Source organism: Arachis hypogaea, chromosome 19, assembly GCF_003086295.3.
Source record: "Arachis hypogaea cultivar Tifrunner chromosome 19, arahy.Tifrunner.gnm2.J5K5, whole genome shotgun sequence".
NCBI classification, from domain to species: Eukaryota; Viridiplantae; Streptophyta; class Magnoliopsida; order Fabales; family Fabaceae; genus Arachis; species Arachis hypogaea.
This window is the reverse complement of record NC_092054.1, coordinates 76,901,285-76,973,373: the sequence shown is the minus strand read 5'-3', so window position 1 is coordinate 76,973,373 and position 72,089 is coordinate 76,901,285. Positions and strand designations below refer to the sequence as shown.

The window sequence follows — 72,089 nt, the reverse complement described above, 5'->3', positions numbered from 1 at the left end:
GGTGTTGATCTGCTCCCAATAATTGTGTGGAGGAAAGTACATCCCTTGAGGCATCTCAGGGATTTCTTGATGAGGAATGTCCTCATGCTCTTGTTGAGGTCCATGAGTGGGCTCTCTTGTTTGCTCCATCCTTTTCTTAGTGATGGGCTTGTCTCCTTCAATGAGGATGTCTTCCTCTATGACAATTCTAGCTGAATTGCATAGCTTACAGATGAGATGAGGGAAGGCTAGCCTTGCCAAAGTAGAGGGCTTGTCTGTCACCTTGTAGAGTTTTAGGGATATGATCTTATGAACTTCTACTTCCTCTCCATTCATGATGCTATGGATCATGATAGCCCGATCTATTGTAACTTCAGACCGGTTGCTAGTAGGAATGATAGAGCGTTGGATAAACTCCAACCATCCCCTAGCCACGGGCTTGAGGTCAAGCCTTCTTAATTGAACCAGCTTGCCTCTTGAGTCTCTCTTCCATTGAGCTCCTTCCACACAGATGTCCATGAGGACTTGGTTTAACCTTTGATCAAAGTTGACTCTTCTAGTGAAAGGATGAGGATCTCCTTGCATTATTAGCAAGTTGAATGCCAACCTCACATTTTCCGGACTGAAATCCAAGTAATTCCTTCGAACCATTGTGAGCCAATTCTTTGGGTTTGGGTTCACACTTTGGTCATGGTTCCTAGTGATCCATGCGTTAGCATAGAACTCTTGAACCATTAAGATTCTGACTTATTGAATGGGGTTAGTGAGAGCTTTCCAACCTCTTCTTTGAATCTCATGTCGGATCTCCGGATATTCACTCTTTTTGAGCATGAAGGGGACCTCGGGGATCACCTTTTTCTTGGCCACAACCTCAGAGAAGTTGTCTTGATGAACCTTTGAAATGAATCTCTCCATCTCCCATGACTCGGAGGTGGAACCAGTTGCCTTCCCTTTCCTCTTTCTAGAGGTTTCTCCGGCCTTAGGTGCCATTAATGGTTATGGAAAAACAAAAAGCATAGTTTTTTCCACACCAAACTTAGAAGGTTTGCTCGTCTTCGAGCAAAAGAAGAAAGAAAATAGTAGAAGAAGAAGAAATAGAGGAGATGGAGGTGAGGAGTGGGTTTGGCCAAGGGGGTTAAGTCTGTATGAAGTGTGAAATTGAAGGTTCTAAGGAGGGGTATTTATAGGGTAAGAAAGAGAGGGGATTCGGTCATGAAGGGGTGGGTTTGGAAAGGAAATTGTTTGAATTTGAATGGTAAGGTAGGTGGGGTTTATGATGGATAGATGTGAGTGGGGAAGAGGATATGGGGAAAAGGGTAAGATTTGATAGGTGAAGGGTGTTTGGGGAAGAGGTATTGATGTGATTGGTCAAGGGTATTTGGGAAAGAGTGTTATGGAAGGGTGTGAAGAGGAGAGAAGAAGAGGTGGGGTAGGTGGGGATCCTATGGGGTCCACAGATCCTGAGGTGTCAAGGATTTCTGCTCCCTGCACCATTCTGGCATTCAAACGCTCACTGTGTGCCAATTCTGGCATTAAACGCCAGCTCTGCTATCTTTCCTAGAATTAAACGCCAGTCTGCTGCCTCTTTCTGGCATTTAACGCCAGCCAGACACCCTTTTCTGGCGTTAAACGCCAGTCTGTCTGTCTTTTCTGGCATTTAACGCCAGCCAGATGCTAGACACCCTTTTCTGGCATTAAATGCCCAGAATGCTGCCTATTATGGCGTTTAACACCCAGAATGCTGCCAGGCTGGGCGTTAAACGCCCATTCTGCTATCCTTACTGGCGTTTAAACGCCAGTAAGCCTATCCTCCAGGGTGTGCTATTTTTTATGCTATTTTTCATTTTGCTTGAATTCTACAATTGTTTTTATGACTTCACATGATCATCAACCTAAAGAAAACATGAAATAACAATGGAAAACAAATAAATATAATTAAATAACATTGGGTTGCCTCCCAATAAGCGCTTCATTAATGTCAATAGCTTGACAGTGAGCTCTTAGAGAGCTTCACAGAGGCCCAGAGCTTAATGGTGGCCTCCCAACACCAAACTTAGAAGTTGAGTGTGGGGGCTCTGGTTGACTCTATTTTGAGAGAAGCTTTTTATGCTTCCTCTCCATGGTTACAGAAGAAGATCCTTAAGCCTTAAACACAAGGTAGTCCTCATTCAATTGCAGGACTAACTCTCCTCTGTCCACATCAATCATAGCTTTTGCTGTGGCTAGGAAGGGTCTTCCAAGGATGATGGATTCAACATCTTCCTTTCCAGTGTCTAGGATTATAAAATCAGCAGGGATATAAAAGCCTTCAACCTTCACTAAGACATCCTCTACAACTCCATAAGCCTATTTTCTTGATTTGTCTGCCAATTCTAGTGAGAATTTAGCAACTTGTACCTTAAAGATCCCTAGTTTTTCCATTACAGAGAGTGGCATGAGATTTATACTTGAACCAAGGTCACACAGAGCCTTATTAAAGGTCATGGTGCCTATGATGCAAGGTATTAAGAACTTTTTGAGATCCGGTTTCTTCTGAGGTAATTTCTGTTGCCTCAAAGCATTCAGTTCATTGATGAGCAATGGAGGTTCATCCTCCCAAGTCTCATTACCAAATAACTTGGCATTCAGCTTCATGATTGCTCCTAGGTTCTGAGCAACTTGCTCTTCAATAATATCTTCATCCTCTTCAGAGGAAGAATACTCATCAGAGCTCATGAATGGCAACAGTAAATTCAATAGAATCTCTATGGTCTCTATATGAGCCTCAGATTCCTTTGGTTCCTCATTGGGGAACTCTTTAGAGGCCAGTGGATGTCCATTGAGGTCTTCCTCACTGGAAATCACTGCCTTTTCTTCCTCCCTAGGTTCGGCCATGTTGGTTATATTCATGGCCTTGCACTCTCTCTTTGCATTCTCTTCTGTATTGCTTGGGAGAGTACTAGGAGGGATTTCAGTAACTCTTTCACTCAGCTGACCTACTTGTGCCTCCAAATTTTTGATGGAGGACTTTGTTTCAATCATGAAACTGAGAGTAGTCTTAGATAGATCAGAGACTATGGTTGCTAATTTAGAGGGGCTCTACTTAGAATTCTCTGTCTGTTGCTCAGAAGATGATGGAAAAGGTTCGCTATTGCCAAACCTATTTCTCCCACCATTATTATTGAAGCCTTGGTTAGGCTTCTGCTGATCCTTCCATGAGAAATTAGGATGATTCCTCCATGAAGGATTATAGGTGTTTCCATAGGATTCTCCCATGTAATTCACCTCTTCCATTGCAGGATTCTCAGGGTCATAAGCTTCTCCTTCAGGGGAGGCTTCTTTAGTACTGCCTGATGCAGCTTGCATTTCAGTCAGACTCTGAGAAATCATATTGACTTGCTGAGTCAATATTTTATTCTGAGCCAATATTGCATTCAGAGTATCAATCTCAAGAACTCCTTTCTTTTGAGTCATCCCATTATTCATAGGATTTCGTTCAGAAGTATACATGAACTGGTTATTTGTAACCATTTCAATGAGTTCCTGGGCTTCTACAGGCATCTTCTTCAGATGAAGAGATCCACCAGCAGAGTGATCCAATGACATCTTGGACAATTCAGACAGACCATCATAGAATATACATAGGATGCTCCATTCTGAAAGCATGTCAGAAGGACACCTTCTGATCAATTGCTTGTATCTTTCCCAAGCTTCATAGAGGGATTCACCTTCCTTCTGTCTGAAGGTTTGGACTTCCACTCTAAGTTTACTCAACTTTTGAGATGGAAAGAACTTGGCCAAGAAAGCATTGACCAAATTTTCCCAAGAGTTCAGGCTTTCTTTAGGTTGTGAGTCCAACCATATCCTAGCTCTGTCTCTTACAACAAAAGGGAAAAGCATAAGTCTGTATACCTTAGGATTAACCCCATTGGTCTTAACAGTGTCACAGATTTGTAAGAATTTAGCTAAGAACTGATGAGGATCTTCCAATGGAAGTCCATGAAACTTGCAATTCTGCTACATTAGAAAAACTAATTGAGGCTTAAGCTCAAAGTTGTTTGCTCCAATTGCAAGAATTGAGATGCTTCTTCCATAGAAGTCAGAAGTTGGTGTAGTAAAGTCACCAAGCACCTTCCTTGTATCTCCACCATTGTTGTTATTTTTGGATGCCATAACTACTTCTTTTTCGAAAATTTCTATTAGGTCCTTTCCAGAGTGTTGTGCTTTAGCTTCTCTTAGCTTCCTCTTTAGAGTCCTTTCAGGTTCAGGATCAGCTTCAACAAGAATGTTCTTATCCTTGTTCCTGCTCATATGAAAAAGAAGAGAACAAAGAAGAAGAGGAATCCTCTATGTCAGAGTATAGAGATTCCTTTATGTGAGTAGAAGAAGAAAAGAATAGAAGAATGAGGTAGAGAGAGAATGAAGAGAATTCAAACACAGAGAGAGGGAAAGGGTTCAAATTTTAAGAATAAGAGAAGTGTTAGTAATTAAATAAATAAATAGAAAGAGATGAGAGAGGAAGGAAATTCGAAAGTTAATTAATAGAAAAGAAAAATATTTTTGTTTTTATTTTAATTATTGGTTAGTATTCGAAAATTAAAAAGAGAAATAAAATAAAATTAGAATTTAAAATAATTAGTTAATTAAAAAGAATTTTGAAAAAGGGGTTAGTAGTTTTCGAAAAAATTAGAGAGAGAGAGAGAGAAAGGTAGTTAGGTGGTTTTGAAAAAGATATGATTGAAATAGTAAACTTTTTAAAATAAAAACAAACTAATCAAGTGGTTAATTGAAAAATATTTGAAAACCAATTTTGAAAAGATATGATTGAAATTTATTTGAAAAATATTTGAAAAGGAAATCAAAAAGATTTGATTTTCGAAATTAAAGTTGATTACTTGACTAACAAGAAATTAAAAGATATGATTCTAGAATTTAAAGATTGATCCTTTCTTAATAGGCAAGTAATAACTTGAAAATTTTTTACTCAAAACATTAAATGTTAGCAATAATTTCGAAAATATGAAATAAAAATAAGAAAAAGATTTTGAAAATTAATTTTGGAGAATTTTCGAAAAATATTAAGAAGAAAAATGAAAAAGATTTGATTTTTGAAAAAGATTTGAAAAGATAGAATTTTTAAAGTGAATTTCCGACTTGACTAACAAGAAACAACTAAATTTTAAAAATTTTTGACCAAATCAACTCAAAATTTCGAAAATTATGAGTAAAATAAGGGAAAGATATTATTTTTTATTTTTGAATTAGTGAAGAGATAGAAAAACAACTAAATGAAACAAAACATAAAAATTTAAGATCAAAACACATAATGCATGCAAGAACACTTTGAATGTCAAGATGAACACCAAGAACACTTTGAAGATTATGATGAATATCAAGAACATATTTTTGAAATTTTTAAGAAAAGAAAAATATGCAAGACACCAAATTTAAAAATATTTAAATTTTAGACACTAATAATTGAAAATTGCATAAGAAAAACAAGAAAAGACACAAAACAAGAAAATATAAAGATCAAACAAGGAAAATCATCTAAAACAACTTGAAGATCAATGAAGAACACAATGCATATTTTCGAAATTAAAGAAAAATTAAAGCATGCAATTGACACCAAACTTAAAATTTGACACAAGACTCACACAAGAAACAGAATATTTTTTGGTTTTTTTAAGATTTTATTAATAATTTTTTTTTATATTTTTCGAAAAAAATTTTGGAAAAAGAAATAAAGAGATACAAAATTTTTAATAAGAATTCCAGGAATCATGCAATGTTAGTCTAAAGCTTCGGTCCAAAAGAATTAGACATGGCCAAATGGCCAGCCAAGCTTTAGCAGAGTATTACAAACAACAGCCAAATTGATGGGAACCAAAAGGCTCCTGCAAAGATAAGTGGAAATCTCGGTCCAAAAGATTAGACATGGCTTAACAGCCAGCTAGGCTTCAACATATCTTATGAAACTCTAGAATTCGTTCTTAAAAATTCTGAAGAAAATTTTTTTAAAAATTTTTTTTATAATTTTTCGAAAATTAGAAATAAAAATTAAAAAGCTTAAACATAAAATAAAATTACCTAATTTAAGCAACAAGATGAACCGTCAGTTGTCTAAACTCGAACAATCCCCGGCAACAGCGCCAAAAACTTGGTGTGGGAAATCGTGATTCACACTTTTCACATCTCCGCACAACTAACCAACAAGTGCACTGGGTCGTCCAAGTAATAAACCTTACGTGAGTAAGGGTCGATCCCACGGAGACTGTCAGCTTGAAGCAAGCTATGGTCATCTTGTAAATCTCAGTCAGGCAGATTCAATTGGTTATGAGGTTTTGATAATTGAAAGATAAATAAAACATAAAATAAGATAGAGATACTTATGTAATTCACTAGTGGGAATTTCAGATAAGCGTATGGAGATGCTTTGTTGCTTCTAAATCTCTGCTTTCTTATTGCCTTCTTCCAACCATGCGTGCTCCCTTCCATGGCAAGCTGTAGGATCCTCTCAGTGAAAATGGTCCTCTACGGTTTCTGCACAGCTAATCAACTGTCGAATTTCTCGTCTCGGATGAAAAATACCAGGTACAGCTACCACATGGCTAATGATCTGTCGATTCCCTCTAGCGTCGGAATAGGATCCATTGATCCTTTTGCACACTGTCACTTGTGCCCAACATTCACAGGTTTGAAGCTGGTCACAGTCATCCCTTCCCAGATCTGACTTGGAATACCACAGACAAGGTTTAGACTTTCCGGATCCCAAGAATGCTGCCAATTGTTCTAGCCTATACCACGAAGATACTAATCTCACGGACTCGGTCCGTGTATTATATATCCAAGAGAATATACTCCGGCTGTTGTCCAATGACTACGTTGAACATTATGTAGACCGCTTGTGGTTATCAGGCACGCGGATCTTGGCTAAGCGAGTAACGAAGATTAGGTGATTGTCACGGGTCACCCCTTCATTCTGACTTAACTGAATTAAGTACGAGAGTATGTCTTGGAGAAGAAGTAGGCGTGAATTGAATAGAAAGACAATAGTAATTGCATTAATTCATGAAGAACAGCAGAGCTCCACACCTTAATCTATGGGGTGTAGAAACTCCACCATAGAAAATACATAAGTGAAAAGAGGTCTAGGCATGGCCGTGAGGCCAGCATCCAAACGTGAAAAGATGATAAAAGTTACATATGATTCCAAAAGATTATAAAATAAATCTCTAAAAGTAGTTTTTATACTATACTAGTAACCTAGGATTACAGAAAATGAGTAACTAAGTGCAGATAGTGCAGAAATCCACTTTCGGGGCCCACTTGGTGTGTGCTTGGGCTGAGCATTGAAGCTTTTTCATGCATAGGCTATTCTTGGAGTTAAATGCCAGCTTTGGTGCCAGTTTGGGCATTTAACTCCAATTCTGGTGCCAGTTTGGGCGTTTTACGCTAGAAAGTTTTAGGCTGACTTTGAGCGCCAGTTTGGGCCATCAAATCTCGGGCAAAGTATGAACTATTATATATTGCTGGAAAGCCCAGGATGTCTGCTTTCAAACCCAATTGGGCTTCTGTAGCTCCAGAAAATCCATTTCGAGTGCAGGAGGGTCAGAATCCAACAGCATCTGTAGTCCTTTTTCAGCCTCTGAATCAGATTTTTGCTCAGGTCCCTCAATTTCAGCCAGAAAATACCTGAAATCACAGAAAAATACACAAACTCATAGTAAAGTCCAGAAATGTGATTTTTGAATAAAAACTAATAAAAATATAATAAAAAGTAACTAAAATATACTAAAAACTATGTAAAAACAATGCCAAAAAGGGTATAAATTATCCGCTCATCACTTGCCAATGTAGGAAATAGAATTGGTTGAGCAACTTCCTGCAAGACTTGCTCATCTCTAGGGACTTCACCCCTTGGTTAAGGGACTCCATCTTCAACTACCTCATGTGCTTCATCCTCCTCTTCAATTTCTTCTATCTCAACCACATTCTCATCTTGAGTGACTATCATTGGACTAGGTGCCTTTGTACTCCTTTGGTAGTGGTTAAGAGGGTATGGTACTAGAACTTGAAGCTTGAGGAGTGGGGGTAGAAGGTGGTTCCATGCGGGCTATGAGAGCTTGGAGGGTGGAATTAAGTTCGGTAAGACTAGAGGCAAGTGTAGTTTGAAGTTCTTTTTGCCCTTGGAGTATAGACCAGAGTGTTTCATCATGATTGGAGGAAGAGGAAGGATAGGTGATTTGAGGGGCTTGTGATTGGTTGGGTTGAGGTGGGTGCCTATGATGAGGCTGTTAGTATGTTTGGTAGTTTCTTCCTTGGTTTGGTTGTTGATATGGAGGGTTTTGTGAGTACCGCTTTTGTGAATTGTTGTTGTTCCATCTTTGGTTTCCTCCATTGTCCCTACCTCCTTGTTGATAATTGTCCCTCCATCCTTGGTTGGAATTATCTCTCCAACCTTGATTATAGTTGTTACTCCCTTGATTGTAATTGCCTCCTTGTTGGGGATACCCTTGGTTGAAATTGCCGCCTTATGAATAGTATCCTTGATTCGGACGGTCATAGAAATTGTGGGTAGCTGCCAAGGTGTTGTCTTCTTGGAGACTTAGACATTCATCCGTGTAGTGGGAGTAGCAAGAACAAATACCGCACACTCTTTGGGGGACCAATTGTTGATTTTATTGTTGTTGAGGAGGTGGTGGAGGTTGTTGTTGATGAAATGGAGGTTATTGTTGATTTATTTGGAGTTGCTTTAGAATGCTTGTCATCTCGCCCAAGGTTTTCGTAAGGGCGGCAGTCTCAACACTAGAAGAAACTTCATTAACGGTTCTAGGGTGATTGCTCCTTTGTCTAGCATGCAAGGTGGACTTGGCCAAATCGGAGATCAATTGCCATGCTTCCTCCACCGTTCTATATTTTGTCAAGGAACCATTGCTTGGAGCATCTAGAAGGATCTTGTCTTGAGGTTTCATTCCTTGGCAAAAATAGTTAATCAACACTAGAGTGTCAATCATTTGGTTGGGGGATGAGTCAAGAAGCTTTCGGAACCATTCTCAATACTCGTATAGAGTTTCCAATTCACCTTAGACAATGCATGAGATTTCTTTCCGCAACTTATCGGTCACCGCCGCAGGAAAGAATTTGTCTAAGAATTATCTTCTAAGTAAGTTTCAATCACTAACAATCTCACTTGGCAAAGAGTAGAACCACTCCTTAGCTCTCCCTTCAAGAGAGAAAGGAAAAGCATACAACCAAACCGCAATTTCACTAGAGCCTTCCCACCTAATAGTAGAACATACACCTTGGAAGTCCTTAAGGAGTCTAATAGGATCTTAAGCGGGAAGTCCTTGGTACCTGGGAAGAAGGTTGATCAAAGCGGTTTTGAGCTCAAAATTAGCATTCAAGTCCGGATGATGAATGTGAGTAGGTTGAAGAACAAAATCCGGAGCACCGACTTCCTTGAGAGTGACTCGCCTTGGAGCGGCCATAGTGTCCGTACCTAAATCAAGAGAAGAGTTATTAGTAGTATCTATGGAAGAGTAAATAGTGCCTTCTTCGAATGACGATTCGGAATCAACTTCGGATGTGGTAGGTGAATTGGCAAGAGCCTTTTCACCACCTCCAAAGGCTAACCGTCTCCGAGCTTGTTTAATGTGAAGTAGAGTTCTTTCTATTTCAGGATCAAATCTAGCTAAGCTCGGCTCGGGTAAGGAACACGTCATTCAAGGAAAGAGATAGAGAGCTCATGACAATAGAGTGAACTAAACAAAGAGTAATCCTAACTAACAATTGAACTAACACACACAATAGTGAAAAACGCAAGTATACACATATCCACATATTTACACTAACCAACAACATGGCACTCATGTGCAACTCCTGATAAACCCCATTTTTAGGGTTTATCTTGTGTTAAATTTAGAGGTTTTTGTCAACTTTTCTCCCATTTACTCACTAAAATAACATGGTTTTGTAAATTCTCCTTTAATTGTGCTTAAGAGTGAAAACATGCTTTTTAGGTCTTAAAATAGCTAAATTTAATTCACCTTGATTTCATTAGATGCCTTGATATGTTTGTTAAGTGATTTCAGATTTAGGAGGCAAAGATTGGATTGAGGGAATTAAGAAAAAGCATGTAGAAATGGAGAACTCATGAAGAAATGAAGGAATCACAAAGTTGTCAATCCTGACCTCTTCGCACTTAATCGATCATAACTTGAGCTACAGAGGTCGAAATGAGGCGGTTCAAATTGCATTGGAAAGCTAACATCCAGGGCTTCAAAATGATATTAAACTTTTCAAAGTTTCCTAGAGTTTAGGGATGCGTATGTGTGATGTACACGTACACGTGGGAAACTGCATATGACTCACTAAAGGCAACTCGTGGCCAGCGATTTCTGAAGTATTTTGGGTCCAATCCAACTCATTTCTGATACTATTTAACCCAAGGATTGAAGAGGGATGAACCAATTAGTTAGTTAATTAGTTTTAGTTTAGTTTTCAAGAGGCTTTAGTTAGTTTCTAGAGAGAGAATCTCTCTCTTCTCTCTAGAATTAGGATTAGGTTTAGATCTAGATCTACTTCCTCTTCTCTTGCTTAATTTCCTTTTTCATCTTTAATTCTTCCCTTGTAGTTGTAGCATTCTACTTCTCTTGTATTTTCTTTGTATTGTTAGTTGTAGTTTATGGATTCTATTGTAGATCTACATTTCTTCTTCAATGCAATTGGTAAGTTCTTTCTTGTTTCATAATTGTTTTGCCTTTCTATTGTTAATCTCTTGCTTTTGTAGTTGTAGATTCCTTTAATTTTTGTAATTAATAATGTTTGCCTTTATTGCCTTCTATGTGTTTGTTAAAATGTTTCTTCTAGTTATGAGGTAGATTTTGTTCCTATTGGCTTTGGTTGAGTAAATGGTGACTCTTGAGTTATCTAATTCCTTTGTTGATTGATAATTGGAAGTCGCTAATTGACTTGAATGTCACTAAAGCTAGTCTTTCATCTAGATTTGGCTAGGACTTGTGATATCAAGTTAATTCCTCCACTTGACTTTCCTTCATAGTTAGAGGTTAACTAAGTAGGAGCAATACACAATTCTCATCTCAATTGATAATAATAACTAGGATAGGACTTCTAGTTCTAATACCTTGCCAATAGCTCTCTTAATTGTTAGTCTATTTCTTTTGCCATTTACAATTCTTGTTGCTTATCTCAAAAACCCCAAAGATACTTCATAGCCAATAACCAGAACACTTTATTGCAATTCATAGGGAGAACGATCCGAGGTTTGAATACTGCGGTTATTAATTTTAGGGGTTTGTTACTTGTGACAAACAAATTTTTGTATGAAAGGATTATTGTTGGTTTAGAAACTATACTTGCAACGAGATTTCATTTGTGAAATTCTATACCATCAAAAACCCATTCATCAACTCCCCGACAACGGCGCCATTTTGATGATAGATTTTATGCTGGTGTAGGATTTATCAATAAATCCAATCGTGAGTATAGTCTAGAATGACACGTAATTCCACATCAAACAAAGAAATTGTGTTACCACAATCTAAATTCAATAACCGAGAGTATTACTCCCGAGTCGTTCTCCCTAGGAGTGCTCCAAGATGCACATTATTGGTTAGAAAATGTATTGGTGTTTTGTAGTTTAATGCAAGAAAGGAACAAGTCAATAGTGTGAATGACAATCAAGTAATATAAAAGTCTTGGCTAGGAGTGAGAATTGGACTTCCTATCATCATCATCTCCATTAATTGTGACCATAATTAGTTATTGCTTCACTTAGTTAACCTCTAGTATGAAGAAAAGTCAAGTGAAAGTAATCAATTTGAATTCACAAGACCTAGTCTAACCCTAGGGAAGTCTAGCTTTAGTGACATTCAAACCAATTAGCAATTTCCAATTGTTAATCAACAAAGGATATTGACAATTCAAGTGTCTCCAATATCTCAACCCCCAAGCGAAGAATGAAAAGTCTACTCCATAGCTAAATTTGGAATTTTCTCAAACACTTGGAGAGCAAGAATAAAAGGCATTATAAAATTGAGAATAAACTTGAAATCAAGGATGTCCACTACAAGAGATTAACAACAATCAAACAATTGGCAACAATGAACATAAAATTCCTCAAGCATTAATGAGAATCAAAGTAACAAAATTCCAAATCTAAGATCCAAAAGTAACTTGAGTAACAAGAACTAGATTGAGAGAAGAAGAATTAGATCCACACCTTGAAACAATGTAGAATTGAATTGAAAAATAGATCTCACCAATGGATCCAAGAGAAATCCAAATTGAGAAGCAAAACCTTAGAGAGAAGCTAGAGTTTCTCTCTCTACAAAAATGTAACTTCCAAAAACTAACTAAAAATATCTAAATATGTGAATGAGTGATTATCCCTTCATCCCATGGTCCTCTTAAGTATTTTGGCGCCAGAGTTGGTTCAGATGGGGCCCACAGCCTCTGTGAATTTGCCCAGCACGATTTCACTAAAAAATCACGTGCTGGCACTGACGCGTACGCGCACAGCACGCATGCGCATCCCTGGGGTTTTTTTGATTCACGCGTAGGTGTGATACACGCGTGCGCGTCCATGGGGATCTGGCTCAGCTATGCAAATGCGACGGCTTCTAGCTTTGGCTCCTTCGCGCCGATCCCAATGGCACACACCCACGCGTACGGGCAAGGCACGCGTACGCGTCTCTGCTTAAACTCCAAAGCTCCAACTTCCTTGCTCCTTCCATCTATGCATGCTTCCTTCCTCTCTTCTAGGATATCCTTGCCCTATAAACTCTGAGATCACTTAATAAACAGATCACGGCATCGAATGGTAATAGATGAGGATTCAAATATAACACATTTAGTGTAAAATGAGCATGTTTTCATCCATGAAGCAAAATTGGGAAGGAAACACAAAACCATGCATTTTTTATGAATAAGTGTGAAAGAACATTGATAAAACCCTCAAAATCCATACAAGATAAACCCCATGTAGAATTTATTAATAAATCCAATCGTGAGTATAGTCTAGATCGACACGCAATTCCACATCAAACAAAGAAATTGTGTCACCACAATCTAAATTCAATAACCGAGAGTATTACTCCTGAGTTGTTCTCCCTAGGAGTGCTCCAAGATGCACATTACTGCTTAGAAGTTGTATTGGTGTTTTGGAGTTTAATGCAAGAAAGGAACAAGCCAATAGTGTGAATGACAATCAAGTAATATAAAAGCCTTGGCTAGGAGTGAGAATTGGACTTCCTATCATCATCTCCATCAATTGTGACCACAATTAGTTATTGCTTCACTTAGTTAACCTCTAGTGTGAGGGAAACTCAAGTGAAAGTAATCAATTTGAGTTCACAAGTCCTAGTCTAACCCTAGGGAAGTCTAGCTTTAGTGACATTCAAACCAATTAGCGATTTCCAATTGTTAATCAACAAAGGATATTGACAATTCAAGTGTCTCCAATATCTCAACCCCCAAGCCAAGAATGAGAAGTCTACTAACCCCAGCAACGGCGCCATTTTGATGAGAGATTTTATGCCGGTGTAGAATTTATCAATAAATCCAATCGTGAGTATAGTCTAGACCGACACGCAATTCCACATCAAACAAAGAAATTGTGTCAAGGAAGGATTTGAGATCTAGACCGACACGCCATTTTCTGTTTACTGCTTCATTCTTCTACTCTTTCTGCAATTTACTTTTCTTTATTTCTTTTGCAATTGTTCTTGTTGGATCAAGGAAGGATTTGAGATCTAGACTTGTTTTCTAGTCTCTTCCACTCCTGAGATCTTCAACCTCTTTTAATTTGCTGCAATTAAGCACAAGTCATTTTTTGTTTTACTTCTTAAAGCATTTTACTCTTCTGTTTGAGATCTACTTAAATTCAATTCATCTTTTGCCTTTCTGTTTGTTGCAATTTACTTTTGCTTGTTTAAATTCTGCAATCCCAATTCCCAATCCCTTTTATGATTCAATCAATTTACATTTCTTGCACTTTAAGATTCAGCCATTTACATTTCTTGCAATCTAAGTTTCTGTAATTTACATTACTTGCATTTTAAGATTCAACACTTTTACTTCTTGTTCTCTTTAATTTACTGCAATTCTTCCCTCTCCCTTTACAATTTATGCAATTTAGTTTCTGCCAAATACAAACCACTTAACCAATACTTGATTCACTTGACTAAATCACCCACCAAACTAAAATTGCTCAATCCTTCAATCCCTGTGGGATCGACCTCACTCATGTGAGTTATTATTACTTGATGCGACCCGGTACACTTGCCGGTGAGTTTTGTGTTGGATCGTTTTCCACACATCAATGAACTCTTGTTACGTTCGATATCTTTTAATGCAATTTATGTTTATGTTTATGAACTCTTGTACACCTTCTTCTCTTGTTATGTTTATGAACTCTTGTTACATTTGATATCTTTTCAATCCTTGTTAGGACTTTTGGTGCACGAAATTGTGATCACACTTTCACAACTCCGCACAACTAACCAGCAAGTGCACTGGGTCATCCAAGTAATACCTTACGTGAGTAAAGGTCGATCCCACAGAGATTGTCGGCTTGAAGCAAGCTATGGTTACCTTGTGATTCTTAGTCAGGAGATTCAAATGATATAATTGATTTTGTTTATGAAAAATAAATAACATGAAATAAATGGTACTTGTGATTCAGTATTGAGGAATAGGTTGAGGTTCCGGAGATGCTCTGTCTTCTGAATCTCTGCTTTCCTACTGTCTTCTTCTCCAAACACGCATGGCTTCCTTCAATGGCAAGCTGTATGATTCTCTCGGATGAAAAATACCAGGTATGATCTCTGTATGGCTAATCAACTGTCGGATTTCTCGTCTCGAATGAAAAATACCAGGTATAGCTACCGCACGGCTAATCATCTGTCGATTCTCACTAGCGTCAGAATAAGATCTCTCTATTCTTTTGCACACTGTCACTACACTCAACATTCGTGAGTTTGAAGCTCGTCACAGTCATCCTTTCCCAGATCCTACTCGGAATACCACAGACAAGGTTTAGACTTTCCGGATCCCAGGAATGCTGCCAATTGGTTCTAGCCTCTACTACGAAGGTTCTAATCTCACGGACTCGGTCTGTGGATCAAAGACCCAAGAGATACACACTCAAGCTGTCGCCCAATGACTACGTTGAGCTCAAATATAACGGGAGTGGTTGTCAGGAACGCGTTCATAAGTTTGAGGATGATGATGAGTGTCACGGATCACACATTCTCCATATTGAAGTATGAGTGAGTATCTTAGAACAGAATCAAGCGTGGTTGAATAGAAAACAGTAGTAATTGTATTAATCCATTGAAACACAGCAGAGCTTCTCACCCCTACCTATGGGGTTTAAAGACTCATGCCGTAGAAGATACAATATGAAATGTAAAAAAAATGTCATAAGGTACAAAATGAATCTCTAAAAGTAGTTAACTAAGTGTAGATAGTGCAGAAATCCACTTCTAGGACCCATTTGGTGAGTGTTTGGGCTGAGCTTTCAAGCTTTCACGTGCATATGCCTCAAGTTGGAGTTAAACGCCACCCTGAGTGCCAAAATGGGCTTTTAACACCAAGAAGTGTGCCAGTTTTGGCGTTTTACGCCAGAAAAGGGTCTCTGGTTGGCGTTTAACACCAGTTTGGGCCATCAAATCTCGGGCAAAGTATGAACTATTATATATTGCTGGAAAGCCCAAGATTTCTACTTTTCAACGCAATTAAGAGCGTGCTAATTGGGCTTTTGTAGATCCAGAAAATCCATTTCGAGTGCAGGAGGGTCAGAATCCAACAGCATCTGCAGTTCTTTCTCAGCCTCTGAATCAGATTTTTGCTCAGGTCCCTCAATTTCAGCCAGAAAATACCTGAAATTACAAAAAAACATACAAACTCATAGTAAAGTCCAGAAATGTGATTTTTGCATAAAACTAATAAAAATATAATAAAAAGTAACTAAAACATACTAAAAACTACCTAAAAATAATGCCAAAAAGAGTATAAATTATCCGCTCATCAACTTTTCTTAGTTGTTATTTTATTTCCTTATTATTTACATTACTTGTTCCTTATTTTAAAACACAAAAAGATACTTTTCCATAACCAATAGTAAAAACACTTCCCTGCAATTCATTGAGAGATGACCTGAGGTTTAAATACTTCGGTTAATTTTATTGGATTTGCTTAAGTGACAAACAATTTAAATATTGATTGAGGTTTAACTGTCGGTTTAGAATATACTTGCAACGCGATATTTTTGTGAAAATCTTTACCGACATTTTTTCTCCGTCAAGTATCTGGAGCAGAGGCGTCGGTTCGCGTATGCATAAACATCGCCGCATACGCATGTGTTCAAAATTTGACATTCTCGTGTACAAATGCCCTCCACGTACCCATGAATGTCATTTCCTTCAAAAAGCTGTTAAATTGCAGAAAGTCAGTTTTTCACACCAAACTTCTGACGTGCATAACTTTTTCGGCTAAAATTATTTTTAGTCCGTCCTTCAAATGTCATAAACTTCACGGACCCAATTTTCATTCTAGGAGTCCGAAAGCCAAGTTATGGCCTGTTGAAGTTGGTCAAAAATCAGTTTTTACCAAAATTTAGAAATCCTCTAGTTTTTTAAAATTCTCAAACCAATTTCAAATTTTCCATACCAAGTCAATACCAAACACCCCCATACATTATTCAGTCACTTCTCAATCATCAAATACCTAATGTACCATGCCTCTTACATAAATCACTCTTATCCTTATTTCTCAACAATATTCACATTATCATACATCAAACATTACCAAAACTCAATAATCATCATCAATTATCATCACATCTCAATAATCTCCAATCCAAACACAAACCACACAAAACCCAACTCATCATACTTATCAGGACTTACCAGTTACGGCCTCCAACTCAAATCTCACAAATACTCATCATCACATATCACATTGTCAACAATCATCATCAAACTCAATCATACAACACATATATACACATTTAACGATTTCACAACCATTCTAACACATACCATATTCAGTTCAAAATATTAAAGCCTATCTTATGGAAACTAGCCTAAATTTTCATCCAATATTATATATTAATTATGAGAACCAAAAATATACCTTGGTCGATTTCTCCCCAAGACCAAAACACCTCAAAATCTCTCCTCTTCTCAACTTTCTAAACCTCTAAATCCACAGTAATGAGTTTCCAACATCCAACCTTAAATTCAAGCAACCACAATCTAATATCATTCAATTTTATCATAATTAATACTAGGGTTTACTAATTCAATAATTTACAAGGGATTAGTGGTTTCTTATCTTATCTACTGATTACATGGACACCTCAATGCTAACTTGTACTAGAGCACCCCTAAATCATCAAAATTATAAAATATCTCAATATTCAAAACCAAAATTGAAAAATTAAAGGAAGGTGAAAACTGGGCACGAAATTCAGAATCTCTTACTACTTTGTTTAGATGGATTTGAAAAGAATTCTGAGAGGAACATGTGGCTGTAGATGACTTGTCAATCGGAGTTATGAATTGAAAGATATGGAAGATTAAAGTTTGGGTAAAAATAGAGGTTAGGGTTTGTGCCTTCAACTCTCTTCTCAGTGTGTTTGGCTAAATGTAAGGGAAGAAGGAGGCTGATTTGGATTTTATATTTTGGCCTTGGACCCAATATAGGTCTGGTCAAATTGGTTTAGTCCGTTGGCTCAATTTTGAGCCAAAACCTTTAAAATTAGTGTTTTAATTCATATTTTTAATATTTTTACTTATCTAAATTATAATTTTTAATTTGCTAATTTCCTTAGCTCATAATTAATTTATCTGTTAATTATTTATTAATTTACTGTGTTTTACATAAGTTGAAGGAAGAAAGTTTGTGTCAAAGGCTAGTAATAAAACAACATCATTTTGAAGAAGGGGACTAATTTATCTCGTTTTAAAAACTCTCCCTCCACGTAGGACACCGTAACAGCCATACATGCATAGTGGCGTCCACGTTAAACTTTTTCGTTGGGTCTGACAGATCTATATGAATAGAAAGATGCATATGTCCAACTTTTAAAGAGGTCAGGAGCTTAAAAGAATTTTTAAATGGTCAGAGACGAAAATGCCCGTGGAACAAAAAGTCAGGGACTTATTTATTCTTTTCTTAAAATCAAACTTCAGTATTGACTTTATGTGTGTGTGTGTGTGTGTGTTTTGTTACGTTATAGAGATAAATTGTTATAGATTGGTAAATAAAATATTTAATTTATTTATTCAAATTTGTTTCTTAACTACATTTATAGGAGTGTAGATGAATTATATAAGAGTTATATTAATTATGATCGAGGAACAGAAGGTAGAAGGAGAAGAAGAAGAAAAAGAAAAAGAAAAACGAAGAGAGAACAAGCCAATAATGATAGATATATGTATAGAGAATGATAAGAAAAAAATTATGAAAATAAAAATTAAAAATTCTAAAATAATAATAAAACTAAAGATAATTTAAGATATTGAATATAAAACTGAAAAAATAAAAGTTTCTTTAGCCATTTAATTTATGCGAAAAAAGTATGATTTAAATATAAATTTTTATATCCACTTCAAATTAAATAAAATTGAGAAAATAAATAAAATTACAAATATATATACATTTTTATCTTGATTGTTAAATATAACAATAACGTAATAATTTTAGTATTATACCTAAATTAGTTTAAATTTAATTATTCAGTACATTAAAAAAATTAAATAACTTATAATTTTTTTATTTATTAATAATAACTATCTTTTATTTCTATCTCAAATTTATAATTTAAAAATATAATTTCTTAAAATATTAGAAAAAACTAATAATATAGTAGTTGCTATTCTTTTTTAAAATCGAATAAAACTTTAAAAAATGTTAAAAATTTTATTATTTGGAGAAATAGAAGTTAATATATTAGATGCAAAACAAATTAAGAATTATTACAAGCAGTGTTGAGAGTAGAAAAGTTACTCAACAATATCAATTTTTTTATAAGTTAATTGTATATGTTTATAGTAGTTAAAATAGTAGTGTCTATATAATATTACCATTTCAATAATTTATTAATTAGTTTATACCTATTATACTATTATATACTATAAATATTTATTAAAAAATAATATTAATAGATATCATATAATTATAAAAATAAAAAAAGGAAATTATAACTAAAATTAAAATAAATTTATAACTAAAATATTTTTTATTGTATATAATTAAAAATATAATTAATTTAACATTTAAGAATGACTCATAAAATGAAATTAAATTGGTAATGAAAATGTTATAAGGTATTGAAAAAATTTCAAGTGTACCAAAAATACTGGTGTTTTAGTTATTTTAATCACGATTTCAATTAATATATAATTAAAATAAAATAATTTTTAAAAAAATAATAAAATTAAAATATTTAATATAAAATTAAAGAAATAAAATTTTTATCCATTAAAATTATGCATGAAGATAAAGAGTATTTTAAATATAAAATTTTAAATTATGTCAAATTAAATAAAATTAAAAAAATAAATAATTTAGTCACATTTATAATTAACTATTTGTAAATAATATTAATAAATTTTTATCTTAATTTTTTATATATAATAACAATATAATAATTTTTTAATATTTTTATTTATTAATATTTTTTTAATAAATACTTGAAGAATTTAATAAATTATGCTAAAAAATAAACAAAATATTGTTATATATGATAAAAAAATATTAAAAATTAATTTATATATTAAAATGTTTTTTTTTTTATTTTTTAAGATTGATTTAAATAATTATTTTACTAAAATATAAGTTAAGAATTAATTTATCTATCAAAATAAAATTTTTAAAATATTTTTATATATTAATTTGTTTAGATTAAAATATCCACTTTAAAATATTTGAGAACGAATTTGGTAATTACCTTACAAAATATATATTTATACTTTACTAGTGCCTTTAAAATTCGCCAGATCACTGCCAGTGAGCTATACTGTCGACAGAGTGAACCTAACACAAACCCTAATCCTAAATTCACTTTTTCCCTCCTGAATTTCGGAGTTTCCATGGCGAAGCAAAAGCAAGTCGCTCCTCTTGAAGACTCTGACGACGACGAATCGCAGGTTCCCAGACCTCAGCCCGAACAAGAAGATAGCAGCGAGGAAGAAGAAGCAGCAACTTCATCCGACGAGGACGAAGACACCGACGAAGGCGAAGATGAACGTGAGAAACACGTGCTGGTTCCCAGGAAGCCTCAACCGCAAATGGTTTCGAAACCCTCGTCGTCTTCTTCTAAACCCTCTCCAAAGTTGAAGTCTCAACCTTCGGCTTCTGTTAGTCAAACCAAATCCGGGTCAAAGCGCGCAGCCGAGAACAGTATCGACCACTCGAACCAACCAAAACGTGGGAAGAAGGCACAGGAGGATCACGCCGTCGGCTCCGTTGAAGAGGATCCGCAGAAATCACGTGACGAGTTCAAATCCCTCTTTCAGAGGGTTTTCAGCGAGGAAGATGAGATAGGTATCTTGAAAGGCCTGTCTGAATTCATCGCAAAAACAGGAAAGGAACCCTATAAATGCGCTGATGAATTTTACGATTTTATGAAGGGGTCGAATTTGATTCGGGCAAATGTATCATGCAACCAATTGAAGGATAAGATCCGCCGGCTGAAGAAGAAGTTTGAGAACAACCTAGAAAAAGAGAAGAACGGCAAGGGGACAACCTTAAAGCCGCACGAGTTGGAAGCACTTCAGTTGGGAAAGAATGTTTGGGGCCACGATGGCCGTGGCGGTGAAGCAGTGCGCAACGAAACTGCGAAAAAGGATACAGTTAATAATGAGAAGGCTGCGAAGAGTACTCCCAAGAAGGCGCTAGTGCCCCATTCAAATGGGAAAGCTGAAGCAAAGTCCAAACTAAATTCTGAACCTTTGGATACAAATGAAGGTAGAAGGATGAGTGAATTTTCTGTGACTAGTTTAGCTTTGACTTCAATGTTGAGGTACGATGGGACTTTTGGTAAGCCTTTCGGTGAAGATTATATTAGAAAGGGAATAGAGTTGCTTGGAGTCTCAAAGAGGGAAGACATCGAGGCTAGGTGGAGGAAGTTCAAAGACGCTGAAAATAAATTGTATGCAGAGATAGCTGAATTCTACGCGGAACAGGCTAAGTTGATATATCAAGCAAATAGCTCGTCGTCCTCCTAGGTATATATCTTGGTTGCTTTTTGTTTTTTTGGATTCTGGCATTTTGATTTTATTTTGACATGTTTAGGTTCATGGCATTTTAGTATTTTATGATATATATTTATCTCCATTGATTCAAGAATTTTGTGTTTGGGAGTTGGAGGTTTTAGTTCACTTGTTCACCAAAATCCAACTCAAAAAAATCAATTTGACAGTCTTTCAATTTTGATTTCCCTGCAGCTTAGTTTCAGATTGTCTAAGTTTTAATGTTATTGTTAGTTTGGCTTCTTCTTATTCTGTCATAGTAAGATTATGAGCGATTTTAGCACAAGTCTGTATATGGCTATAACTTTTTAAGTTTCAAGTATTTGGCGTACTTCTATGGCAGATGATTAACTTCAACAAGAAACATAACTCACCTATGAGAATTATAGAACAAAACAATAAAAGGGAATACTATGCTAAGTCAAACAATTGTCTGTGAGTTATGTTTTTCTTGAAGTTAAAAGCAAATAATTTTTAATAATCCTATTGGCTGAAAATAATTAAATGGATAGATTATTTTTTATCCGAAGAATATTTGTTTCACCGTTTCTACTTTCTATGTTATTTTTCAGATAGCTAAGGATGATACATTATCTAAAACAGGACGAAGTGTATCAGAGCATTTGTGGAATATGCAATTGTATGAATTTAGTATAGTTCATATTTAAACTAGTTGGTTGCTGTGTTATATGTCTCCTGATCTTGTTATATATCCCACTTTTTTATTTTGTTCGATAGTAGTTTGGAAATTTTGATGATTTTTGAATATCTTAACCGATAAAAACATAGTTGTTTGACGGTGCACTTTTTTTTTCTATCTTGTAGGACAGTACTGGATATATGTTTTTGTGATTTCTAAGATTTCTCTTAATGATTCATTAATCAAGGAACAGAGGGTCGAGGATTTCCTTAAACAAAATGCGAAACAATTCATTTTATTGCATATTGTATGGGTAGAAAATTGCTTAATTGGCTTTGGCAGGAGAATATTGGTGCTTTTGTTTGATTTCCTTTGACGGTGTGTAGGTTTTTTTTCCCCGAATGATCCATAGTGTGTTTTGGTAAAAGATAATACTAGGAGACAAAAAAAAGAGTTAGAATGATAAAGGGATAAGAAAAAAGATGGAGAAAAAAATGCAACAGAAAAGATATAGCAAAAATATAAAAGGATAGATAAAGGGTTTTCTTACTAGATCTCTAAGAAATTTGTTCTTAGCAACTTAGGTCAATGTAAGAATTTTCCTACTAAACCTAAGAAATTTGTTCTTAGCAACTTAGGTCAATGTAAGGATTTTCTTACTAAATCTCTAAGAAACTTTTTCTTAACAACCTAAGTCATCAGAACGGTTTTTTCTACTAGAATTTCAAAGAACTTGTGCTTGACAATTTATATGAGAGGGATGAAAATGGAAAGAGGCTAACACAAAGAATCACCATAATGTTGGATCTTTCAATTTTCTTTATGCAACAAGCAAAACAAGTCATTTACCTCACTTAATCATACTAAAAAATGTGCATAAAGCACTAAGAAAATTTTATTTATCAAAAGTTGTGTAAATTGTCTTACTAAATGTGTTTAAATAGGTCTTTAACAAACTAACTAAAAGATAAGATAACGTAATTTAAATCTCTTAAAGATAAGATAAGATAACTAATTTAAATCAAATTTGATCTTATTTGATTAGATCAGATTTGATTTAAGTTTTAAATTTCTAAAGATACGATAACTAATTTAAATCAGATTTAATTTTATTATATTAGATCAGTTTAAATTTAAATAGCAAATTCTTAAAAATACTACTAAATCAAATCTTCCAACAAACTCTAACAGCAAAACAAATTAAAATAAATGCCAAAAAAAAATTGAGAATTAATAATAAATTATGCCTCATTGAATTTGAAAAGCATTATTGGACCTCTTATTTTCTTGTCTTAGTCCAATAGGCCTTGTGAGTTGTCACCATTTCAGTACTACTATTTTTTAGACGTACTCTTGGTCTTCTTGATGTCCAAGACCAGCATGGTACAATTCTTCTAGTATTCAAATCTTTGAACGTAACGAGATTACCATTTTGCCCCTTAGCTGTAAAATGACAAAAATGCCTTCTTCACTACGTATCATCCTCTCTCTCTTCAAAAAGATCCGTCCTCGAATCTTGAATGAGAAGCTCTTCTTCACTTTCAGGAATCCAAACCCAATCTCCAGGTTCAAATACCATAGTTTGATGGCTTTTTTCTATCCACTGAATTGTAGTTATGTCCCTCATGTGTGCAAGTTCAATCTTTTTAACCATACTTTCACCATCTTGTCCAAAGTGTGCAATTTGTCTTTCTTCCTTTTCATCCATATTAATGCCTCCATAGTTGACCGATGAATCTACAAAACCTGGGAAAGTTATTATAAAAACATTAGGAATTTCATGGTTGGATATATGAGAAACTAAGGACTCCGTGAAATTCAATAATACTAATGCACTCTTGTCTAAGCTAGAACTTTCTAGATCTCTCTCACAAGTGTGTTTATTGCTCTCACTTTCTTTTTCGCTCATTGACTCCTCTTGCTTACTATTCTCCTCTTTTCTTTCAAAACTCTTGCTTTCAATCAAATATAGATTCTTTTCAGTCAAACACTCACTCTCTTTCTTAGTTTCTTTCTTATTTTTCTCCTTGTGGTACTCTATCACTGATTGTGAACCTTGTTGTAACTTACAAAATTTTTTAAAAAATTCGTTGTGGTATGATGATGGCACAACTCGATTCCTCATGTGGTATGATGGCACAAACTGGCTCCTCATGATTTTCTTCATCTTCTCCCAGCTACAAATTGGGCTCTTTCCGTACCGTCTTCTAGATCTTTCTAATTCAGTTCACCATATGTGGGCATCATTGAAAAAATTGGATTGTATCAGTCAAACCTTCTTTGCCTCTAAAAGGATACAATTTGTAAAAATCGACTCTACCTTCTTTTCCCATTCGGAATAAGCTTTAGGATCATTACTCCCTTTAAATGCAGGGATTTGCAACCAAGAAATCTTTTTCGCATATGAAATTTATTTATCATCACTATCATAATACTCATTTTTTTTTACTTTTTTTTGTGGACTCTAAAGTGAATTTGCAAAAATTAAAGAGAAAAAAACAAGGAGACTCGACAAGACCCATGGAATGTGTAGATAAATAAGAATTTACCTTCGACTTATAACTGGTACCAGATGATAAGAAATTATAACGAAGGACAAAGGGATAAGGAAAAAGATGGAGAAAAGACGCAACAGAAAAGACACAGCTCCTATTAGACCTCTAAGAAATATGTTCTTAGTAACCTAGGTCACTGGAAGAGTTTTGCTATTAGACCTCTAAAAAACTTGTTCTTAGAAACCTAGGTCACCGGAAGGATTTTCCTACTAGATCTTCAAAGAACCTGTCCTTAACAACCTAGATCAGAGGGATGAAAAGTGAAAGAGACTAACACATATAATCACCGTAATTTTGGATCCTTCAAACTTCTTCATGTAATAAGCGCAGCAAATCACTCACCTCATTTAATCACATTAAAAAAACGTGCATAAAGCACTAAAAAAATTTTATTCATCAAAAGTTGTGTAAATTGTCTCACCAAAGGTGTTTAAATAGGCTCCTAACAAACTAACTAAAAGATAAGATAAGATAACTTAATTTAAATCTCCTAAAGATAAGATAAGAAATTTAAATCAGATTTGATCTTATTGCATTAGATCAGATTTGATTTAAATTTTAAAATTCTACTGATAACTAATTGAAATCAAATTTAATCTTATTATATTCGATCAGATTTGATTTAAATTTAAAATCCCTAAAAATACTACTAAGCAAATCAGAAGTAAGTCAAATCTTTCAACAAACTCTAACAGAGAAATAAATTAAAATAAATGTCTAAAAAGTTCAAAAATTAATAATAAATTATGTCTCTCATTAAATTTGAAAAGCATTATTGGGCTTCTTGTTGTCCTGCCTTAACCCAATGGGCCTTATGAGTTGTCGCTATTTTAGCACCACTGTTTTTGAGACAGACTCTTGGTCTTCTTGATGTCCAAGACCGGCATTGTACAATTCTTCTAGTATTCAAATTTTTTAACATGACGAGATTACGGTTCTTCTCCTTAGCTCTAAGATGACAAAAATGCCTTCCTGACAACGTATTAAACTGCCTTATTAAGCATTTATTAATTTTTTAAAAAATAAAAAAAGTTTTGATTGGTTTTGGCTAAATTTTTTTGTTGCCAGACATTTTTATTTGGTAACAGAAAATTTTTAAATTCCAGATAGCAAGTTATTTAGCACTTGCATAGGGTAGAATTTGTAGAACAATGAAAGTTGTAACACCCTAATTACCCCAAACCTTACCTCTAGCCGTAAAGCAAAGGTTAATTAAAGGTTACGATAATTCTAAGGCTTATACATATTTATATAGAAGAAAATAATGTATTCTAGAAGCCCGATGAAGGATTAAACTCAAAAATAGAATTTCAAAAGCGTGAAACATTCACACGAAGCTAACGCTCTCATGACACAAGGTATAGATGCAAGAGAATAGAACATATAGAGATATGAGAGTATAATAATCATAGGGAACTAGCTGCAGCTTACGGAGTTTAAGCCGACTAGTTATGAATAAAAAAAAATACAGAGTTTTTGAAATTAAAACGCTTATACAACTTATCTCTCAAGTAAGCCTCTAAGGCCATAAAGTCTAAAACAAAAAGGGTGAGAGAAAGTACTACAACAAAATAATACAAAATTAAACCAGGAAGAAACTATACTCCGCTCTGCCACCATGTCCGCAATTTCACCGAGGTGAATTACGACCTGCATCTGAAAAACAACAACAAAGTACGGAATGAGAACCGGAGGTTCTCAGTATGGTAACAGTGCCCAATAATGTAAGATATAAGGTTCCGGGACGCCGAAGGCAATCCTAGAACTTCACATCGATACAGAATATTCAAGCTTAAAATAAAATAAATAACTTAAACGGTAAATAATAAACAGGGTGTTCTAAACTTAAAGGATTTCTAACTAGTACTAATCACACCGCTGTATCCCACAGCCTTCGCCAACCTAACTTCCGTACAATTCCCATCGCCACCGCCTACCTATCCTTCTCAGCACCAGACAATCAAAGATAATGTAAGCAAGTAAAACACATATAGTATTCATATATAACAAGTAATTCAAGAAGCAAGTAGGCATATTATACAATTAGGCAAACTCAAGTAATCAAAGCAAACAACACACATAAGATATGCATATGATGAATGCCTATCCTATCGGCTCGTGATATCACTTGTCGGTCCACAAATGCCAACCCGACACATTCTTTCGGATGTAGTCTTTTCTGCCACGCACACAGATATAGTGTCGAGCACACTCTATTGACCCACGGATATAGTGCCGGGCACACTCTATTCATCCACAGATATAGTGTCGGACACACTCGCATGCTTAACCCAAGGATATAGTGCCTAGCACACTCTTGCGGCAGAGAAGGAAAACGACAACAACATCTCTTTCATTATAAATCATTCCAAGGATATAGTGCGTGGCACACTCTCAATATTCATCAAGATCATCATTCCTCTTTGAGTTACCACCACACTTAACCCAAGGATATAGTGCATGGCACACTCTCAACATGCAACAAGATCATCATTCCTCAAACCATCACCAGTCATCACCATTTGTCATCTCAAATCACTTTCAATTATCAATTCTGAACATTCCAAGGATATAGTGCCTGGCACACTTTCAACAACAAATAGTCATGCAGCAGAGAAATCTGCTATGCCAGAGATATAGGCTCCGCACACTTTCATATAATCCATTAATTTCTTCATTATTCCTTTCCAAGTTCTCAACTCATCACAACCATCATCAATTCATAATTTTCCATTCCGAACTCATCGGTTCTTCAGTTTCTCAATTCGTTGTCAGAAATCACCAAGTTCACTACTCTTCCTTCTCTCTCAACCAAACTCATCCTCAGTACACCAGAAACCTAAACCTCCATTCTTTAACTTTTCAAAGTAATACCCAAATTAAATCTACTAAAACTTTTCCCATGTTTTGATACCCGAAAAATAAGCCAAAGAGTCTTAATTAGGTGTCACAGAAGTTTACAAGCTTGTTAGGAAGGTGAAACAGTTAAAAATAGGATTTTAGTTGAAAATAGCGCATGTGCGTACGCACAAGGGTGTGCGTGTGCACGCCCAGGAGGATTTTCAAAATGTGTGTGTACGCATAGAGGTGTGCGTACGCACAGGTAGTAAAATTTCAACTCTGTTCATCCGCACAAGGTGTGTGAACGCTCTCAACAGAGTGCACCTTCCAACGTGTGTGTGCGCACAGTTTGGAAAACATCGTTGGTTGTGTGTGCGCACAGGTCATGCTAATGCTCTCAACAGCAAGCCTTCCCCTGTGTGTGTGTACGCACAAGGCTGTGCATGCGCACAGGTTCAAAAACTCACAAGGGTGTGCGTGTGATAAATCATTATTTTATGGTCTATATTGTGTTTAATTGTGTAGTTTTATCAAATCTTTACCCATTTATTCATATGATTAGCATGTATTTACAATTCCTTCCCAAAATTACTCCATGGTTGAAAACTTGCTTCCTAGAGACTTTTAATTATGTATTTTAATTCTCCTTTATTCCATTCGATGCCGTGATCCGTGTGTTAAGTATTTCAGGCTTTATAGGGCATGAATGACTTGGAGATTGGAAAGGAGGCTTGCAAAAATAGAAGGAACAAAAGAAGTTAAGGAGATGACCAGCGAGAAGCGACACGGACGCATGGCTCACGCGACCGCACAAAACAGAGGAAATTGCAGTGACGCGCTCGCGTGCCTGATGCGAACGCATGGATTGGAAACTGCACAAGTGATGCGAATGTGTGGATGACATGCACGCGTGGCAAGGCAAAACGCTGGATGACGCGAACGCATGGATGACGCGATCGCGTGACGTGCGCGATCTGCAGAATTTGCAGAATTTGCTGGGAGCGATTTTGGGCCCTATTTTGACCCAATTTTCGGCCCAAAAAAGCAGATTAGAGCCAGGGAACATGCAAAGACCAGGGGACGACATACATTCCGCATAATTCTAGTTTTAGATCTGATTTTACTCCTCCTCTAGGTTTTTCTCTCTACACATTCATAGTTCTTAGGATTTTGATTTTTATTGCTTTTTGGATTGGGATATTGAGAAAAGTTATTACCTCCGCCAGGACTTCATCATTCTAGTTTGTTTCCTTACTTGTCACTTACTCTTTCATATCCTTAATTTATTCAGAGTTACTATTGGATTATTTTTAGAATTTATTAATACAAGAACTATTTTTATTTTTAATTGATCCTTTTGATTATCATTTATCATGTCTTCCTTTATTTTCCTTTCTTATTTTGTGAAGTTTACAATCATAATGAGTGAGTAGTTCCATAACTTGATTGGGAGTTGGTTGAAAGGAGAACCTTAAGTTGGAATGCTCAAGAGTAAAATTATAATTGGGTTTATCGTTGGGTCGCCCTCTAGTCACTGACACTAGTCCTTCCCAAGGGAGAGGATTAGAACTTGTGAATAGAAACTGACTTCCAACTTGCTTGACTTTCCTTTATCTGGTAAAGGATAACTGAGCAGAATAACCTTCAATTATCAATTGATCTTGGGAAAACTCCAACAAGGATAGGATTTCCGACTAATCTACTCCCGATCAAGGTTTTTATTTAAATTACATAAATTCTCTGATTTAATTTCCTGTCTATCAAACTCAAACCCTTTTGGAAAACATCTGATTAGTAAAGTAGCACATCTTTCTGCAACTCGTTGGGAGACGACCTGGGATTCATACTCCCAGTATTTTAATTCTAGTTTTGTGACAACCCTTCTAAATTGATAAGCGGAATTTTGTTAGTTAAGAACTGTACTCGCAACGTATCTCTTATAATAATTTCTTAATCCGCCAATTTCCGCCACGTCAATTTTTGGCGCTGTTGCCGGGGAGTTGCAATAGAGTACTAAGTTATTGATTGGAATTTATTTATTTGCATTTTATTTTATTTTGCTACTATGAGCTACATGTTTCTTTCATTAAATGACGCGTTCACTTTCTGATCCATGCTTGCCAGTATTTGATCCTGAGATTGAAAGAACTATTTCACGTATATGGCAAGCTCGGTGTCGGTTAGTCCTTCCCGAGGGCGAATCTGAAACGTCACGTAAGGAAGAAACAAGCTCCCTTTCTACTTATTCGGTTGATTTACGTGCAGGTGACATGGCAGCACCTAGGATAGTTACTATCCAGGAGGCTGGAGCCCCTGATTTTACAATGCAACTGTTTCAAGCGCATCACCCAGCGGTGGCTACAGATTTTGAAATAAAGATCGCACTACTCAACTTGATGCCTAAGTTTCATGGCTTACCTGCTCAGGAGCCTATCAAGCACCTTAGGGATTTCCAAGCAGCCTGTTCTACTATGAGGCGTGATGGTGCAGATGAAACTTCTATTTTGTTAAGAGCCTTCCCATTCTTTCTTGAGGGAAAGACGAGAGAGTGGTACTACACTCAACCCGCAGCAACTGTTTCTGTCTGGGATACACTCAAAAGAGAATTCTTGGAAAAATTCTTTCCAGCTGAAGTTACTGATAAACTGAGGAAAGACATTTCCATGATTGTTCAGGACGAATCCGAGACTCTCTACGAATACTGGGAGTGCTTCGACAATCTTCTAGAAGCATGTCCCCATCATATGATTGACAAGATAGTGTTGCTCGGCTACGTCACACAGGGCATGAGGCCTCAAGATAAGACCACATTGGAAAGTGCTAGTAATGGGTCTATGAAAAAGTACAAGACCACTGATGAGGCATGACAATTGATCAACGACTTAGCTGAATCTACTCGGAATCACAGGCAGAAACAAAGCCGGTCAAAAGCTGTTGCAGAGGTATCCTCTAGCAGAGAGACTACTGCTCTAACTCAGAGTATATGTGAAATGACCAACTTACTGAAGCAGCTGCAGTTGAGTTAACAACAAGCGCAGCAGAGCCAACAGTTAGTCCCACAGAGAGTGTGCGGGATCTGTGCTGATTATAGCCATTATACTGATGAATGTCCGCAGCTCCAGCAGGAAGACAACACTGTGGCAGCCACTCATAACTTCTATGACCGCCCCAACCAAGGATACAATCAAGGTGGCAGCTACAACCATGGATGGCAGGACAATTCCAAGCAACGTTGGAGAGATAATTCTAACCAAAGTTGGAGGGACAACAATAACAGAGGAGGCAAAGACAATCAAGGAAATCAGAGGTGGAATAATAACAACAACAGGCAGCAGAACCAGAACCAGCCTTACAGAGCACCTCACCTGAGGCAATCCCAAGGAGCACAGCACAACCAACAACAAGTTCTACAGATCACTCAATCTAATTCCTCTCCGAGTGATGAGGCATTTCAATCCATTGCGCAAGGACAAAGGAACATGGAAAGTTCACTTAACGGTCCAACATCCGCTATACAAGCTCTCATCTCTCAGCTGGGATCATCCAATACTTCAAACACTCAACATGCAAGCTCCAGTGGAATTTCTTCTCAACCCTTACCCAATCCAAAGGGTGGCATCAATGCCATCACCCTAAGGTTCGGAACCACACTGCAAGAGAGGAATCAGGAGGAGCCAATCCCATCAGAGCACACCTCAGCTGAAGAGGTGGTGGAAGTAGAGGATGCTGAAGAGGAAGAGGACATACAAGACATGGTTGAAGAAGAAGAAGCTCAACCACAGAAGGAAGCACCAAAGGATGCGGACGCTGTAGAAAACGTCCTTCCTATTCCATTTCCACAAATTGCAAGGCAGCCCAGGAAGCAGATGGAACTTGATCCCAAAATGGTAGAAATATTCAAAAAGATTGAGGTAACTGTTCCCCTTTTTGATGTTATTTAGCAGGTACCTAAATATGCAAAGTTTCTAAAAGATTTATGTATACATAAAGATAAAATTAATGAATTAGAAACTATTCCTTTAGGTAGTTCTATATCTGCTTTAATGGGAGGTATACCTGAAAAGTGTAGTGATCTAGGTCCATGCATGGTTAATTGTACTATTGGTGGTGTGATATTTTCTGACTGCATGTGTGATTTAGGAGCATGTGTTAGTATAATGCCTTTGTCTATATATGATACTTTGAGGTTCCCTCCCTTAAAAAGATCGGCAGCTCATTTTGTGTTAGCAGATAAAAGCATTATTACAGTGGTTGGAATTGCTGAAGATGTATTAGTGAGCATTAAGGGGCTCACATTTTCCATTGACTTCTATATCCTGGAAATGCCCCCTAATGACTCAGGAAGGCCATCATCAATCCTGCTTGGAAGACCATTCCTGAAGACTTCAAAGTTCAAGCTGGACGCATTTTCCAGAACTTATTCTTTTGAAATAGATGGCAGAATAGTAAAATTCAGTTTAAATGGAGCTATGGAGCACCCTCCGGATGATCATTCTATCTCCCAGTGTAACATCATAGATGAAACCGTGGCTGAAGTTCACCAGGAGGAATTAGAAGAGAAGTACACAGGACAAGGTTCAAGAGTGGGGACATTCTCGGAGGACAATGAGAGCACTTCACCATTATCACCAGCTCCGGATGATCCAGAGCCTGGCCATGAGCAGAAATTAGAATTAAAGCCCCTCCCTCCACACCTCAAGTATGCTTACCTTGAGGACAAGTGATGAGCGGATAATTTATACACTTTTGGCATTATTTTTAGTATATTTTTAGTATATTTTAGTTAGTTTTTATTATGTTTTTATTAGTTTTTAAATAAAAATCACTCTTCTGGATTTTACTACAAGTTTGTGTGTTTTTCTATGATTTCAGGTATTTTCTGGCTGAAATTGAGGGACCTGAGCAAAAATCTGATTCAGAGGCTGAAAAAGGACTGCAGATGCTGTTGGATTCTGACCTCCCTCCACTCAAACTGGATTTTCTGGAGCTACAAAAACCCAATTGGCGCGGTCTCAATTGCGTTGGAAAGTAGACATCCTGGGATTTTCAGCAATATATAATAGTTCATACTTTGCCCAAGATTTGATGGCCCAAATAGGCGTTCCAAGTCAGCTCAAGAATTCTGGCGTTTAACTCCAAAACTGGCACAAAAGCTGGAGTTAAACGCCCAAACTGACACAAAAGCTGGCGTTTAACTCCAAGAAAAATCTCTACACATGGAACCTTCAATGCTCAGACCAAGCACACACCAAGTGGGCCCGGAAGAAGATTTATGCATTAATTACTCATTTCTGTAACCCTAGGCTACTAGTTCTCTATAAATAGGACCTTTTGATATTGTATTTTCATCTTTGGACACATCTTTGGACGTTTAGTCCCTAGACCTTGGAGGCTGGCCATTCGGCCATGCTTACACCATTATCACTTTTGTATTTTCAACGGTGGAGTTTCTACACACCATAGATTAAGGTGTGGAGCTCTGCTGTCCTTCATGAATTAATACAAAGTACTATTGTTTTTCTATTCAACTCAAGTCTATTTCTTCTCCAAGATATTCATTCGCACCCAAGAACATGATGAATGTGATGATTATGTGACACTCATCACCATTCTCACCTATGAACGCGTGACTGACAACCACTTCCGTTCTACATGCAAACAAGCTTGAATGTGTATCTCTTGGGTTTCTAATCTAAGATTAGAACCTTCGTGGTATAGGCTAGAATTATTGGTGGCCATTCCTGAGATCCGGAACGTCTAAACCTTATTTGTGGTATTCTGAGTAGGATATGGGAAGGGATGGCTGTGACGAGCTTCAAACTCGCGATTGTAGGGCGTGTGACAGACGCAAAAGGATCAATAGATCATATTCCAACATGATCGAGAACCGACAGATGATTAGCCGTGCAGTGACAGCGTGCGTAGAACATTTTCACTGAGAGGACGGGAAGTAGCCATTGACAACGGTGATTCCCAACATAAAGCTTGCCATGGAAAGGAGTATGAATGATTGGAAGAAGGCAATAGGAAAGCAGAGCTTAAGGAGGAAAAAAGCATCTTCATACGCTTATCTGAAATTCCAACCAAAGAATTACATAAGTATCTCTATCCTTATTTGATGTTTTATTTATCTTTTAATTATCAATTCTCCATCACCATCTGAATTAGCCTGACTGAGATTTACAAGGTGACCATAGCTTGCTTCAAGCCGACAGTTTCCGTGGGATCGACCCTTACTCGCGTAAGGTTTATTACTTGGACGACCCAGTGGACTTGCTGGTTAGTTGTGCGGAATTGTGACGAAGTGTGATTCACATTTAAGAGCTCTAAGTCCTTTGGCGTCATTGTTGATGATCACAATTTCGTGCACCAAGTTTTTGGTGCCGTTGCTGGGGATCGTTCGAGTTTGGACAACTGACGGTTCATCTTGTTGCTTAGATTAGGTACTTTTCTTTTTATTTTTCATAATTTTTAAGAATGAATTCTAGAGTTTCAAGGTGATGTTCTTATCATCACAAAAGCTGATTGATTCTTATCAATTTAGCTGCTGAATGTAATGTCCTGCTGAAGCTTGGCCAACCATGTCTAATCTTTCTAGACTAAAGCTTTAGACTAACATTGCATGATTCCTGGAATTCTTATTAAAAGTTTTGAATCCCTTTATTTTCTTTTCCATATAAGTTTAAAAAATAAAAAAAAATTTATAAAATCATAAAAATAAAAAATATTTTATGTTTCTTGTTTGAGTCTAGTGTCAATTTTTAAGTTTGGTGTCAATTGCATGCCTCTAATTTTCGAAAAATATGCAATATGTTCTTCATTAATCTTCAAGTTGTTCTTGATGATTTCATTGCTCTGATCTTTAAATTCCCTTGTTTTGTGTGTTTAGTTGTTTCTCATATGCATTCTCAATTTGTTAGTGTCTCTTATATGAAAATTTTTAAGTTTGGTGTCCTGCATGCATTGTTTGTTTGATTTGAGTTTCCTAAGATTAGTTGTATTTTGATTGTTTCTCATCATTGAAAAATTCAAAAAAATTTTCAAAACTATGTCTTTTCAAGTCAATAATACAAAGAATTGAAGATTCAGAACATTAAGTAGAAGAATCAAACAGAAAAAGCTGGTCGTTCAAAACACCCAGTGAAGAAGGAAAACTGGCGTTTAAACGCCAGCCAGGGCACCTGGCTGGGCGTTTAACGCCCAAAAAGGTAGGATTTTGGGCCTTAAATGCCAGAATGGATACCATTCTGGGTGTTTAACGCCAAGATGACACTAGATGGAAGAATTTTTTTAATTCAAAATTTTTTCCAAATTTTCGTAATTTTTCAAAATCAAATCTTTTTCAAATCATATCTTTTCAATCATATCTTTTCAAAATCAATTTCTTTTCAATTTTTTTATTTATTACTATTTTCGAAAATTCTTGCTACAATTAGTGATTTAATTCAAAATTTTCAAGTTGTTACTTGCCTATTAAGAAAGGATCAAATTTTAAATTCTAGAATCATATCTTCTAATTTCTTGTTAGTCAAGTAATCAACTTTAATTTTAAAACTTTCTCTTTTTAATTTGATTTTCAATCATATCTTCTCAATCATATCTTTTCAATCACATCTTTTTCAAAATTAATTTTCAATCATATCTTTTTAATTTCTAATTTCAAAATCTTTTTCAAAAATCACTTAATTTCTTTCCCAATCTTAATTTTCGAAAATCTCAATCAAATTTTCAAATTTCTTTTTATTATTTCAAAATCTTTTTAATTTATTTTCAAAAATTCTTTCCCTCTTCTCACATCCTTCTATTTAAGGGACTAACACTCCTCCTCAAGGTGCAATTCGAACTCTATCCTTCTTTATATGTTCGAATTCCCTTCTATCTACCTCCTCCTTCTATTCTTCTTTTCCTCTGACACCTCAAGAAATCTTTATACTGTGACATAGAGGATTTCCTACTTTCTTGTTCTCTTCTCTTTCATATGAGCAGGAACAAAGATAAAGGCATACTTGTTCAAGCTGATCCTGAATCTGAAAGGACCTTGAAGAGAAAGCTAAGAGAAGCCAAAGCACAATTCTCTCTGGAGGGCCTAATAGAGCTTTTCAAAGAAGAAGAAACCATGGCAGCCGAAAACAACAATGCCAACACTGCAAGGAAGGTGCTTGGTGACTTTACTACACCTACTCCCGACTTCTATGGGAGAAGCATCTCAATCCCTGCCATTGGAGCAAACAACTTTGAGCTTAAGCCTCAATTAGTTTCTCTAATGCAACAGAATTGCAAGTTTCACGGACTTCTATTAGAAGATCCTCATCAGTTCTTAGCCGAATTCTTGCAAATCTGTGACACTATCAAGACCAATGGGGTTGACCCTGAAGTCTACAGACTCATGCTTTTTCCTTTTGCTGTAAGAGACAGAGCTAGAACATGGTTGGATTCACAACCTAAAGAAAGCCTGAACTCTTGGAAAAAGCTAGTCAATGCCTTCTTGGCAAAGTTCTGTCCACCTCAAAAATTGAGCAAGCTTAGAGTGGAAGTCCAAACCTTCAGATAGAAGGAAGGTGAATCCCTCTATGAAGCTTGGGAAAGATACAAGCAATTGATCAGAAGGTGCCCTTCTGACATGCTTTCAGAATGGAGCATCATAGGTATTTTCTATGATGGTCTGTCTGAACTATCCAAGATGTCATTGGATAGCTCTGCTGGAGGATCTCTTCATCTGAAGAAGACGCCTACAGAAGCTCAGGAACTCATTGAAATGGTTGCAAATAACCAATTCATGTACACTTCTGAAAGAAATCCTGTGAATAATGGGACAACTCAGAAAAAGGGAGTTCTTGAGATTGATACTCTAAATGCCATATTGGCTCAGAATAAAATATTGACCCAACAAGTCAATATGATTTCTTAGAGTCTGTCTGGAATGCAAGCAGCAACAGGCAGTACTAAGGAAGTTTCCTCTGAAGAAGAAGCTTATGATCCTGAGAACCCAGCAATGGAAGAGGTGAATTACATGGGAGAACCCTATGGAAACACCTATAATCCTTCATGGAGAAATTATCCAAATCTCTCATGGAAGGATCAACAGAGACCTCAACAAGGTTTCAACAACAATAATGGTGGAAGAAATAGGTTTAGCAATAGCAAGCCTTTTTCATCATCTTCTCAACACCAGACAGAGTATTCTAAGCAGAGCCACTCTGACTTAGCAGCCATTGTCTCTGATCTAATCAAAACCACTCAAAGTTTCATGACTAAAACAAGGTCCTCCATTAGAAATTTGGAGGCACAAGTGGGTCAGCTGAGTAAGAAAATTACTAAACTCCCTCCTAGTACTCTCCCAAGCAATACAGAAGAGAATCCAAATAGAGAATGCAAGGCCATAAACACGTCTCACATGGCCGAACCTGGAGAGGAGGAAGAGGCAGTGATCTCCACTGAGGAAGACCTCAATGGATGTCCACTAACCTCCATGGAGTTCCCTAATGAGGAACCATGAGAATCTGAGGCTTAGACTGAGACCATAGAGATTTCATTAAATTTACTTTTACCATTCATGAGCTCTGATGAGTATTCTTCCTCTGAAGAGGATGAAGATATTACTGAAGAGTAAGTTGCTAAGTACCTTGGAGCAATCATGAAGCTAAATGCTAGGTTGTTTGGTAATGAGACTTGGGAGGATGAACCTCCGTTGCTCATCAAAGAACTGGATGACTTGACTAGGCAGAGATTACCTCTGAAGAGATAAGACCCTGGAAAGTTCTCAATACCTTGTACCATAGGCACCATGACCTTTGAGAAGGCTCTGTGTGACCTGGGATCAAGTATAAACCTTATACCTCTCTCTGTAATGGAGAAGCTAGGGATCATTGAGGTACAAGCTGCAAGAATCTCACTGGAGATGGCAGACAATTCAAAGAAACAGGCTTATGGACTTGTAGAGGATGTCTTGGTAATGGTTGAAGACCATTACATCCCTACTGATTTCATAATCTTAGAGACTGGGAAGTGTATGGATGAATCCATCATCCTTGGCAGACCCTTCCTCGCCACAGCAAAAGCTGTGATTGATGTTGACAGAGGAGAATTGATCATTCAAGTGAATGAAGACTCCCTTGTGTTTAAAGCTCAAGGATATCCCTCTGTAACCATGGAGAGAAAGCATGAAGAGCTTCTCTCAATACAGAGTCAAACAGAGCCCCCATAGTCAAACTATAAGTTTGGTGTTGGGAGGCCACAACCAAACTTTAAGTTTGGTGTTGAACCCCCACATTCAAACTCTAAGTTTGGTGTTGGGAGGTTCCAACATTGCTCTGAACATCTGTGAGGCTCCATGAGAGCCCACTGTCAAGCTATTGACATTAAAAAAGCGTTTGTTGGGAGGCAACCCAATCTTTAATTATCTATGTTAAATTTCTATTTTCTTTTGTTATTTTATGTTTTCTATAGGTTGATGATCATGTGAAGTCACAAAAATAATTGAAAAAGCAAAAACAAAAGAAAAATAGAACACCCTGGAGGAGAAACTTACTAGCGTTTAAACACCAATAAGGGTAACAGAATGGGCGTTAAACGCCAGTCTGGCACCATTCTGGGCGTTTAACGCCAGGAATGGGCAAGAAGCTGGCGTTTAAAGCCAGGAATGGGCAAGAAGCTGGCGTTAAATGCCAGAAATGGACAGCAGGCTGGCGTTTAATGCTAGGATTGGCAGCAAGGGGCATTTTGCACGCCACATGGTGCAGGGATGAGAAGGAGATGCACACCCATACACTAGAAGGGTCAACTTTGATCAAAGGGTGGACCAAGTCCTCATGGACATATGTGAAGAGGGCACTCAATGGAAGAGAGATTCAAGAGGGAAGCCTGTTCAACTAAGAAGGCATGACCTCAAGCCCGTGGCTAGGGGATGGTTGGAGTTCATCCAACGCTCAATCATTCCTACTAGCAACCGGTCTGAAGTTACTATAGACCGGGCTATCATGATTCATAGCATCATGATTAGAGAGGAAGTAGAAGTTCATGAGGTTATATCCCAAGAACTCTACAAGGTGGCGGACAAGTCCTCTACTGTGGCAAGGTTAGCCTTCCCTCACCTCATTTGTCACCTCTGCAATTCAGCTGGAATTGACATAGAGGAAGACATCCTCATTGATGAGGACAAGCCCATCACTAAGAAAAGGATGGAGCAAGTGAGAGAACCTTACCAAGAGCATGGGGAAACTCCTCATTATGAAATCCCTGAGATGCCTCAAGGGATGCATTTTCCTCCACAAAACTATTGGGAGCAAATCAACACCTCCCTAGGAGAATTAAGTTCCAACATGGGACAACTAAGGGTGGAGCACCAAGAGCATTCCATCCTCCTCCATGAAATTAGAGAAGACCAAAGAACCATGAGAAAGGAACAACAAAGGCAAGGAAGAGACATTGAGGAGCTCAAGCACTCCATAAGATCTTCAAGAGGAAGAACAAGCCGCCATCACTAAGGTGGACCCGTTCTTTAATTTCCTTGTTCTTTATTTTCTGTTTTTCGAAAATTGTGCTTTATGTTTATTTATGTTTGTGACTTTATTACATAATGATTAGTGTCTTAGTGTCTATGCCTTAAAGCTATGAAAATGAATCCATCACCTTTCTTAAATGAAAAATGTTTTTAATTGAAAAAGAAAAAGAAGTGCATGAATTTCAAATTTTAAAATAGTTTAATTATTTTGATGTGGTGACAATACTATTGTTTTTCTGAATGAATGCTTGAACAGTGCATATTTTTGAATTTGTTGTTTAAAGAATGTTAAAATTGTTGGCTCTTGAAAGAATGATGGGAAAAGGAGAAATGTTATCTGATGATCTGAAAAATCATAAAGTTGATTCTTGAAGCAAGAAAAAACAGTGAAAAGCTTGCAGAAAAAAAAAAGAGAGAAAAGAAAAAGAAAGAAAAAGAAAAGCAAGAAGAAAAAGCCAATACTCCTTTAAACCAAAAGGCAAGGGTGATAAAAAGGATCCAAGGCTTTGAGCATCAATGGATAGAAGGGCCCACAGGAATAAAATCCTGGCCTAAGCGGCTAAACCAAGCTGTCCCTAACCATGTGCTTGTGGCGTGAAGGTGTCAAGTGAAAACTTGAGACTGAGCGGTTAAAGTCGTGGTCCAAAATCAAAAAGAGTGTGCTTAAGAGCTCTGGGCACCTCTAATTTGGGACTCTAGCAAAGCTGAGTCACAATCTGAAAAGGTTCACCCAGTTATGTGTCTGTGGCATTTATGTATCCGGTGGTAATACTGGAAAACAAAATGCTTAGGGTCACGGCCAAGACTCAAAAAGTAGCTGTGTTCAAGAATCAACATACTTAACTAGGAAAATCAATAACACTATTTGGATTCTGAGTTCCTATAGAAGCCAATCATTCTGAACTTCAAAGGATAAAGTGAGATGCCAAAACTGTTCAGAAGCAAAAAGCTAAAACCCCCGCTCATCTAATTAATACTGATCTTCATAGATATTTTTGGAATTCATTGTACATTCTATTATTTTTATCCTATATGATATTCAGTTGCTTGGGGACAAGCAACAATTTAAGTTTGGTGTTGTGATGAGCGGATAATTTATACGCTTTTTGGCATTGTTTTTGGTATATTTTTAGTATATTTTAGTTAGTTTTTATTATGTTTTTATTAGTTTTTAAATAAAAATCACTCTTCTGGACTTTACTATGAGTTTGTGTGTTTTTCTGTGATTTTAGGTATTTTCTGGCTGAAATTGAGGGACCTGAGCAAAAATCTGATTTAGAGGCTGAAAAAGGACTGCAGATGCTGTTGGATTCTGACCTTCCTGCACTCAAAGTGAATTTTCTGGAGCTACAGATACCCAATTGGCGCGCTCTTAATTGCGTTGGAAAGTAGACATCCTGGGCTTTCCAGCAATATATAATAGTTCATACTATGCCCATGATTTGATGGCCTAAATAGGCGTTCCAATTCAGCTCAAGAATTCTGGCGTTTAACTCCAAAACTGGCACAAAAGCTGGAGTTAAACGCCCAAACTGGCACAAAAGCTGGCGTTTAACTCCAAGAAAAGTCTCTACACATGGAAGCTTCAATGCTCAGCCCAAGCACACACCAAGTGGGCCCGGAAGAAGATTTATGCATTAATTACTCATTTCTGTAACCCTAGGCTACTAGTTCTCTATAAATAGGACCTTTTGATATTGTATTTTCATCTTTGGACACATCTTTGGACGTTTAGTCCCTAGACCTTGGAGGCTGGCCATTCGGCCATGCTTACACCATTATCACTTTTGTATTTTCAACGGTGGAGTTTCTACACACCATAGATTAAGGTGTGGAGCTCTGCTGTCCTTCATGAATTAATACAAAGTACTATTGTTTTTCTATTCAACTCAAGTCTATTTCTTCTCCAAGATATTCATTTGCACCCAAGAACATGATGATTATGAGGATTATGTGACACTCATCACCATTCTCACCTATGAACGCGTGACTGACAACCACTTCCGTTCTACATGCAAACAAGCTTGAATGTGTATCTCTTGGGTTTCTAATCTAAGATTAGAACCTTCGTGGTATAGGCTAGAATTATTGGTGGCCATTCCTGAGATCCAGAACGTCTAAACCTTGTCTGTGGTATTCTGAGTAGGATCTGGGAAGGGATGGCTGTGACGAGCTTCAAACTCGTGATTGTTGGGCGTGTGACAGACGCAAAAGGATCAATGGATCCTATTCCAACATGATCGAGAACCGACAGATGATTAGCCGTGCGGTGACAGCGTGCGTAGAACATTTTCACTGAGAGGACGGGAAGTAGCCATTGACAACGGTGATGCCTAACATAAAGCTTGCCATGGAAAGGAGTATGAATGATTGGAAGAAGGCAATAGGAAAGCAGAGGTTCAGGAGGAACAAAGCATCTTCATACGCTTATCTGAAATTCCAACCAAATAATTACATAAGTATCTCTATCCTTATTTTATCTTTTATTTATCTTTTAATTATAATTCTCCATCACCATCTGAATTAGCCTGACTGAGATTTACAAGGTGATCATAGCTTGCTTCAAGCCGACAGTCTCCGTGGGATCGACCCTTACTCGCGTAAGGTTTATTACTTGGACGACCCAGTGCACTTGCTGGTTAGTTGTGTGGAATTGTGACAAAGTGTGATTCACGTTTAAGAGCTCCAAGTCCTTTGGCGCCATTGTTGATGATCACAATTTCGTGCACCATCAAGCAGAAGTTTCCAGTTATCGTTGCAAAGGAACTCACTTCTCAAAAAGAAGAACAGCTACTCAGTGCGATGAGAAAACACAAAAAAGCAATTGGATGGAGCCTGGCGGATATAGTAGGCATCAACCCTCAAGTTTGTGAGCACAGAATATTCCTAGAAGACGGAGAAAAGCCTGTCCGTCAACCTCAAAGAAGATTGAATCCCACCATCTTAGAAGTTGTCAAGAAAGAAGTGACCAGGCTACTTGAAGCAGATATCATTTACCCCATCTCAGATAGCGAATGGGTCAGTCCAGTACAAGTGGTGCCTAAGAAGTCTGGAATCACAACAGTAAGAAATGAGCATGGAGAGCTTCTGACAACTAAAGTGCAGAATTTATGGAGAGTTTGCATTGACTATAGACGTCTCAACCAAGCCACTCGCAAGGATCATTACCCCTTGCCATTCATTGATCAGATGCTTGATTGCCTGTCAGGATGGCCACCAAGAAAGGCAAAGAGAAAGCTACTCCCAAATCAACAGCAAGAAGAGGAACAAAAAGAGCATTAGTGGCAGAGCCATCTTCAACTGTAGTGAAGACCTCAACAAAAAGAATTAAGAGGATTATAAAGGTTGATGAAAAAGAGAAAACCTTCCCAGCAAAGGACAATGCGCGATTTACCAACCGCTACTGTGAGCAGATGTTCCCCATCCTGGTAGAAAGGAGTTACAACAACGGATACCTTCTTATCCTCCCGACCTGTATTGCTGAATTTGTTGAGCCACAAATTGAACGTAGACAATGGGATTCCTACAGAGACAGCCATGGCAGGTTAATCTTTCCTGTGTAGTTGAGTTCTACTCTAATTTCCACCTGCCAACCCTGCAGTCTGTCTATGTCCGTCAGAAGCAAGTCCCCATTACAGAAGAGGCCATTCAACGAGCTTTAGATCTTCCCCCTATTCTAGAAGGACCAGACGCATTTCAAGAGGCCGCACTCAAGTGCCAGACGTACCAATTTGACTGGGACACTGTTCTCAGAGTTATCGCACTACCTGGCAGCAGATGGATCTACGAATACCATGGTTCCCGACTTAAGGGAATATTGGCTTCTGCACTTACCTTGGAGGCTCGCGTGTGGGCACAGATTATGTCCCATTATATATTTCCGAGCACTCATGAGTCCTCCTTCACTGCAGACATGGCCGTTTTACTATGGTGCATCCTTACAGACCAGCCTCTAAACTTACCAAGATACATCGGGAATGCAATGGGACACGTACAAATTACGGGTAACTTACCTTTTCCTACCTTGGTTTTAGATCTTGTCTTAGCAGTTGGAGTCTCCTACAGAGCTGGGGATACCAAAGCCATGCTTCCACGGGATGATCAATACGTCCCTAACGGGAAATATATAAGACCACCAACAGCCACTACACGCCAGCCTACTGAACCGGCTGAAGACATTCTCCCTTCAACACCACAAGCACCTACAACAAACCAACTGCTCCATCAGATACTTGAGAGGTTGGATCAGCAGGAACGCAAAGCAAAGCTAAGAGAGCGCTGTAACAAGCACCGATTCACATACTTCAAGGAGCTACTTATGGGAAAATACCGAGACCCAGACACCCCGGACTCCACTTCATTTACCAGCACATGGAGCCATGACGGTTCCGACTGTGGAGATACTGCTACCAGCCCACCTTTGTTCCTGAAAGATGGCACCGAGGACGGCGCAAAACCTTAAGTGTGGGGAGGTCGGTCAGTACCTGACTTCCGGAGGTAATTTCTCTTCCTTAACACTAATAAAATAGGATATTTAGTCAGTTTCTCTTTTGTAGAATAGGATAAATTGTATAGTAATAGGTTAGTTGCATGCATGTTCTACTTGATTGAAAAGATAATAAGTTTCTTCTAAGACCCTATTGTTGTTAGAACAAAATTTCACTAATTTTAATCAAAACTTTTATGTTAAATTTGCTTGAAGTTGTATTTGGAACATGGTTTTTGAGCTAAAGAACACACAACTTGTGAGACTTTGAGCCTAAATACATGGTTACATTATTTAACCATAATTATTTTATTCTTGTGTGTTTACTTCTCTATGATTGCAATCTATATTTTGTTTCATCCTATATGTGCAATGTTTAATATATTTACATGCTTGCATATGATTGAGGCCATTATTTGTTTAGCTCACTTTCCAAATGAAGCCTACCCCTTAAGTTACCTTTTTTAGCCACTTTGATCCTTTAAATCCCATTTGTTCTGTATTTTACCACGTCACTAACCTTAAGCGGAAAAACAATTATATATCCCAATTGAATCTTTGGTTAGCTTAAGATAGAATTGTGTGTTAATTAATTATGGAAAGATTGTGGGAACAAAGGATAATAAGGGAATGTGTCATGATAATATAATGGAAATTTGGGTACCTACTCATGTGAAACTATAAAAGAATTAAGAATCCATGTGCATTGGTAAGCTATGTTTACTTTTATATAAAAAAAAATCCAAAAATATTCAATAAATAAATAAGGAGACAACATTACCCCAATGCTAAGTTAAAATTCAAGGATCAATGCATATATGATAAAATTAAAAATAAAAGTTGATACATGAGTATGGAATGTGAAAGGGAAATTTTGGGTAGCTAGGTATGAATTTTAAGTTTTATAGAATATATATGTGTGTGTTAGGTGAAAGCTTGGGTTAATTAAAGATTCAATTTATAAGCTTACTCAGCCATATATGTACCCTTATCCTTACCTTGGCCCCATTACAACCTTGAAAAGACCTCATGATGTTTGCATTGGTACATTAAATGTTGTTGATTGGTTAGGTGAAGAACAAAAAAATTAGAAAGCATGATTAGAGAAGAATAGAGTGATTACCCTATACACTAGAGAGACTAGAGCATACATACATCATCAGTGAGGGTTCAATGCTTAAATTCTATGTTCCCTGCTTTCATGAGCTACCTTCTTGCATTTTTATCTGTTGTTACTATATAAGAATTGAATTAGTGGAATTTGATTTGTGATTGTCTTGAAGAGCTTATTTACTTTTGACCAAGTGGACAAGAATCATATAGTTGCATTCACATATATAGGTTACATTGTATTGCATGAGTTTTACATGTTGCCACTCATTTATTTTATCTCCTTCAACTAAGCATGAGGACATGCTAATGTTTAAGTGTGGGGAGGTTGATAAACCATTATTTTATGGTCTATATTGTGTTTAATTGTGTAGTTTTATCAAATCTTTACCCACTTATTCATATGATTAGCATGTATTTACAATTCCTTCCCAAAATTACTCCATGGTTGAAAACTTGCTTCCTAGAGACTTTTAATTATGTATTTTAATTCTCCTTTATTCTATTCGATGCCGTGATCCGTGTGTTAAGTATTTCAGGCTTTATAGGGCATGAATGACTTGGAGATTGGAAAGGAGGCTTGCAAAAATAGAAGGAACACAAGAAGTTAAGGAGATGACCAGCGAGAAGCGACACGGACGCATGGCTCACGCGACCGCGCAAAACAGAGGAAATTGCAGTGACGCGCTCGCGTGCCTGATGCGAACGCATGGATTGGAAACTGTACAAGTGACGCGAATGTGTGGATGACACGCACGCGTGGCAAGGCAAAACGCTGGATGACGCGAACGCGTGGATGACGCGATCGCGTGACGTGCGCCATCTGCAGAATTTGCAGAATTTGCTGGGAGCGATTTTGGGCCCTGTTTTGACCCAATTTTCGGCCCAAAAAAGCAGATTAGAGCCAGGGAACATGCAAAGACTAGGGGACGACATTCATTCCGCATAATTCTAGTTTTAGATCTGATTTTACTCCTCCTCTAGGTTTTTCTCTCTACACATTCATAGTTCTTAGGATTTTGATTTTTATTGCTTTTTGGATTGGGATATTGAGAAGAGTTATTACCTCCGCCAAGACTTCATCATTCTAGTTTGTTTCCTTACTTGTCACTTACTCTTTCATATCCTTAATTTATTCAGAGTTACTATTGGATTATTTTTAGAATTTATTAATACAAGAACTATTTTTATTTTTAATTGATCCTTTTGATTATCATTTATCATGTCTTCCTTTATTTCCCTTTCTTATTTTGTGAAGTTTACAATCATAATGAGCGAGTAGTTCCATAACTTGATTGGGAGTTGGTTGAAAGGAGAACCTTGAGTTAGAATGCTCAAGAGTAAAATTATAATTGGGTTTATCGTTGGGTCGCCCTTTAGTCACTGACACTAGTCCTTCCCAAGGGAGAGGATTAGAACTTGTGAATAGAAACTGACTTCCAACTTGCTTGACTTTCCTTTATCTGGTAAAGGATAGCTGAGCAGAATAACCTTCAATTATCAATTGATCTTGGGAGAACTCCAACAAGGATAGGATTTCCGACTAATATACTCCCGGTCAAGCTTTTTATTTAAATTACATAAATTCTCTGATTTAATTTCCTGTCTATCAAACTCAAACCCTTTTGGAAAACATCTGATTAGTAAAATAGCACATCTTTTTGCAACTCATTGGGAGACGACCTGGGATTCATACTCCCAGTATTTTAATTCTAATTTTGTGACAACCCTTCTAAATTGATAAGCGGATTTTTGTCGGTTAAGAACTGTGCTCGCAATGTATCTCTTATAATAATTTCTTAATCCGCCAATTTCTGCCACGTTAGCGTGCGCACAAGGCTGTGCGTGCGCACACAAACTAGAAACCACAAATTATGCAGCATGCACAGAATTCAGATTTTGACACCAAACTTTGAATGATCATAACTTCTTCTACAAAAATCCATACAAAATTTATATCCATTTAAAGAGTTTTCAATGAACTTTAATCTAAAGCAAATTTGAACAAATTTTGAAAACTAAGGCTCAAGTTATGATCCATCAAAGTTCACCAAAAATTCATTTTTACCAAAAGTCTCAAAACCTCAATTTTACCAAAACTACCAATCCAAAACCAAACCAATCGCAACCCAGGCAATACCAAAACAACATAAAATTCTATACCATTCCTCTCCCAACTCAACCATCCATAATATCCCAATTACACCATTCAACACCATCAAAACCCTTAATCATCAACATCCAAAACTATAAAAAACACTCATAATCATCATTAACCAACAACAACAACATCAACAACCACTACAAATCCTTATCAATTTCAATAATCATCACCAAACAATATCTAACATTACCCAAATTCATCAAAGTGTTTACTCCTCACATTATTCTCATAAAACTCACATCCTTCACTAATTGTCATCAACATTAATATAATAATATTCATACTCATTCTCAATGAATCTCAGCATTAGTAACCATTATCAAAATTTACTTTTCCACAATCCTCATAAATAATAATAAATCACAACATTCATCATCAATCTTCATAATCATTAATTATCAACAATCAACATCAAAATTCATATATTCCATATCCCAAAACTCTATATCATCATCACCACCATACCATTTATATTCGAATCACCAAAATCACATACGATTAAACATACACCCAAGCAACCAATCCTATCTTAAGGTGAACTAGCCTAAGGTTCACGAAACATTACATATTACATAGGGAAAACCAAAACCATACCTTGGCCGATTCCCAATATGCGCAAACACCCAAAGCTTGATTCCAACAAGATCAATAAGCCTCAAGCACCAAAACCACCTCCAAAACTTATCAACTATTGATGGGTGGAAATTAGATTCCACACCAAAAAATACCGGCAAGTGTACCGGGTCGCATCAAGTAGTAAAACTCACTTAGAGTGAGGTCGATCCCACAGGGATTGATGGATCAAGCAACTTTAGTGAGTGATTAGTTTAGTCAAGCTAACATTGGTGAATTTGATGAAAAGTGACCAACAGAATGTAAATGACAAGAAATTTAAAGTTACAGAAGTAAATTGGCTTGAAACTTAAATGACACAGAATGTAAATTGCAGCAGATCTCACTTGCAGGAATTAAATTGACAGAAGCTTAAAGGACAAGAAATGTAAATTGCAGCAAACATAAATCAGCAGAATGTAGATTGGATAGAAGCTGAAGGAGCAAGAAAAGTAAATTGCAGCAAAATTGAAAGGGGGCTGGGTGCTGGAGAATTTAAAGAAAGCAATAGATCAATCAATCAGAACAATTGCAAAAAATATAAATGTGCAGGAAAGTAAATTCAAGCTCAATGTAATCTGAAGTGTATAATTGCAGAAAAGTAAAGTTGCAGAAGAAGGTAAATCAGAAAGAAACAATTGAGATCTGATCTTTAATTCATAGATTCAGAAAACAGAAAAGAAATGGAACTCCAAGATGAAGATCTTCAGAGAATTCTTCAATCAGAGTTCAAAAACCAAAAGCAGAGAAGTGAATTTGCAAAAGAAATAAAATGAATACAGAAAGTAAACTCAGATTTGATCTCAATCTCCAAATTCAAAAGAAAATTAAAAGAGAGATCTCTATTCTACCCATAATGCTCTCTAGCAGAGCCAACCTCCTTTCTAAAATGGAACAGATTTGCTTAACTCAGAAGCCTCTTTGAGTTTGTTTCCAACTCTCTTGCCACCATGGGAGTATGATTCTTCTTTTTGGTGCTTTTATTGCTTCTTCTTCTATTATTTCCTACAAAGTTTATAAAATCAAAAGATCAAAGAAATATACCATTTAGGCACAAAAGCATTCAATATTTAAGCACTAGTTATCAATTTTTTGTATGAAAAAGCATAGAAAAATATGACATGATGACATGTCATCAACTATCAAGCTATACACATAACATACCAAAAATCAACACTATGGCTAACCAAAACATCGAACCACAAGAGTTTGAAGAGACTTACCTTAGAGGTAAAATCCAACAATTACTCGCTACTAGAGATCACCTAAACAACCAAAACCACAAAACTTACTCAAAAATCAAACTCCAAAAATGCAGAAAGTTAGGGCAGGAAACTGGGGTGTGAGTTTCGGGTTGGGTCCGGTCCAATCCGTTAGCGTTTTAGGTCCTTTTGGCCCACTTTGGGCCAAAACCTTTAAGATTAGTGCTCGGTTTTTAATTCTAAATTATTTTTATTCTTTCAAAATAATAAATCAATTTTTAAAATTTTATTTTTCAAAATACACGATACTGGACAGACTAGAGTTAGTATTGCCGGCTTAAGCGCCAGTACGTATTTTTACAGAATTTTTCGAAAAATATACGTTTTCCAACTCAGAAAAATCTATTGAATTCAAATTTCACCTTTATAATTTCAAATTAAAATTTCTAAATTTTGAATCTACTCCGAACACTTAAAATTATTATTTTTACTAAAGCGATTAAACCGGTTCTTACAGAAGTGAAGTAACAAATTAGTGTGTGATTGGATTAAAGTGAACTAGCAAATGGTAGTTTTACATTAAATTGATTTTTTAAAGTTGATTTTGATTAAAAGCAAATTAGTATTAATGTTTATAATAAAATAAATTATAATAAAATGAATGTTGTTTGGATTAGATTGTTCAAAATTATTTTAAGATAAAAATTATTAAAAGGGACATAGATTTATATTATTCAAAATTATTTTAAGATAAAAATTATTAAAGGGGACATAGATTTATATTATTGAAAATTATATTTTTTTTCAACATTCTTTTAGTTATATTTCTTGTCTTAATTTTTTTGTATATTTTCTCTGTGTTTTTTTAAATTTAATTTAATTTTTTTAATAGAATTAATAATTTATATTTTATAATAACTAACAATAATGAATATAATACATCCTAATTAAGAATCAACAATAAAAATTATATAAAATCAAATAAAAAAATAAAGAAAAGTTCTACAAAAAAGAAATTTGTATTAATAAAAATAATAAAAAAATTTTTTATGAATAATGAGTACTAAAAATAAAAAAATAATAAACAACATTAAAGTAAAAATTCAAAAAAAAAATAACATCCATAATATGAGCAAAAAAAGTTATAAAAGGTTTATAAAAAAAACCTATAAAAAATACTAAAAATGATATTATAAAAAAATTAAAATATTTACTTGTAAAGCATGACTATGAAAAAGATTAGATATGAGAATTTTGATAATTATTCTTCGTGTCTCTTCTTATAGATAAGAATAAAGGATAACGTTGGTAAAAAAAATAAATTTCTTCAATCACTTCTCCAATCATAACTATTGAACTTTAAGGATACAATTTGTTTCTCTAGGTAAACGGGAGTTGAAACATAGAATCACATTTGTGTTTGGGAAAAAAAATAGCCAAACAAAAAGTTGAGGCATTCAAGAAAATTAAAACGTGTGGTTTATAACTCAAAAAGCGAAACCAAACACACCCTTAATTGCCATGCGACGCGATAAATAGTATTGTTGGGTACGTATATAACAAGTATATATCTATCTATTTATAATTATAAAGAATCCTAGTCAAACAATGTTCATCTGCTAGAATCTTTGGCGCTAACATCTTTTCCACTACTGGTGCTTCTACGAGCACTTCCCATGTTGACGCGTGGCACAGGTCGCAAGAGTCTCCATTCCATTTTCATGAGTTGAGCCTAAATGCCAAGAGTTTTTTTTACCCACTATAATAAAGGTAGTGATGGTTTTGGCAATCCTAAAATATCCTTCTTTTATTCAATGGGTTGAAAGAGTGAAGCTGCAGCAATCCTAAAACAGGATTGAGCATTTGAACGCAACTTGAATGTTCAAAATAAAGCTGTAGCAATTTAAACGCAATCTTATATTTTGAAATCAAGATTTGGTCGATAAAATTTTTCATTTGAAGTTATAGCTTAGTCCATAAATTTAAACTCTGGTTTAGGAATTACTGAATAAATATAAATTCTTTTCATGATCTCTCTCTCTCTCTCTCTCTCTCCATAGTTTTTAGAATTGAATCGGACTAAATTGGCCAACTCGACTAAAAAATTGGTAAACTAATAGCCTGGCCAGTTTGGTACATGACAAAGACCATTTCTGCTTTTAACCTGTTGAAAATTGGTTAACAGTGGTTAAACTAATGAGCCTTGTTTCCTATTGTACCGGATAGAGGCAGCCCCTGTTGAGAAATATAATTTGATAGACTTGGACGAGGTCGAGGAGGTTGTAGTCGAGTTCTTCCGAGAGGCTTGGGGACGGGCTCCAAACCTTGACACTAAAAAGTTCATTCTCAGAACTCCAAGTTATATCCGTACCAGGTTAGGTAGTCTTTACTACTATTTTATAGACAACTGCTCATTTTCCCGACTTGTTTGTTGATGTCTCTTATTCTTTTTTGCAGAAAAATAAAAAGTGTTTCCAAGGCTTACCATAAGGTTTAAAAGGCCAAAAGGAACGCCTGAGCTTGGGCTGCTCAGTTGGAAGAGAGTGCGAAGTTGGATACTCCTTCCCCGACCAAGTCTGATTCGGGTACTTCTTCTCAGAGCAGGCCGGTAAACCCTCTTCCTCTTCCTCTTCCTCCTCCTCCTCTTTCTCTAGTCCTTACTCCTCCAGTTCCTCCTTTCTCGGAACCAAGTTCTAAGAAGAAGAAGACTTCGAAATCTGGCGCCCTTAATATCTATGATGCTGGATTTGATGGGGGTGAACTTTTGTGAGATACACATTCTTCCTCATAGCTTTATTGCTAGGGATGATGCTTCTATCAAAAATCACCTCCAGGTCTTAATTCGTGGGGAAATCTGAACTGCTGGGGTATGCTCCACTTTGCTGAAAGAGTTGGAGAAGACTCCTTTGAATGCTACTCAGCATTCTTTGGAGGCCCTTCTGACCGAGGTGGCCACTCTTCGAGAGGTAGAGAATGGGGTTGGAGGAAGAAAATGTAAGTTTGGAAGCCAAGCTTTTTAAAGCTCGTGATCGAGAAAGGCAATCTGCGACTTTTTGTGCTCTAGCTGAGGGGTTATTGAAGAAGGCTGAGGAGAATTATGTTAGAATTTTTATGGAGAACTTGGAGTTGAAGAAGAAGATGGAGCTATTTAGGGAGGACTATGTTGACTTGGAGGAGTCAGTCGTTGAGGGTACAAAGGAGGTGTTTAAGATTTTAAAGAATCAAGTTTGGGTAATTGCTCCCGACTTAGATTTGCCTCCTCTGCATCCTGACAAGATTGTAGTCGATGGGAAGATTGTCTCTCCGTCCCGCTATCCTACTGACTCTGAGCTCAACACTGCTGGACAACGCTTGGTTGAGTCTCCTCCCCAAGAAGTCGTCGCTCTTGAGGAAGTGGTGCCGAGTACCTCTCAGGCAGAAGTTGCCCCATTCGAGGAGAGCCTTCCGACTCCCTCTACTGAACCTGACTCTTCTACAGCCGAAGACCAAAATGCTCTAATTGGCCCCGTTTAAGATTTTGATTAAGGACCGACTTGTGGGTCCTTTTATAAACATTTCTATTGTGATTGACTCCGGTCCTTTGAAAAGGATCTTAACAACTTTATTTTGTTATCGTTTTGTGGATATTAGTCCTTTTTTATAGGACTTCAACGATTTTTTCTTTTTGCTATGAGTAGTTATAATTACCTTGAAAAGATTACATATTTGAACTTTCCTTTTGTCTTAGGATTTCACTATGTTTGCTTTCATAGTATAAGCCGGTCAGTTCATCTATTGACGAGCTGTTTTAGTGATTGTATATGAGGCCTTTGTGGAAGCTTTTCAAAAAATTATCCTTTATCTTAGGATTTACAAAAAATATTTTTCCATTACTTAGTGCGAATGACCAGTTTATTGGGTCATTTTTATAATTTAAGTTATTTTTGCGATGCATTTTATTCTGCTCGGATGGTTTCCGACTTATAAGTCGTTTGGTTCTGAGTTTATACGATCGTTATTTATAACCTCTTTATACCGACTTGTACCTGGTCGCTTTATCTTGCCGACCATGTAGGTCGGACAACAGATTTTTGTGCTTTTTTTAGTTTAAGTCAATGCGTATCGTAGAAAACAGTAATGGAATAAATGGAAAGAGACATTATTATTGATGAAGTCTAGTTTACAAAAAGTGTTTTGCTACTAAGGGGATAACCTTTTTGCCTTTGTCCCTGCTTTGATGCCTCGCTAAAACTCCCTTCAGAAAAAATCCATCTCGGAAAAAAATCATGAAGTTGGGAAAAAGAGTACCTCAGGGAGCGAGGTGCGCTTCTAGCTATAATATCTCTTCAAATTGCATGCATGCCACGACCTTTGGAGCTCGACTCCATTCAAGTCGGACACTTTGTAATAGCCTTTTCCGAAGACTTCGGTTACCTTGAAAGGTCCCTTCCAGTTTGCAGTGAGCTTTCCTTCGCCTGACTTTTTTACCCTGATGTCATTTCTTATCAGGACCAAGTCATCCGTGGCGAAGTTTCTTCGTACGATCTTTTTGTTATATCTGGCCGACATCCTTTGCTTCAGCGCTGCTTCTCTTATCTGGGCTTGTTCTCGGACTTCTGGGAGGAGTTCGAGTTCTTCTCTTATCTCAGACTTTGTTGGCTGCTTCGGCCTGTTCATTAGCTTGGGGATGTTCTACCGATGTGAACTTCAGCTTGATCTTTGTAAGACCCAGAACTTTTGAATTGTCTTATTATGAATTAATTTTAAATCATATATTTATCTACAGTTGAATTTCAGAAATCATGTTATTAAAGATTATTCAGGTAAATTTTCAAATAATTGAATTTGAAATAAATTAAGATCCTTATTCAATTTTATAATTATTGAGTTATTTCCTATATTTAAATTATAACGTTAGTAGTTATGAAATAATGAGAATTTTATATGATTTAATTTAAATTGTTAATATTTTTATAATTCAATACTTAAAGTTTTAGAAATAAAGGAAATTAATCTTATTATCTTATAATTTTGATTAAAGTATTTGATTTTAAATTTAATAGTATTTTAGGATAACAAATGATATTTTAAAGTAATTTTTAAGGATTTTAATTAGAGTTCAAATTAATATTTTATGTCCCAATTTTATTAATTTACTACTCTACCCTCCAATTTTACCAAATTACCTACATTAGCCATAAAATCCCTAATTTCCACTTTTTTTCCCAAAATTAAACCCTAACCCTAATTTTTCCCACTCACACTGTTCCTCACTCAACACACACAACACAATAAGCAGCAGCAACACTGCAATAAGAAAGATAAAGAAGCATAAAGGGAAGAGAGGAGAGGGCTCTGCATAAAGGAGGGGAGGGGAGAGTGAGGATGGCGCCGGCAGGCATCACTGCCACCGCGCCGTCGTGTAACATAGAGAAAGGAGAGGGAGAGCCGATGAAGGAGAAGAAAGAGAAGGCCGCACTGCCACCGCCATCCCTGCGCCGCCACCCTTCTGTTCGTCCACGAGCTGCTGCCAGCACCGCGCGAGGAGGAGCGTCGCTGTCCTGTGGAGCCCGTGTCGTCGCCGTTCAGCTCACTGCCGGAGTAGAGATGCATGAGGGAGGAAGACACCACGAGGAGCATCGCGCCGCTGCCACTGTCCGTGCCGTCTTCGTCGTTGGCGATCCCCTTCGTCGTTGTCGTTGTTGACGAGCCCAGCCGCCACCATCACATGCTCCAATGCCATTGATGGTGGTCAGCCGCCGATCTAGTCTGAAGGAGAAGGAACGCGAACAGAGGAGAAGATGGGGAGCCACCGCCGCTGTTGCTGAACCCCCAGTGCTTCATGTCACCTCTGCCGTCCGAAACCTCGTTGCCGTCGCCGGAAAATTCTGCCAGTAAGGATTTTAAAGTTTTGGTTTCTGTTCTTTTGGATTCCGAAAAGGTTTTTAACACCGCGTGGTTGTTACAATCGCCGTCATCGGTGTTTTGCTCATGACTGTCACTTGGGGTTATTGTTGGAGCTATTGCCGGGTCGATTCGGAATCGCAGCTGCTTCATTTTGTTATTTCAATAAGTAATTATGTTTTGAAAAGCCTCGCATTAGTATTATGTTGTGTTTAGTTAATGAATATGAGTTTTGGTAACGTGGGGTCAAGTCCTGATTATTATATGTTGTGATAAGAGTCGTTGTGTTTCGAGTTTCGATAATCGAGGTAAGGGCTTTTCTAAAATCTCAATTTTTTTAATTTGAAATTGTTATAAATGGATATCGATGTGAGAAATATACTTTTTAGTGATTGTACAAGTCTTATGTATTGTCTGGCTATTTTGGATGAATATGATTATATGTTTGATTGGATTATTGTTTGGGTGTGATAAATGGATTGTTGCTGAACTGTTTCTTTAAAGTTTTGGAAATGAGTTTAATCAGTTGATAATGATTTGAGCTTGAGATGATTTCCTTGAGATATGAAAATGAGGTGAATGTTGGATTCAGCTTGCTTTTGAACTGATTTTGGGTTTTGGACCATTGAAAAGGATCGTGGAATGGTTTGATTGGAACCCAAAAAGGGTGACAAAGTCAAAGTTTTAGGGGAGGTGCTGCCAAAATTTCTATAAAAGTCTTAGACTTTGTTTTGAAAAGTTATTTAGAAAGGCTTGCATTGGAGAAATTGTATTATTTGATTTATTAATAAAATAGTTACGTTTTTGAGTTTAATTTATTTAAGAAAACTATATGTCTTGAGTTCGATTTATTTAGAAAGGAATTACTTTACCATTTTGAATCACTGAAGAAAAGTATTATTTTTTAATATTGATTTTTAATATAAAATGGGCTTATGCTTTTAGTTAGACTTAAAGATTTCGTTTAGAGGAGATTTTAGTGATTTTAAAAGAAATTGGACTTTTGATTGAATAATTGTGTTTGTGACATTTTGGAAGAAGTCAGAGAATTGGTTTTAAGAAGGAACCTGAAAGTGGTTTTTTGATTTGGCCTAGTTGCTGAATAGTTTGGAAGTTTTAGAATGATGTTGTGGAAATGTAGCTTGTTTTGAAAGAGGAAATTTCTTTTGAGAAAGATGGCTTATTAGCTAGAAGTGATTTGAGAAATGTGGATTTTTTGAAGTTAAGACTGGGATGAATTGAATTTGATTTCAAAGAAAAGTGATTTGAGAAAAGTGATTTATGGCTTGAATGATGATTTTATGAGTTTTATGATGCTAGATGGTGGAAGTTTTATTATGTTATGAGCCGAAATGGCTATATATGATAATGAATTATGGCTGACTGTGGAATATGTTATGAGCCGGATGGCTGAGTATGAATATGGATGATTATTGAGTTGATAAAGTGATTGTTGCACTTCCAATTATCTGAGATATGAGTTTCCCTGGGTAAAAGCAGTGGCTAGCCACCACGTGCTCCAGGTTGAGACTTGATACTCTGCTGACCCTATGTCGTAAGTGTGGCCAGACACTGTGAAAGTTCCGGATGAGCTCGCCCCTGTGGATAAACACCAGTGTGGGTGTTGTGTGATTATGATTATGATTGTGAATAACTTGAGTCGGAGATGCACGACAGAGGGATAGTCCAATGGTTAGCTTTCAGTCCAATGGTTCATCATATGCATCTATGTGACATTGTTTGGGTGTGCATATTGTACTTGGTTTAACTATGTGATTAATTGTGTTTAACTATTAATTGTTCTACTTAATGTAACTGCTTGTTTGTGCTTGAGATTTCCTACTTGTGTTTGTGACTGAAACTCTGTTGGATTTTGATGGATTGGTTGTAGATTGAATTTTTTGGGCCTAGGGCCGTGACTGATTATGAGATGGGCCGAAGGCCATGTTTGGTTTGTGTTTTTGGCTTAGAAAGGTATGAAAAACTAAACTGGTTCAGCATAGACTTAATGAACCTATGTTTGGAACAGCTTGGTCATTCATACTGTCTAGGAAAGACTTTTAGCAAGGCTTTCAGACTTTTGAAGAATTAACAGTTTTCTCTTCCAGAAAGAATTTCGGAATTTTGATATTAAATCTTTGGTTTTGAAAAGATGCATAAGGCGGTTATTAATCATTGTAACGGTTTTATTTTCACGTATCCTATTATAGTAATTCTCAAATACCCTCTACTGAGAACCCTTTCGAGGACGATGTTCTCACTCCCCTACAGGTCTTTTCTCTTTTCAGGTTATAGACAACGAGGTTCGGAAGGGCTTATTTTCTTTTCTGTTTAGACGATTGATACGTGAAAATTAGATTTCACACGTATGAACTACCGGCAAGTATACCGGGTCACATCAAGTAATAAAACTCACTAAGAGTGAGGTCGATCCCACAAGGATTGATGGATCAAGCAACTTTAGTGAGGTGATTAGTCTAGTTAAGCGAATATTGATGAATTGAGTGAAATTTGATTAACAGAATGTAAATTGCAGGGAATTTAAATAGCTGAACGTAAATTGACAGAAACTTAAATGGCAAGAAACTTAAATTGCATGAAAAGTAAATTGCTGGAAATGTAAATGAGAATTGGGTGCTGGAAAGTTAAAGGAAGCAGTAAATTCAGAGCAATCAAATGAGACTCAAGGCAATCAAAGTGAGAAATAACACAAAGAAAGACTCATTAAGGATTGGAGGTATCATAATCCACAATGACTCAAATGGGTCTCAACTTCCTTCTCAATCATATGAGTAGATCTATGGCAGATTAAAATTGATTGGACCCTAATCCCTTGGCAATCCAATCTCTCTAATCACAATCAATATTGCCAATTCCTTGATCCAATTGTCATGAGAAGAGGTTAAGTGCATGTCTCTCATCTATAAGCCACACAAATTCTCAAGATCCCAATTCCTCCCGAATAGTATTGATCAAGAGAGTTGTGAGAGATAGAGCTTCAGTTCTAATTCCCATGATTCCCCTTCTGAGGCTCACATGGAAATTCAATGGATCCAAACCCCCTTCCGGAGTGAGTGGATCAAATCAAAACAGAAGTTATCTCTTAGCTACCCCAGCAGATTGAGAGGAAGAAGATTTTCATTCAATTAATATGAATTATAATAGAGCTCCTCCCCCTAATGAAGTTGGGGTTTAATTGATCATCGCTCTAAGAACACCTGCAGAAAATTGAATTGCATGAAAGTAAATCAAGCTCAAGAGGAACGGAAATGTGAAAGTGCAGAAAAATCCTAAGCTAAACTGAATTCAATACAACTGAAATGTAAAAGTGCAGAAAAATAAAAGTGTATCAAACTAAAATCCTAAGCTAAACTCTCTGGAGTCTCTAATCCTCCAAGAGAGCTCTGGAGTCTCTAATCCTCCAGCCTCTACTCCTACTCCTACTCCTACTGTACTTCCAACACTCCTTTTCTTCCTCTCTAAACTATGAAACTAAAGCCTTTATATAGGCTTTTCTAAATTACAAATTAAAACGAAATTAAAAATAAATTACAATCAAATGAAAATTAACTATTCTAGATTATTTTTGTGGCCTTGATTGGTTGACAATTGTGGGCTTGCTTGCTTGAATTACAACCAAATGAAAATTAATATTGCCTAAATTAGGTTCCAAAAAGTTAGAAAGAGAATTTGAGGATTTAAAGGTGAAAAAGTGAAAAACCGGTTGAAAAAGTGAAAAAGTGCCCAAATTAGGTTGAACCGGTTCAAGTCTGCCTGGTATCGCATGAGAAAAAGTGAAAACCGGCAAAAACCTTAGAAAAACATTAGAAATGGGAAACCGGGCGTTACTTTTTAAGGTTTGGCCCGAAGTTGGGCCAAACGGGCTAAAAATGCTAACGGGTTGTACCGGGCCCAAGCCCAACATATAAAAGGGTTTATTAAGTGAACCAACTCACCACACAACACTCATAACACACACACATCAGAAATAAGAAAAGAAGGAGAGAAGAGATTGAGCACTGTTCATCTCAAACTTCCAAAGCTCATATCTTGAGCTACAGAGCTCCGATCGCCGCACCGTTTGTGGCTACGTGTTTCTCGTGAAGATCTCTACAAAACCCATACAAGAAACTGGGGAGGTAACCACGAAATCCCTTCTATTATTCTCTCCAAAGTTTCTGTTCCTAGGGCTTTGGGATTAAATGAATTTTTGTGATTTTGGATGTTTAGGTTTGCTCTAAGCCTTGCTTAGCCTTGGGTTTTGACATCCAAATCTGTTGGAAGAGGTAAGAGCCATTAAACGCTTGTGAATTTATGTATAATTGGAACCCTAGGATGATTTAAGGTGATTTGTATGCATATAGTTTGATTATTGTGGCTTTGGGAGCTTTTGGAACCTAATTGTGCTTATTGGAGTGGAATTGAAAGTTTGGATTGTGTTGGAAAGCATAGCTTGTGCTCGTTTGGGTTTTGGTGCATAAAGGGAATCGGCCAAGGTATGTGATGAGGCAGAAATTAGCCGGTGAAGAGATTAATATAAGAAATTCGTTGCAAGTACAGTTCTTAACCAGCAAAAATCTGCTTATCAATTTAGAAAGAGTTGTCACGAAATTAGAATGAAAATACTGGGAGTAAGAATCCCAGGTCGTCTCCTAACGAGTTGACAAAAGAGTGCTATCTTATTAATCAGGAGTTTTCCGAGAAATTTTGATAGTTGAAGAACAGAAAAATAAAGGATTGTGGATTAAAGCGATGTAAATTAAAAAAGATTTATGTATTCAGAATAAACAGCCTTGACCGGGGAAATGATTAATTGGAAGTTCTATCCTTGTTGGAATTCTCTCAAGTGTAGTATCAAGAGGTTGTTGTTTTCACTTAGTTAACCCTTACTAAATAAGAAAAAGTCAAGTGATTGAGCTAACTCTTATTCACAAGTCCTAATCCTCTCTCTTGGGAAGGATTAGCGTTAGTGCCTAGAGAGTTAGCCAACAACTTCTAATTTAACTAATCATTTGAGCATTCTAACTCAAGGGTCTCCTTTTAATCAACCCCCAAGTCAAGTTGGGAGTCTACTCCATCGACATGAATATAACGTTCACAGAAATATAAGAGGAAGACATGATAAATTAAATAAAATAGGAATTAAAAATTAATTAAAAGTAAAAATAGTTCCTTGCATTAATAAATCCCAAAATGCAACATCCTTATTTGAACAGGGTTAATAAGTAATCAAAAGAGTAAAGGAATAAGAAAACAAACTAGAATAATAGCAACTTCAACGGAGGTAATGACTCTTCTCAATATCCACAGCAAAAGCATCAAAACTAGAAATCTATGAATATAAAGGAAACCTAGAGGAAGTAGTAATTTTCTCTCTAAGATTCAAAACTAAAACTAAAAACTATGAGAATGTGAATGTGTTCTCAGTCTCTGCTTGTCTCCTGGCTTTAGTCTGTGTTTCTGGGCCAAAAACTGGGTCCAAACTCGGCCCAAAATCGCCCCCAGCATTTTATGCGATTTCTGCAGGTAGCGCATATCACGCATACGCGTCAGTTACGCATGTGAATCATTTGGCAATTTTTCTTGTGATGGGTGGAAATTAAGATTTCCACACAAAACTCTCCGGCAAGTGTACCAGGTTGCATCAAGTAGTAAAACTCACTTAGAGTGAGGTCGATCCCACAGGATTGATGGATTAAGCAACTTTAGTGGGTGATCAGTTTAGTCAAGCTAACATTGGTGAATTTGATGAAATTGAAGCAACAGAAAGTAAATTGCAGGAATTATAAAGTGCAGAAAGTAAATTGACTGAAAATTAAAGAAAAAGGAATATAAATTGCAGTAAATGTAAATCAGCAGAATGTAGATTGAACAAAAGCTTAAAGAGCAAGAAAAGTAAATTGCAGCAAAATGTAAAGGGGGTTGGGTGCTAGAAATTAAAGAAAGCAGTATAGCAAGCAATTGAAGAGATCTTGAGAATAAGTGACTAGAAATTTAAATTGCAGGAAGAGTAAATTCAGATCACAGCAAGAATTGTAAAATGCAGAACAATTGCAAAATCTTAAACTTGCAGGAAGAGTAAATCATTTTGAATCAAGAACAAAAATGTAAAAATTGCAGAGAAGTAGGAGTGCAGAAGAGTAAATAAGCAAGAAGACATAGATCGATTCTGAAATCTCAAAGAGAAATTAACAATTTCAATGAAATAGCAAAACAGAAAGAAAGCCAAGAGCTCAATTGCTCTCTCGATCAAAACAAAAAGGAAATTGGCAGAGGAAAGAAAATGAAACAGAAAGAAAAGAAAACCCAGATCTGATTTCCAATTCTCAAGTTCAAAAAGGAAAAATTAAACAAGAGCTCTCTATTCTACTCCTAATGCTCTCTAGCAGAGCCAGCCTCCTCAATGAAATGAAATTGATGCCTTTATATAGGCTTTACAAAATGAAAATGAAATTGAAATTGAAAATATATCACAATTAAATAAAATTCCTAATCTAACTAATCCTTGTGCCTTTGAGTGATGTCAATTGGGCTTTGCTTGCTTTGGATTTGAAGGAGAGTGGATCCGAATGCATTTGGTGACTTGGGTCTGTAAAGAATTGGATCCAAGATGGCACTTGATGGCATGGGTTAGGAGTGGCTTGGTGACACTCCCAAGGGAGCGCTCCGTTTGAAAAAGTGAACGTTGCATTCACTTGCCTTGTGTCAATTTTGGTGCGCGCTTTGGCCTCTCCACTAGCGCTCACAATTTGAGCGCTGCGTTGCCTTTTTGAGTGCTACTTCCCCCATTGGATGCAAATTTAATGCGCATGGGGCAGCTCGTAGCTCCGTTTGCAACTTTGAGCGCTACTCCTTTGCCTTCCTTGCCTAGCCTTGCTTCATTGGTAAACATGCCCAAAAATGCTTGATTTAGTGAGCGTAACGCTCATTTTAATGAGCGCTCTCTTTGAACGCTTGCTGCCCAACTTATAGTAATACCAATTACTTAGCTTGATTTGCCAATTGGACATTACAAATAAAGGGCTCATTCATGCTTCCATTGGTTTTATTAATTAAATGATTTATGCATGCATTCATTTGTTTAATTAATTAAATGCTAATGCATTAATCGTTAAAGCATGATATGTTCTTTGGCCAATTGGCTTTAACGGCATTAATAATGAAATGCATGCTTTAATTTATTTCATTGCATTATTGATTGAATGTTTTATGCGTGCATGCTTTTATTGGTTTTAATAATAATGCCAATGCATTAACGTTGCTTTCATTCAAATTAAATGCATGCATGCTTTATAAATTTTATGATGCATGCATAAGGCATTAATGCATGCCATGGCTTCATGGTCATGGACCACGCTTTTAAAAACGTGGCCTAAGGTTTCAAAGCGTGCTCAATCTTCAAAGCGTGCCCAAAATTCCTCTTTTCTTCTTTTTAGCTTATTTTGTGCTTTTTTTGTTTCTTTTTCTTCTTATTTCCTACAAAGTTTATAAAATTAAAAGATCAAAGAAATATACCATTTAAGCACAAAAGAATGCAATATTTAAGCACTAATCATCAATTTCTTGTATGAAAAAGCATAGAAAAACATGACATGATGACATGTCATCACAACACCAAACTTAAACCTTGCTTGTCCCCAAGCAAGAAAAGAATCATGTAGTACATTTTGACAAACCAAGGTGAGAAGAATAGCAACTCAATGTTCATGGTTGGCTAGTTTTCTATGCATGCTACAATCACAAAAGAAATGTAAATGATTGATGCTTCTATCTAGCTCATATTATGAAATCTTTTCCTTTTATTTCTTCCTTGAAACAAGCTTTTTATTTTCTTATTAGCTTCTACTTTTGGGTGCTTTGCCCCATGAATTGATAACAAAGCTACGACTTCTAAATGCTTTCAAGTATTACCACTTGATACATAAGCACCACAAGCATTTAATTAGAGGACTTCTTTAAGCTCATTTATTTCTTTTCTTAACTCTCTAATCATTGATGCTCAGAGCCTTGAGCTTTGAGCGAGTGCATTTGCACTTGAGCCTAACCTTGACTCTAAGTGTTTTATTTTCAAGCTTTTTGCTCGATACATAAACACCACAAGTACTTAACAATTGAATTGTCATTGGTACTCAGAGCCTTCAGCTTTCTCATTCTTTCCCCTTTTCTTTCTTGCCTCAATTTGCAATTGCTTCTTCAAGGTTTTCATGATTTCAAAAGATTTCACAAAATGTCCTAGATGAAAACTTCAATTAAATAAGATCCAATGCAATTGAGCAACAATTAACTATACTAGCCTTCCAATACTTGTATGCACATGCTAAGTTCTTCTTTAATTCCTTGTTTGTTTATGATCATGATACTTTATTGCTTTGAACTTTACAAAACTCAAGTTGGTAGTCATAATGGCACAGCAACATGTTGCAAATCAAAATTCAAGCTATGCTTATTCATACCACACATGCATATAGAGAAGATAAAGACAATCATGAAATTTAAAGTGCTGGAAACAAATGAGAGGAAAAAGAACTTTACAACCTTGTAATTCACCTTCTCTACTGTTATCCTTTTCCTTCTATTCTTCCCTTTCCCTTGCCAAACTCAGAATGCTTGCTCATCCTCAAGCAACAATTAGAACAATGGCTATGGGGCTAACATGGATCATGAATGTCTTACACAATGAAATGTTAGTAACACATATGTTTTAAGCAAGCAGAATTAAAGATAACAATCAAGGCACAGGAAAGAGAGACATTGTGATTGCAAACATAAGAGAGTGTGCATGATTCATGGCATAAAAGATAAGTGGCACACCAAACTTAGTGTGACACTTTTAATTGGAATTGATGCAAGTATCTAGTAACGATTGGAACCAAATTTTGTTGCATAGCAACACCAAACTTAGAATGCAATCATATGTCAATTTATTTGAATTAAAACTAAGCAAATGAAACTGTTATATGTTAAGTACAATCACCAAGCTAAGAATCTGTCAGGAATAAGGATCTCTTGGTGATGTATTAACAAAAACAGCTAATAGAAGAAAGAATTAAAAACAAGGGAATGACCAAAATAAAGAGAATAGTAAAATTTCTAACTAAAAGAAAGATAACACCACAAAGGGCATTATGATTATACAGACAAGTGGTGTTGCTTAATGAATTGCATAGAGAATTAAGTGGCACACCAAACTTAGAATCTTAGTGTGACACTTTCATTTTTGATGCAATCATCTAGAAAGATTTGAAAACAAATTGTTACAGGGCAACACCAAACTTAGGATGTAATCATATGCCAATTTATTGAAATTTAAACAAAGCAAAGAAAGAAAATTAACCAAGTAGAGAAATGAAATGTTACCTAAGGTTGGGTTGCCTCCCAAAAAGCTCTCTTTTAGTGTCATTATCTTGACATGTTGTTCTTCACTTTCTTCCTCTTCTTCCAGTTTGTTAAGAGGAATGACCTCAAGGGAGGAGAAGAACCAGCTAGTGTCCCCTTTCTTGGTTTCCTCTCAGCAAGCTTCCTTTGGTAAGTTGCTTGATTGAGCTTGCTTGCTGGTGGTTCAAGGATTGGATTGGTGCTCTTGTTAGTTGCCTTCACTTCTTTAGATTCAAGACTTAGTTACTGTGTGATTATTGGAGTGTTTTCTTCATCAAGAGCCTTTTGAATTGGTGGTTCAATGATCCCTTCATCTATGTAATTCCCTGCTTCACTTGAGTTTGGATTTTGTTGATTGTCCTCCTCACTTTCTTATTCTTCCACTTCCTCTTTTACATTCAACATTTGTGTTAATAACACTTTTATAGAAGAGGTTTGTTGTTCTTCCCATGATTTCTTCATTTCCTCTTCATATCTTTCAATCACAGATTCAAGTGTTGAGCATCTTTGGTTCAGGGAAGTTTGTGAGGGTTGTGAGTTTTCATGTTTCCTTGTCATCTCAAGTGGCTTCCTTGGATATGCAGGTTTAGGTTCAAATATTTCCACCACCTGTTCCTTCTTCACTGAGAATTCACTTGACACAGTAGCTTTTTCCTCTTGCTCTTCTACTTCCTCCTTCACATCCACCCAGTGGTCTTCATCTTCCTTGCTTAGCAGTTCTGAGTGTTTCCTTATTTTGTCCAAGTGCTCATCCATCATATTGCAGAGGGTTTCTTGTTCTTTCCAAGAGTCTATGGATGTTTGTACGTATTGTTCAAATGCTAGCTCAAGAGATGAAGGTTGAGAGTGATTTTGGTGACATGGATATGTTGTGCTGAAGTTGTGTTGAAGGGTGTGGAATGAATTTTGTGGTTGGTGGGCTGAGTTGTATGGATCTTAGGGGAAACTTTGTGTTGAGGAAAAATCAAGTGATGAAGAATTTTCAAATGAGAAACTGGGAGGTGAGGTTAGACAATTTATTATGAATGAATTGAAGGTTTGATCAAGTGATGATGGCTCTTGATTAATGGAGTATGACACATTGGATGCTCTCTGATTTTTGTCCTCCTAAGCACAACTTGAGGAATTGTGGAACTCATCACAGTATGGATCATCTTGTTGCCTTGGTGGACAATTTTGCATGACTTTATTGAGAGTATACTCCAGTGAAGATGTCTCTTGATGAACAAAGTATGGATCATCAAGATTCCTTTGTTTTTGACTTTCCCAGCCACAATATGAGTGGTTGTTATAGCAGTACGAGTCATCTTGTGGTTCTGGGAGGTGTTCATACTCTTTCAATTCTTGGTGATACACCCAACCACCATTAGAATAATGACTTGAATCATTTTGTGGTGGTGGGAAGTATCCCATATTATTCTCTTGCTCATCTTGTGGTTCTGAGACATATCTCCATGGATTGGAGTGCTCAGGATCTGTAATTTGTTGCTGATATTCCCAGCCATCATTACAAATTGGTGATGGTGGGTAATATCCCATAAAATTTGTTTGACCATAAGATGATTTGAACTCCATTTGAATTTTGTAAAACACAACACCAATGAAAATTGAAATTCATATCACAGAGAAGAATTCCTTAGTGAGGAAATAACTCAAACACTTTGGTGTCAATTTAAAACAGAGAACAAAAACAAAGAAAATGCTTAATCTAGACTTCTCACCCACTTAATCATTGTTGATCTAAATCAATCCCCGGCGACGGCGCCAAAAACTTGATGGGTGGAAATTAAGATTCCCACACAAAACTCTCCAGCAAGTGTACCGGGTCGCACCAAGTAGTAAAACTCACTTAGAGTGAGGTCGATCCCACAGGGATTGATGGATCAAGCAACCATAGTGGGTGATCAGTTTAGTCAAGCTAACAATGGTGAATTGGATGAAATTGAAGCAACAGAAAGTAAATTGCAGGAATTATAAAGTGCAGAAAGTAAATTGACTGAAACTTAAAGAACAAGGAATGTAAATTACAGTAAATGTAAATTAGCAGAATGTAGATTGAACAAAAGCTTAAAAAGCAAGAAAAGTAAATTGCAGCAAAATGTAAAGGGGGCTGGGTGCAAGAAATTAAGGAAAGCAGTAAAGCAAGCAATTGAAGAGATCTTGAGAATAAGTGACTGGAAATTTAAATTGCAGGAAGAGTAAATTCAGATCACACCAAGAATTGTAAAATGCAGAACAATTACAGAATCTTAAACTTGTAGGAAGAGTAAATCAAATTGAATCAAGAATAGAAATATAAAAATTACAGAGAAGTAGAAGTGCAGAAGAGTAAATCAGCAAGAAGACTTAGATTGATTCTGAAATCTCAAAAGAGAAATTAACAATTTCAATGAAAAAGCAAAAACAGAAAGAAAGCCAAGAGCTCAATTGCTCTCTCAATCAAAACAGAAAGAAAATTTGCAGAGGAAGGAAAATAAAACAGAAAGAAAAGAAAACCCATATCTGATTTCCAATTCTCAAGTTCAAAAAGGAAAAATTAAACAAGAGCTCTCTATTCTACTCCTAATGCTCTCTAGCAGAGCCAGTGGTGCACGAAATTGTGATTCACACTTTTCACAACTCCGGTGCAACTAACCAGCAAGTGCACTGGGTCGTCCAAGTAATAAACCTTACGTGAGTAAGGGTCGATCCCACGGAGATTGTCGGCTTGAAGCAAGCTACGGTCATCCCTGTAAATCTCAGTCAGGCAGATTCAAATGGTTATGAGGTTTTGATAATTAAAATATAAATAAAAACATAAAATAAGATAAAGTTACTTATGTAATTCACTGGTGGGAATTTCAGATAAGCGTATGGAGATGCTTTGTTGCTTCTGAACCTCTGCTTTCCTATTGCCTTCTTCCAACCGTGCGTTACCTCCTTCCATGGCAAGCTGTAAGATCCTCTCAGTGAAAATGGTCCTCTACCGTTTCTGCACGGCTAATCAACTGTCAGGTTTCTCGTCTCGGATGAAAAATACCAGGTACAGCTACCGCATGGCTAATCATCTGTTGGTTCCCGCTAGCATTGATGACAAGTCATCTTAGCCTAGTTTCACTAGCCTTTTTCTTTTGTTTTCAATTGAATTATGTACTTTCTTGAGCCATAAGCAAGCCAATTGGGTAGATTTTCATGCTTCCTTTGATTTAATCAACCATGTATGAATTCATGCTATTTCATGAGGTTTTATGCTATAATTGTCACATATTATGAAAGAATGAATATCTCATGGTTTTTTGAGCATAGCTTTGATGTGTTTGGTTGATTAATGATAGGTGAAGAAAGCTTGGAGAAAGGTTGAAGCAAGGAGGAATAGCTAGGAGGAAGAGAGGACAAAAAGTTTGAGCAAAAGTTTGCCTCAAACTTTAGCTCAAACTTTTGGAATAAGTGAAAATGAACCAGGGAGCAAAAAGCTGGACCAAAAGTTTGCCTCAAACTTTTGTGCAAACTTTTGGGCAAAAAGCTGGAGCAAAATTTTGCCTCAAACTTTTTGGCAAACTTTTGGCATCACAAATCAACACCCTGGAGAGCAAAAGTTTGCGCCAACATTAGCCTCAAACTTTTTGGCAAACGTTGGCGCATGAACAACACATCCTGGAGAGCAAAAGTTTGCACCAACGTTAGCCTCTAACTTTTTGGCTAACGTTGGCGCCATGAGTGTGCAAGGGGAGGCCAACGTTGGAGCAAAAGTTTGACCCCAAACTTTTGCCCCAACGTTGGTATCAGCAAAAGAGGGTGGCTGATGTGAAAAGTTGGAGTAAAAGTTTGCCTCAAACTTTTACTCAAACTTTTACTCAAGCTTTCATGATTCCAAACCCGGTTCAATTCGGTTCTTCTCCAAACTCCAAGAGCAATCAACCAAGGCCTCTATCAACCCAATTCCATCAAGAGCAAAGTCCCAATTGAAAGCTTGAAGACCATTTGAAGAAAGTGTATAAATAGCATAGGATTTAAGTTTTTCAGAGGAGCTTTCCCTTTTAGTTTTCATAGAGAGTTTTCGGAGAGCTTTTGGTGTTGAGTGAATTTTAATTTCTAAGTCTCGGGGAAGGAGAATTGAATTCCCTTCCTCTTAGTTTTCTTGCTTTTAATTTCAATTACAATTGTCTTGGATCTTGGGTTGGAGAATTGAAGGAAATCTGTTTCAATCTCATCCTGAGACCTCTCTGTTTCTTTACTGCACAATTGAATTTAAATTTCTGTTAATTGCTTCTTCATCTACTTTCTCTGCAATTTACATTTCCTTTGCAATTGTTCTTGTTGGATCTAGGAAGGCATTGAGATCTAGACTTGATTATCTAGTCTCTTGGGTCCTGAGATCTGAATTCCAATTTTACATCCTCTGTTTAATGTTTTTCAATCTCATTTACATTTCTGTTTATAGATCCGATTCAATCCAAGTGATCTTCTACTTCTCTCCTTGTTGAAATTTTACTTTTCCTTGTTTAATTCCTGCAAATCCAATTCCCAATTCCCTTTACAGTTCAAGCCATTTACATTTCTTGCACTTTAAGATTCTGCAATTTACATTTCTTGCATTCTAAGTTTCTGCCATTTAATTTCTTGTTCTTTAAGATTCAGCACTTTACAATTCAGTTCTCTTTACTTTCATGCAATTTACCCATTCCCTTTACTTTCCATGCAATTTAAATTTTGTTAATCACAAATCTCTCAACCAAATCTTGATTCGCTTGACTAAATCAACCACTAAACTAAAATTGCTCAATCCTTCAATCCCTGTGGGATCGACCTCACTCCCGTGAGTTATTATTACTTGATGCGACCCGGTGCACTTGCCGATTAGATTTGTGTGTTTGGAATTCGTTTTCCAAAAATACACATCAAGTTTTTGGCGCCGTTGCTGGGGATTGATTAGATTGACAATGATTAAGTGAGGTGGTGATCTAGATCAAGCACTTTTTCTTTATTTTTCTCTAATTTTGACTAACCCACTAACTGTTTGAATTTTTGCCTAAACTAACACTAACTTTGCTCTCTCAGTAGAGTACATTGCTTTTCTGGTTCTGTGTCTGTTTCTTGTTGTCCTGTACAACAAAAGCAATTTTCTTCTGATTTCCTCTCAAAGCCTATTAACTGTTTGACACATTGTGTCAACTAATCCTCTGACTACATTCTGGCATGAGAATATCCAATTTTCATTTGGATCATTTGTGATTGTGCAGGCCATGGAGGAAAGGAATCCTACAGCAAGAAGAGAAAAGCTGAGGCACTATGATTTTCAGCCTCCATGATCAAAGAATGAAGGATGTCAAGCTAGTGACAATAAAAGAGCGCTTGTTGGGAGGCAACCCAACCTGAGGTAACTTTCTTTTCATAACTAGTTCAATAAAAAGGTTACTTAGTTTTATCTATATTGCAAGAAGCTAAGTTTGGTGTTGCACACCAAAACAATCTAAGGGAGAATGAAGGATTCTATGTTTGGTGTTCCACCAAAATTTTATCATAAAACACATTCTCACCTTCTGCATAATGCTAGCTTCAAGCAGTTAGATAAACTAGTCAACTATTTTGCTATTCTTTAGTTTTCAGTGTTGTCACTTTTGAAAAAGAAAAAAAAAAGAGTTTCACACATGGTTAATCTGATGCATGAGAACCATTGGCAAGGTACTAAGTTTGGTGTTCCCACATCAAAGTAAGTACAAAAGCCCACAAATAAATCATGCATGCTAACCATTTTTCAAGTGCTTGGGGAACAAGCAACTTTCAATATCATTGCAGAGGTCCATACAAGTTTTTGGAAGGATTAAGCATCATCAACCAAAGAGATGAAAGAGGAATGTGTGGATCAGTGATGATGATGATGAGGAGTAAAGCAAGCGAACTCCAAAAGGTTGTATTGTTAAGTGATTATCTTACATCAAACACTGCTATGATTGAGAGTGGTTTTGTTTCCCTGATTATCTGTCTGTTTAGTATAATTTTTTTTCTGTAATTCAATAATTAAGATGCTTGATTATTCACAACACTACACTTTTCAAACTTGTTTGCACTCAATACTTCAAAATTGTATCACATGAAAGTTCTTTGAAAAGAAGGATTGAGGAATTAAACAATTTTGAGGAAAGCAAAAGATTAGGAGAAGTGGTGGTTCTAGTTGTATGATTATGTATTGAGGCTGCATGCTTGTGAAAACTTGCATGGGAGCTCATAGGCAGGACATGAAGTTCAAAGAAGTATTGTGGAGATTCTCAAAAATCTATTGATCCAAGAAGCAGCAAACAAAACAAAAGAAAATAAAGAAAATACAAAAGCAAAAAGAACATGGCCCAAGGCTCTGAGCATCAATTACTAGGCAGAAAAAGAAAGAAGAAACAAAACTCAAAGAGTTGTTAGCCTAGTAAATGCTTGTGGTTGAGTTGTGTCAAAGAAAGAGGCTTGAGCAAGTAAATCCATAGGGGTGCTTTAACACCTAATACCTTAAAACCAACTGGTTTAGGAGTATTGATTGAAAGCTTATCTAAAGAGCCGCTTTGAGACATGACACTTAGAGTCAAGGCCAAAGCAAAGAAACTATAAGCTGCTTCAAGGTGATTACATATAAAGAGATCTCTATGATACCATTTGGATGAAAATCCTAAGACCTAAGACTCCCAATATGTGAGGACTAGTGAGCACTGAAGCCCTTGCATGAGCATATGATTTAGAGTTCACCCCACTGTTACTTAATCACTTCACTCACAGGGCTTTACAAGTTGTTCTTCAATCCGTCTTAATTGAAAGAACCTCTGAGCATAATTCATTTCTTGCTTGGGGACAAGCAAGCTTTAAGTTTGGTGTTGTGATGACAAGTCATCTTAGCCTAGTTTCACTAGCCTTTTTCTTTTGTTTTCAATTGAATTATGCACTTTCTTGAGCCATAAGCAAGCCAATTGGGTAGATTTTCATGCTTCCTTTGATTTAATCAGCTATGTATGAATTCATGCTATTTCATGAGGTTTTATGCTATAATTGTCACATATTATGAAAGAATGAATATCTCATGGTTTTGAGCATAGCTTTGATGTGTTTGGTTGATTAATGATAGGTGAAGAAAGCTTGGAGAAAGGTTGAAGCAAGGAGGAATGGCTAGGAGGAAGAGAGGACAAAAAGTTTGAGGAAAAGTTTGCCTCAAACTTTAGCTCAAACTTTTGGAATAAGTGAAAATGAACCAGGGAGCAAAAAGCTGGACCAAAAGTTTGCCTCAAACTTTTGTCTAAACTTTTGGGCAAAAAGCTGGAGCAAAAGTTTGCCTCAAACTTTTTGGCAAACTTTTGGCATCACAAATCAACACCCTGGAGAGCAAAAGTTTGCGCCAACGTTAGCCTCAAACTTTTTGGCAAACGTTGGCGCATGAACAACACACCCTGGAGAGCAAAAGTTTGCGCCAACGTTAGCCTCTAACTTTTTGGCTAAGGTTGGCGCCATGAGTGTGCAAGGGGAGGCCAACGTTGGAGCAAAAGTTTGACCCCAAACTTTTGCCCCAACGTTGGTATCAGCAAAAGAGGGTGGCTGATGTGAAAAGTTGGAGTAAAAGTTTGCCTCAAACTTTTACTCAAGCTTTCATGATTCCAAACCCGGTTCAATTCGGTTCTTCTCCAAACTCCAAGAGCAATCAACCAAGGCCTCTATCAACCCAATTCCATCAAGAGCAAAGGCCCAATTGAAGGCTTGAAGACCATTTGAAGAAAGTGTATAAATAGCATAGGATTTAAGTTTTTCAGAGGAGCTTTCCCTTTTAGTTTTCATAGAGAGTTTTCGGAGAGCTTTTGGTGTTGAGTGAATTTTAATTTCTAAGTCTCGGGGAAGGAGAATTGAATTCCCTTCCTCTTAGTTTTCTTGCTTTTAATTTCAATTACAATTGTCTTGGATCTTGGGTTGGAGAATTGAAGGAAATCTATTTCAATCTCATCCTGAGACCTCTCTGTTTCTTTACTGCACAATTGAATTTAAATTTCTGTTAATTGCTTCTTCATCTACTTTCTCTGCAATTTACATTTCTTTTGCAATTGTTCTTGTTGGATCTAGGAAGGCATTGAGATCTAGACTTGATTATCTAGTCTCTTGGGTCCTGAGATCTGAATTCCAATTTTACATCCTCTGTTTAATATTTTTCAATCTCATTTACATTTCTGTTTATAGATCCGATTCAATCCAAGTGATCTTCTACTTCTCTGCTTGTTGAAATTTTACTTTTCCTTGTTTAATTCCTGCAAATCCAATTCCCAATTCCCTTTACAGTTCAAGCCATTTACATTTCTTGCACTTTAAGATTCTGCAATTTACATTTCTTGCATTCTAAGTTTCTGCCATTTAATTTCTTGTTCTTTAAGATTCAGCACTTTACAATTCAGTTCTCTTTACTTTCATGCAATTTACCCATTCCCTTTACTTTCCATGCAATTTAAATTTTGTTAATCACAAATCTCTCAACCAAATCTTGATT

General features: G+C 36.7%; 1 protein-coding gene and 2 non-coding genes across 3 annotated transcripts; 2 read left to right on the top strand and 1 right to left on the bottom strand.

Moving 5' to 3' along the window:
* Window positions 1-3,618: 3,618 nt before the first annotated feature.
* Window positions 3,619-3,726, top strand: LOC112781295 (small nucleolar RNA R71). Its single transcript, XR_003192079.1, has one exon. It is a non-coding gene; the product is annotated as a small nucleolar RNA R71 (small nucleolar RNA).
* A 16,251-nt stretch (window positions 3,727-19,977) lies between these two features.
* LOC112776265 (probable transcription factor At1g61730) lies at window positions 19,978-22,229 on the top strand. Its single transcript, XM_025820350.3, has 2 exons — window positions 19,978-21,218; window positions 21,815-22,229. The coding sequence occupies exon 1, from the start codon at window positions 20,082-20,084 to the stop codon at window positions 21,216-21,218; it is 1,137 nt and encodes a 378-aa protein (XP_025676135.1). The 5' UTR covers window positions 19,978-20,081; the 3' UTR covers window positions 21,815-22,229.
* A 13,567-nt stretch (window positions 22,230-35,796) lies between these two features.
* Window positions 35,797-35,904, bottom strand: LOC112781734 (small nucleolar RNA R71). Its single transcript, XR_003192493.1, has one exon. It is a non-coding gene; the product is annotated as a small nucleolar RNA R71 (small nucleolar RNA).
* Window positions 35,905-72,089: the final 36,185 nt, after the last annotated feature.

What these genes read in the sequence shown, in the direction of transcription:
- LOC112776265 (XM_025820350.3), top strand. Translation starts at nt 20,082, where the DNA reads ATGGCGAAGCAAAAGCAAGTCGCTCCTCTTGAAGACTCTGACGACGAC.